The sequence below is a fragment of the Chenopodium quinoa genome, unplaced genomic scaffold (genome assembly GCF_001683475.1).
Source record: "Chenopodium quinoa cultivar QQ74 unplaced genomic scaffold, ASM168347v1, whole genome shotgun sequence".
NCBI classification, from domain to species: Eukaryota; Viridiplantae; Streptophyta; class Magnoliopsida; order Caryophyllales; family Amaranthaceae; genus Chenopodium; species Chenopodium quinoa.
The window spans coordinates 1-61,348 of record NW_018745068.1 but is presented as its reverse complement, the minus strand read 5'-3'; the positions used below and the strand labels follow the sequence as shown (position 1 = coordinate 61,348).

General features: G+C 35.6%; 1 protein-coding gene across 3 annotated transcripts; it reads right to left on the bottom strand.

Annotated features, from left to right (window-relative positions):
• Positions 1-7,475: 7,475 nt before the first annotated feature.
• On the bottom strand, positions 7,476-38,396 carry LOC110709440 (histone-lysine N-methyltransferase ATX2-like). 3 transcript variants are annotated; one of them, XR_002508940.1, is made up of 23 exons: positions 37,134-38,396; positions 36,969-37,020; positions 36,803-36,877; positions 36,489-36,705; positions 35,991-36,114; positions 35,693-35,797; positions 32,464-32,566; positions 31,973-32,116; positions 31,836-31,883; positions 31,241-31,355; positions 31,096-31,161; positions 30,960-31,021; positions 30,803-30,859; positions 26,297-26,365; positions 25,949-26,147; positions 24,773-25,048; positions 23,145-23,206; positions 22,982-23,059; positions 22,589-22,684; positions 21,948-22,051; positions 21,723-21,869; positions 7,913-7,988; positions 7,476-7,793 (listed from the first exon to the last, which is right to left on the bottom strand). XR_002508940.1 is itself a non-coding variant. In XM_021887656.1 (22 exons), the coding sequence occupies exons 1-21, from the start codon at positions 37,883-37,885 to the stop codon at positions 21,728-21,730; spliced, it is 2,946 nt and encodes a 981-aa protein (XP_021743348.1). In that variant the 3' UTR covers positions 16,785-17,243; positions 21,723-21,727. The 3 variants fall into 3 exon arrangements, 1 of the variants encoding a protein (XP_021743348.1); XR_002508939.1 differs by having other exon boundaries at positions 7,476-7,758; positions 37,134-37,885; XM_021887656.1 differs by lacking the exons at positions 7,476-7,793; positions 7,913-7,988 and adding an exon at positions 16,785-17,243 and having other exon boundaries at positions 37,134-37,885.
• Between the last annotated feature and the right edge of the window lie 22,952 nt (positions 38,397-61,348).

The following is a 61,348-nucleotide window of genomic DNA, read 5'->3' as shown; positions in this document are numbered from 1 at the left end:
AGGAACCTACTTTTACTTTTTTTTTATTTATTTATATATATATTTATACATAGAATTGATGTTTTCAATCAATTAAGAAAACGAAGAATATAGGGGTGAAAAAGGAGAAACACCGAAAAAAAAAATTGTATTTGATCCTCATTTGGATGAAATCTATTAAGTGTGGTAGTAAACATGAAAATTAAGAAAATTAAAGGTGGTAAAATTCAAAAATAATAAAATAACAAAAATTTAAAAGGTGGTAATTTTCAAAACAAGTAAATGTGATAAATTTCAAATAAATCATTTTATTTATATACAATTAAAGATATTAGTGGTTATCATATATCTATGACATTGTTTACAAGTAATGAGGGCTAATAACAAGTGATAAGGGAAGTACTAGAGAAAACCTAAGAGTAGCTTGTCACACAACTTCACAAATGTGCAAGCCACAAGTGAACATGCATGTCCTTACTTTGTAGAAGTTTTAATAAGCGGAATTTGATCAAGGAAAATTTGTTAATTACTACCTACAAAAAACGGATTTTGTGAATTACTACCTATAAAAAAAAACTTGTAAATTACTACCTATAAAAATCGTAAATTGCACCGATTACTACCTAAGTCATAATTCCGGCAAATTAAGTGAACTAATGATGTCAGAATCTGATTATAGTGTAATTAAGCCTCTCTTAATCTAATTAACCAATTTTTTTTTAAAAAAAACCCTGTTAATTCTCTTAATTCACCTACTCCTCACTGTAAAAAATTAAATACCCTAAATTAAAATTCAACGACATTCAAGACTCCTTCATCTTCCTATTCCAGAAAGTAAAAAAAAGGAAATTCAACTCATCTTCATCTTCATCTTCATATCCTCACTGTAAAATCAACCCCAGAAATCTTCATATTCCAACAAAGTAGTTCCGCCATTGGAGAGTTCCTCACTGTAAATTGAGCGCTGAAATGGTGAGGGACAGAGATTCTGCCATTGGAGAAGAAGGTACAGCGTCTGGAACGAAGCCTGTAATTGTTGGCAAAAAGTAAGTTCATTTCTTCTCTTTTATTCAATTAAGATTATAAAATGCGTTTAAATCCTTGGAATTGACGATTATTAAACTTGCGTGTGATACCCTAATTGTTTAATATAGAAATTTTAACTTTGCAATTGTTTATTGGACTGAATTGGTTGCTGAAAACTTGTTGCTTTTTACATTAAAATAGCTTTTTTTTATTCGAATCTTATGTTTATTGCCTTTAATCTGAATGGAATGGTAAATTGGGCAGGGTTGTGCAAAGAAAGATTCCACCTTTTATTGGCCTGGGAATGTTTTATGGGGGGGAATTCAAGACAAGTAAAAACGTGGTGTTCTGGTCAGGGGGTGAGTTGTATTTGGAGGGTCAATTAACTAGTAACAAAATCAGTATTGGATTTTTGAATCAGCTTGTTGTAGATAAGTTCAATGTGAGATTTGGGGAGTACAAAATATGGTACAGAAAATTTGGGAAGAGTCTGACCACAGGGAGGAAGGTTATGGTTGACCAAGGTGATATTGATAACATTATGAAAACACTAGGTGAATCAGATGTATTGACTGTTTATGTAGTTTTTTATGGTGATGGATGGAAGAAAACAAATGTGGGCCCCATAGAACACAATTCAATGCTGGTAGGTGCAAAAAGTGAGCATGCTGAACAGCAAAACACAGCTCACAAGATTCCCTCCCCACATAAAAAACCTTCCCCAAAACACCCTCCCCAAGAATCTGTTAAAATAGCAAGTGGTACCACTGCTACTACAACTAATCCCTCTGCAAACCCTAACCAATTAAGACCTAAACTACAAGTGAGAAGGAAAGTCTCTGAAAATCCTCCAGCTTCAGTGGGTGGGAAAAAGGAGGAGGTGCCAGTGGGTGGGAAAAAGAAGAAGGAGGTTTTAGTGGCTGGGGAAAAGCAGAAGGAGGTACCAGTTGGTGGTAAAAAGGGGAAGGAGGTATTAGTGGCTGGGAAAAAGGGAATAGAGGAGGATCTAGATTATGAGGGTTTTGATGATGACATAGATGACTTTAATTATGAACAAGATGTTCTTCCATATGTAGATGAGGGTGATTTTGATGACAGAGAAGAACCTGATCTATTTGTTGATGGTTTGGACTCTAATATTCTAGAGAATGTTATCAGCTCCTTTGGTGGTGCAAAGCCAGTGTCAAGTGAAGTAGAAGAAGTGCCAAAGAGTTTGACTAGGAGTCAAGCTAGGCTGCAAGTAGATTTAGAAGGGGAGGTCAACCTAGGTGGTGAAGTTGATTATGATTCAGAAGATCCTGCAAGTATTGATGGTTCAGATGATGAAATAAGCCACAAATCACAAACATTTAATCCTGAAGTTGACTTTGAGCATCCAATTAAGTTGACACCCACCTTGAGATTTCCTTCAGTTCATGTGTTCAGAAAAGCACTGAAGCAACATGCAGTAGAGAACAAATATGATTACTTCAACCTACACAATGGTAAGACAAGAGTGACAGCTTACTGCAAGGATAGATGCCTCTGCCCATGGGACACTAAAAGATCAAAAAGTAATTGCAGTTGTGTGAAACCCTTGTGTAATTTCAAGATCATTGCAAGGAAAGTGAAATTTGAGGAAACCTTTTTTATAAGAGCAATGAAGTTAAAGCACGGTTGTAGGGTTGCAGAAAGAAATAGGAAGGTAACATCAGAGTACTTAGCTGAGAAGTACTTGGAAGATTGGAGAGCAGACCCTGATTGGCACTTGTGTAAAGGGTTTGGTGCAAGAGTTTTAAGAGATACAGGAGTGTATTGTGACTATTACAAGCTATGGTATGCAAGAGCAAGGGAAAAGTTGCTATTGTATGGAGATGGGGCAGAACAGTACAAGAGAGTATGGGACTATGCATATGCTATAAAGAAGTATAATGAGGGAAGCTCAGTAATATGTATGTGTGAGAACATAGAGAGGCCACTCCCATTTTCCAAAGGATGTTCATTTGTCTGAAGCCTGTTATGGATGGCTTTAAAGCAGGGTGTAGGCCACTCATTGGCCTAGATGGTTGTCATCTCACAGGAGCTTATCCTGGGATATGTTTAGTGGCAGTGGAAACTGATGGAAACAACAACATTTATCCTCTAGCTTGGGGTGTTGTTGAAGTTGAAAAAACTGACACATGGACATGGTTCATGGATTTGCTAGCTTCATCATTGGGGACACTTGATGGACATGGATACACATTCATGTCAGACAGGAAAAAAGTAAGTAAATCACCTCTGTTGTTGTTTTAGCTCAGTAATTAACTTAATATCAGTTGTCTTATTGTTATATTTTTTGATTGTGTGCAGGGACTGTTAGAAGCTTTCAACAATGTTGTTCCAAAAGCTGATGTTAGATATTTCTGGAGGCATATATGGACCAATTTCAAGCTGAAATGGAGTGGAGAAGCATATAAAGAACTCCTATGGAAAGCAGCAAAAGCAACAACAATGGTAAGCTTTAATCTGATTTCCTTGATTAATTAAATGAGTGGCATGTGTGGCATATGTAATCTGATTTCCTTGATTAATTAAATGAGTGGCACGTATGGACTCTTATGTAGTAGTTAACATTGATTTGTGTATATTATGAATGGGTAGTTGGATTTCAATGAGCACATGGAAGAACTGAAAAAAATGTCTGAGCCTGCACATGCATACATGTCTGCTATCCCCTCACATTGTTGGACTAGGCATGCATTCTCATCTATTCCTAGGTCTAAGATGTTACTGAATAACATGTGTGAAAGTTTTAACAATGTCTTAAAACAAGCAAGAGACAAACCAATCTTAACACACATGGAATGGATGAGAAGATATGTTATGCAAAGACACTGTCAAAAAAGGGAAGGGGCTAAGGCCATGGATGGCAGGTTAATGCCATATGTCAAGAAGCAATTTGATTGGTGTGAGAGAATAAGGAAGTACAATAACTTGAGTAGAAGTACTGAGGAGTTATTTGAGGTGGAGAACAATGGTGATAGGCATTTAGTGGACTTGAGAAGAAGGAAATGCAGTTGTTACTCATGGGAACTGACAGGAATACCATGTCATCATGCATATGCTTGCATATTATACATGAGAGGAGACCCTGAAGATTATGTGGATGCAGCATATTCAAGGGAGAAGTACTTGGCTGCCTATGATCCTGTGTTGTTGCCTATGCCAGGGCCTAAACAGTGGGAGAAAACCCCTTTCCCTGAGCCCCTCCCACCACCCTTTAAAACTATGCCAGGAAGGCCTTCAAAAAAGAAAAGGAAGAAGCAGGTTGGTGAGGATGCTGAGAAAGCTGCTGACTTGGCAGAGAAGTCTGCAAGAATGGGTGGGAAACCAAACAGGTGTTCCAATTGCATGCAATATGGGCATTACAAGAAGACATGTAAGAACCCTACCATTGATTCCTCAGCCGAACCAAAAGGAAAGGGTGGGAAGCCTTTTTCTGATGATCCATGGGTGGTGCGTAACAGAGCTATGATGGCAGCAGGGAAAGGAAAGAAGTCAGGGAAAGGCAAGAAGCAGGTTTGTCTTTGAACATTGGTTTAATTTTCTAGTTTTTTTTTTTTTTTTTTGTAAATGTGACAATAGTTCAGTTGTCTGACATAAGTGCACACTGATGCAGGGTCAATCATCTCAGCCTGTGGTTGGGGAAAGCTCCTCTCAGCAAGCGTCAAGCCTTACTGCAGCAGCAATGTCACAACAGCAGCCTAGGAGTCCAGATGATGACATGAGAGAGTAGCTAGTCAGATTTGGTGTTGTTTCGATAAATTTTGGTGGTCCTAGATATTATCTTGTGTAACTAAAACAATTAGGCAATTTAAGTCCTATTTTGTAATGCAATTAAGGCATACATGCCTCTTTAGACAAGTAACTGTTAAGGGAGTTAGTTTCCTGTTTTGTTGAACTATTAAGGCTTACATGCCTATTTTAGTTAATCAAATATCATTTCTTATCTTTTCAATTTTTACTTTGATTCATTCTCTTATGTTATTGTATATTGTTTACATAAACACAGTGAACAACAGTATCAATTCTGTCTCTTTGCCAATGTGTCATATCTTCATCATGCCAATAAAAAAAATTGCAGCCCCTCCTATTCGTTTCAACATCAAAATCAGGGCAAGCAACAAATCTTCTCCCAGGATTCTCCTTTGTCCAAGATGTCTTGATTGAAGTAGGTAAATTACACCTACACACCCTTCCAACAGATCGACCTAATTGCATAGTCATCTGTCACAATAATAAGCCCTAAATTAACTTCAATTCACAGTGAGTACACGAAATTAGTGAATAAATAGGTACAAAATTGATTTTACCTTATGCAGAGGCAAATTTCGACCACAATCAAGCTACTCCAATGGCGGAACAAGTTTGTTGGAATGTGAAGATTTCTGGGGTTGATTTTACAGTGAGGAAGAAGAAGGAGTCTTGAATGTCATTGAATTTTAATTTAGGGTATTTAATTTTTTACAGTGAGGAGTAGGTGAATTAAGAGAATTAACAGGTTTTTTTTAAAAAAAAAATTGGTTAATTAGATTAAGAGAGGCTTAATTACACTATAATAAGATTCTGACATCATTAGTTCACTTAATTGGCCGGAATTATGACTTAGGTAGTAATCGGTGCAATTTACGATTTTTATAGGTAGTAATTTACAAGTTTTTTTTTATAGGTAGTAATTCACAAAATTCGTTTTTTGTAGGTAGTAATTAACAAATTTTCCTTTGATCAATAATAGGTGTTGTCACTTGTCTCATTAGTTCCTTACTTCCTTTTTTTTTATTATTATTATTTTTTTTTTTTGTTAACAAAGTTTATTAATAAAAAAGGCAATACAATACTAATAAGAAAACTCAAGGGGCTAGCTGCCTAGACTATTAGAAAACAATATTAATTAATAAAGTAGATAAGTTTTTGTTCAAGTAAAAGGTGGTTGTAATTGAAAGGTGAAATGTACATACTATGATTTTATATTCCAAAAACCAAAAATAAAAATAAAAAAAAATAATAAAAAAAAGAAAAAAGTATAAAGATTTTATCAAAGCATTAAAATTATATGTACAATTAGCTCTTCAAGCATCTTCCAATCAATACATTTATTTATCTTAGAACTAATATGTTAGTTATATCATTTAAACCATACACGTTTTTCAATTCACTACTTTATCATCATATATTTACCTAGCTTTTATAAATATCATAAATAAATTTTATTTGATATTATATATTGAGATTAGTGTAGCATTTAATTAATTTTTTTTTTTAAAAAAAGCTTAATTAGGAAAGTTTTATTTTTAGGAAAACAAATAGACAGAGTGAAAAATGTTGTGAAATTTAAAAAATTAAATAAATAGTAACTCCACCAAAGAGATTCTTTACTAAGGTACTAACTTTGTTGTAATTAAAGTCAAAAAAAAATTCAAAATAAAAAAATAAATAAATAAAAGAAAGTAGAAGTTTTCAAGATCCACCTATTAATATTGATTTTTTGTGAGACACCTTTAAAAAATTGTAACATCTTACACCAGATTATACCATTGACATCGACCACCTCATATGTTGATCACCTTACACCAAATTCTAGCAGTAACTTTTATTTACAGATGTTGACCACCCACCAAAATCACCTAATTCAAGTTCACCCCAACACCACCTGGACAGTAGTGGTGCCCCACCAAACCCCTCCAAATCCCACCCAAACACTCTTGAAACCACCCCACCATAAACCAACCTAACCACCTTGAAACCACATAGCTAACTTCAAAACCACCCAAAAACCTTAGAAACCATTTACCCACCACCACCATTACACACCCTAACACCCTTTACTAACCACCTTCACCTACCCACAACCAAAAATCCACCCTAACTCCCTTAAAACCACTTGTCCAACACCAAAACCCACCCAACCACCTTTAAAAATCACAACACTCACCTCTTCTAAAAAATCCAAACAACCCTAATGCATGGTGGAGATAGGAGGGGGGAGATGCCGTGGTGGCTAAGGGAAGAGAAGTAACGACAGTCAAGTAACCATGGCAATGAGAATGGAGGGTTAAAAGAGAAGTCATTGTTGAAAATTGTGAATCAAAAATCTAAATTCAGTTAAAATTAATATCTCTCTCTCTCTCTCTCTCTCTCTCTCTCTCTCTCTCTCTCTCTCTCTCTCTATATATATATATATATATATATATATATATATATATATATATATACACACACACATATATACACACATTAGGTCTTTCAGTCTTTTTTTCTTCTTTTTTTAAGGTGACATACGACAAAATTGTCCTTTCAAACAAAACAAAAACCAAAAAAAATAATAATAATAAATAAATAAATATATAAATTCTTACAGCTAAATGCGGAATATTTTATTTTTTGCTTCTTAATTTGGTAAAATAATGGGAGTAAAATGTAGGTTGGTAAATTAAAGGAACGATAGTTAAGATAGGTAGTTAACCATGACAATAAATAAGAAACACTCAATTAGTTGTTATTATGATGTACAATTGTAACTGGTAGTGTGTGGTTACTTAACACAACAAGTGCAAACTAATTAGTTCTACTAGCAATTGAAGTTCCCATGTACAAGAACTCTCTTCCTGATTCCCTCTTAAACTTGATACGCGTATTTAAAACAATAATAATACAGATAAAAATAAAACTCATCAGCCGCTCTTATTGTTAGAATCTCTCTTCTAAACATATCATCAAAGAGTAAGCGTAAACCTGGTAAGGAGAGCACAAGAGCGCCAAACATGTATTTGCAGCAGGCGAAAGGCTGTTAGAGTCTAAAGTCGGGCACCAAATAAAGAAAAGCAGGGAAGAAACCTCGAATACTAAAGCCACAAAGACTTGCAACAATATGAGTAAAAGAACTTACAAAATCTGCAACAGGATACTCCTGTCCATCAGGAAAGATTGGGATGCTCCCAACTACAAATATCTAACACAAGTTGCTGCAAGAGACATACAGAAATGCATAGCCAGTCAGCAGAAATTCGTTTAACAGAAACCGGATGATAATTTCCATGCAAATGCTCAAGCAAAACATGGATAAAGATACATGATCAAACTGCCCAATGCCAATAACATTTTAAAAAACAAAACCATAATTTCTTATTCTAAAAATACATAATCTGAGTCAAAAAAAAAAAGGGAAAAAAAAAAAAATCAATATAAGGAAATATGAATTAAATACTGACTTCCTAATTCTAGCAGCCAACAGGCTAAGGGGCAGTGCGATGAACCAACTGCCTGCACAAGCACAATTCAAAATGCAGTTAACTCAAGTCATGATGGCATATCAATCTCTCGGATAGTAGATTATACAGTTAGAGATCATATATATGATATATATCTCTTGGTATCTTCAGATATTATGCAAATATCTTAGACAAAAATATCTTTCATAGATAATTAATGTATCTTCTAGTGAATCGTAAAATTTGTAATGAGTTTAAATCTCTTGTAACACAATTTATAGTTGTAGACTTGTACCATCTCACTAGTATGATTAATCTTTTTCATAAATCTATTATGATATCACAACCTTAATGTTTCTCCATTTTTCCCTATCCTCCCCATTATTTAGCTGCTAACCCTTTCATCATCTTTCTCCATCAATGCCAGTCGTGAAATCTTCACTATCAAACTAGCCAAGCAATTCGTGGTAGTGAAACACTTGTGACCACCAAACGAACCAAAATCAGGAGAGCTTCAAACTCAAAATTTCCTCTCAAGTCCCTTTCGACACACTGTAGTTAAGGCCTACTCACCTCACCTACCGGTCTAATAAATTCATATAAGATCCTATAAGATTAGATAAGATAGTGGTAATAAGGGCTAATATGTTTTAGAGATAAACTAATAAAAATAAATAAGGATATATGAAATTCTAGTAAAGAGAAGAAACTAAAGTGTTTGTCAACCACACATTTTTCTCCATACTATAAGACCTTTAAGTTTATACAAATTCAAATCTATAATCTAAAATATTATAAAAGGAACAACATCTTAACCTGTGTCATCCTTCCCTCAACATAACTTGATGCCACATGAGCAATGACATGGCATACAAGTCTTGTATTCCCTTTCAGCTTGCAATAATTGCCTCATTCTCTTAAGAAAAAACCTATAGCCAAAATTTGATCATAAAACATTTCACTTATAAGATGAATAAATTACCATCTAAGCTACTACTACATTCTATATTTGTTTCCTCTCCATACAATCACCCTAATATTTATTATCTTTATTGTTCTAAATGATAATCAACTATGTGCACTAACACAGTCTTTATTTTCTATTATTGTACAAAATGCTCAGAGTTCATATTTGAACTAATTACATCTCTCTTTAAAGTTTGGTTCATGCTATCGCTTAATTTCGTAATTGTTATAATATCTAACCATTACATCTCAAATTCATTCATAATTTAAATACTTTATGACAATTTTGATTTCATGTTACAATGACTCAAGACATCGTTCAGGCCAAACACTAGTTATTCCTAAACATAATATAAAATTTTAAAAATTAAATTAAACCTTCTTCCTTTCTTCGATCATGCATCTCCTCTCTCAAAACAATATTATCGTCATCAACAACCACCAATCAAGCAATCAATGAGTATTCATCTTGCAACTCAATTCCAAGAGTGGACTTTCCCTTCAAATGTCCATCTCAAATTCATGTAGAAGATATACCTTAGTTCAGATTGATATCAAAAAAGTAATTGCATTGTAATCACCTGTATTTCTAGGCAATGTACCTTTGATAATCCTTGGTGCTTCCTTGAGTACTATAATTATTCAATGAAACTCACTAATTTAATTAAGCCTTCTCCAACTCCTTTCTCCAATCTTTAGCATAAATCTATTATGATATCACAGCCTTGATCCTTCATTTCCCACCAATATTCCGCTACCCAACTCTCACTTAATATCTTCTCTATTGATGGCACGGTTGTAAAATTGTTACGTATCAAAGCAAAACTTGGACCATTAATATTGGCAATTTATATTAGTAAAAAATATTAAAGTTGATATAATGAAAATATACATAAATATTGATCCAAAACCATTTAAAATGACAATATTTGTTTACTATACATTAGTAAAAAAAATACAAAGTATATATATGAAAAGTGAAAAAGTTAAACTATTGCGATTAATGAGGTAATGCCACCAAAGAAGCCAAACAAAAAAAAAAACCCTTCAAACACAACTTTTGCTCTGATCTTGCACCCCGTTGTTTGTCAATCATGTGGTGCCAACCTTTAATGTATTTTCTCCAAACTTTTACGGAGAAACTAAAACTTCAACAATGTCTTATTCTCCAAAACTTTATAGAGAAACTAAGATAACCTTCTAAAGTTTAAACTACCATCACCACCATAACATATTTCTTCTACCTTTTATGTGATGAAGGAACTTGTTAAGCACAAGTTATCAAAAAAAGGAAGTGATGCACTTTCAAAAACACCTCAAAAGGAAAGTGATGCACTTGAAAAAAACTCATATAAGGAAAGTGATGCGCATAAAAAAAAAAAAAAAAAAAAAAAGAAAAAAAAAGGGGAGTAGTGAGTAAAGGTTAACTATCAAAGTAGTGGTTAATAGTATGAGTATTTGATAAAAGTAGCGCTTAAAATATAAATATACAATAAAATCCGTACATATTGTTGTAAAGTAACCAAATTTAATAAACGCAACCTACAAACTTTGAAAGACTAAAATTTTTACATTAAAGACAAGCTAGTCACATGCTATCTCTACCATTAACCCTGCTACATGAACCACTACCTTGCCTACACTTATTTTACACTTCCTCTGTTTTCCTCATCTACTACTCACTTTCTGTTTTCATCCGTTTTTCTAAGTTCTCCTCACTTTTACTTTATTCCTTCCATTAAAACCATTTATTCACTTTTTATCATATACAGCCTCACTACATGGGGTCCAGTTATATTTAATTAAACTCTTACTCTTTATATCCAAATATATTTAATTAAACTCCTACTCTTTATATCTCTCCTCCTTAAAGTAAAAATTATCCACGTACATACGGGATCTTCAATTTCACCTTTTCAAAGTTCGCGTAGCTATAGTAGTAAATCTTAGGAAAATGAAGGGAGTACTAAGAGTGCTTCAAATTTGGCAAAACGCAATCTAGTGTCTCAAACGCTCCCGCCGAATAGAGCCTAAATTCTCACGAATGAAATTAAAGAGTTTAAGATAAATAAATAAAATATTATCTTTCGTTATAAGACGTCATTTAAAGTACTTCAACAAATGAGAAGAAAAGATTTACAATTTATTTTGAAAATAAGATACACAAGTGGAATCTATTTTTATTAGTTAAAAAATATGAATAAGACTAAAGATAATAATTTAATTTTATGGATCAATCATACCACCACATAGCAATTAAAATGAGATTGGAGATTTCAAATAATTTTTTTTTATATTCGTGCATAAACAATCATTAAACCTACTAATGAAAAAAAAAAAAAAAAAAAAAAAAAAAAGATTTGTCAAGAGGCACTTTTGTGAGAAATGACTTTTTATTTAAAATTTAGCATTTTGGGACCTTACCAAAAATCATCCAGTTGATTTCAATTTCTCACCAAAATCATTTGTCTAAAGCACATGCCTCGATTTTCAACCTTTTTCCTCCCTAATCACCATCCCACCATCATTCTCTCCCTTCCTAGCCTAAACCCACCACCAGTCATGCCCTCTCACCTATTGCAAATTTTGATGCCCATGCTTTTCTTTAAAAAGGATTTGGTGTACTAATTATACCAATAAAATGCAATTTTCTTTTAGGAAACTCATACGCTAAGATATTCCACAGCCTTTGGATGGGTACCTCCTAAGAAACTTCCCCCTTCCGCTACGCATGAGTGAGGAAAAAATGCGTCGGAAAAACTGTTAGTCTGTACAGCAAGTTGCCTCAATGCACATTTAACCTTTGCCAAGATCGATTTGTTAACATCAATTTTCCAACCACTATTATTTGTGTAAAACACATGCTTTGATTTTCCACCTTTTTCCTCCCTAATCACCATCCCACCATCATTCTCTCCTTTCCTTGCCCAAACCCACCACCAATCACACCTTCTCACATATTGCAAATTATCTTTGCTGCCTTCTAATGTCACAAATCACCATGAACCAAGAAAATCACCCATATGAAAGCATCGTTGACAAAAACCCTTTCTCCTCCCCCGCCTTCAAGGTCATCTCACATTCTCCTCACCCTTAACCACTCTATTTCTCTCTCTTTCCCTTCTTTGCCTCATTCTCTATCCTCCTAAGGTGCGCACGCCGCAGGTTGGTCTGTAGGAACAATTATTAGTTCTAAATTCACGTTTAGTTACAATATACTCCACCTAGGGATAGATTTTACAAATGGTACCATAGCAATATGTGACATCAAGTTAGTCGCCTAACCTAGAGGAGGGTATGGGGTTACATCATAAGCTATGGTAGAATATATGATAGTTTCCATTACAGGGCTATACCACCGGCTTCGGCCAAATATGTGGGCACTTTTTAAGCGCAATGAAGTTGTCACGGTCTCATGATAGCTTGATAGCTATGTTACATGGGCTTTTCATTTCACCTCTGTGCCCACGTCGGATCCTCGACACTCGGACATGAGACTTGGAAACTTCACTTTTGGTTCAAAAACATGGATTTTTTTTTCACAAAATAGCCGAGTTGGATGCTTGGACACATACCCGTGTCGGACGTGGGTACCCGAGTCCATGAAACATAGCTTGAGAGATTAGATGTACTACACATAGTATACACCTAAGACTGTGTTTGGACCAAATTGAGACTAAACAAGAAAGATTACGGTCCATATCCGTGCAAACATGATATTTACTGTCTCATCCGATTTTGGACCACTTTGACCAATTAAGTTCCTTTGTATTTTTAAATTGAAATCCTAAACTTTTTATAAACAAGTTACATTAAAAATTCAACAAAAATCAAAAATTATAAAATTCCAAAATTTTAAAAACTGAAAATTTATTAATCATATTGTATGAATTTATAGAATGCTTTGCAATGAAAATAAAATAAATTTTAGGATTTATATTTTAATATTGCAAACGGTCGTATTAACGATGAAAAGTTTCAGAACAATTAAAAAAACAGAAAAAAGAAAATATGCATTTAAAAATATGGATTGATTTCAAATCAAAACCGGAATAATTTGAGACTAACCCGGACCGCAACAAAAACTCGAAAAAGCATATGTAGCGTGAATGGGGGAATCGTGGCGGTGGAAACTACCAAGCTAGAGTTAGTAGGGGAAGAGAAAATTTCTAGTGGAGCGATGAAATTAGGAACCGATTTCAATCAATCCAATCTGGTCCAATCAAGTCTGGTTTCAGTCCGATTATAGGTCCAAGTATTCATTTGCACACCCCAACTAATACCAACAAAATGCATCTTTCATTACGAAATCTTATACTTGAACTAGACTGATAATTGTGTATAAAATAAAGAGGAGGCAATGAAATTGTTTTTTAGACACTCCAAAGTTTCGCTAGGAGAACTACTAGAACGGTCTATCAAGTGCACAAAGCTACGATAAACATGATAAAACTTGTGTGGTGTACAAGATAGTTTTTGATCCATGCATATTTCGTGACTATGCCCCATCTTATTTAAGGGCAAGGCGTTACAATATTAATCTTTTTAAAATTGTTTCATTATTTGTTTTCAAATTTATATTAATTAACTTTACATATTTTCACTTTTAACAAATTAGTCTTCGTATTAATTATCACTAACTATATATACTAACCTTACACTATGGTAGATTTTTTGCATTAGGAACTACCCTCGTGACCTTTGATACACATCTGCCAAAAATGGAACAAAAAACTTGCAACCTGTTTTTCAGGTTACATTTAACACGTGTCACATGTGTGAATGGTTAAAACATTTTTATTTTATTTTAACATTTTAAACTTAAAAAAAAAAATTAAAACTAAAAAAAAAAAAACCCTCCCCCTTGCCGGCACATCACACCACCACCTGCTCTCCCCCCTCCCCATACCCCCAGGCCCCCTACCGGCGCCGGCGACACCCTCCTTACTCCGACCACCCATCCCCTCCCTTTTAACCACCACCCGAAAATTCGAAAACCCTAAAACCACCACTCGGTATTGGGGTTTTAAGGTTTTCGGGTGGTGGCACAAGGGGGGAAATGGAGTGGAGTCGACCGATAGAGGGGCGTAATGGATTCGCCGTCACAAGAAGGGGAATTGGGCACCGGTCGATGAGGAGAGGAGGGTTTACAAGGGGAGGGAGGGGTTTTAGGGTGGGAAAAGGAGAGGGGCTGGGTGGTCGGTGTGTGGGTCAGGAGAGGTGCCACCGGCCAAGGTAGGGGCTCTAGCTGTCGGCCAGGGTGTGGAGGAGGGGAGCGGGTGGTGGTTGAGTGGCTGCCGGCAAGGGGGGAGGGGTTTTCTTTTCTTTTTTTTTTATTTCAGTTTTTTTGTTTAGTTTTAAGTATATTTTTTTATTTTAAGGTTTTCTTAAATAAAACAAAATTGTTAAAAATTTGACCAATGACATTCTAACACGTGTCACAAGTAACCTATTAACATATTAAACAAGATACCAACAGGTCACGTTCATTTTTGGCAACTGTGTGTCAAAGGTTGTTTCATTTTGAAATAATCCAAGTCGTTCCATTAATGGAAGACCGGTGGAAGGTGGTGTTATTCCTAGCAAATTTTCCAAACATAATTTAAAGTTCAAAAAAAAAAAAAAAAAAAAAAAAAAAAAAAAAAAAAAAAAAAAAAACCATACAATTTTAGTTGATAAAAGAAAACTTGAAGATATGCAATAAAAAATTTAGAATTGGTGAAAAATAAAAAAATTATCACAATGCAACTTTAGAATAAAACCAAGTAAAAAAAACATATACTCCCTCCGCCCCTTTACTTAAGAGCCTATTTGGGGTTTTTTTACAGGAATTAAGAAATTTGTAGATTACTTAAAACTAATGATTGGAAATACCAAATATGAATGTGGGGTTAGAAAGAGATAGATAGAAAGAAAAAGTGGTTGGGAATTATTAGTGAGAGGGGAGAGAAAGTATTGGGAATTGATGTCAAAGGTACAAAAAAGAAAAAGGATGACAAATCATCAAAGAAAGAGATTGTCAAAAAGGACAACCTTTAAATGGAAATAGACTCTTAATTTTGGTTACCCCAAAATAGAATACAGGCTTCTGAATAAAAAGATGGAGGGAGTAGTAATTATATATAGGAAGACATTTATACAAAAAATAAATGACATGTAATTTAAAAGGATTGCTCAATGACGCAATGCCAAAATATAAAGAAAATATGATGATATACAAACAAGTATAATTAAAGAAGAAGAAAAAGTTGAATAAAAAATAACATGATGTTATAAAAGATATGAAATAATATTTGAAATTACTTGGTTTGGGGTGGTTTTAATAGTTGTAAAAAATAAAATTAATTCACAAGATTAATTCAAATATGAAATATATAGTTTTAAAATGCGAACAAAAGCAGTACTGATTGGTCACTGAAATTTACAAAAAATACCCATACAATTTGATTCATAGTTTAAATACTTTTTAAGCTAATTAACTACTTAATGATACTTATGTTTTATTTTAGTAAATACATGAAATAAGAAGACAATTAATATATTTTGTTAATTTAGGTAGTAGCGCTTTTAGACAATTATTTTTAATTAATAATATTTTTAAATTGATAATAAGTAGTGATGAGATCGAAATTTTTGATAGCCGAATCAATATTAAAAGTTTAAAAATTAACTTACAAGTCAAATGTTTAAAAATCAAAAGTTTTGGTTTAATTTACAAGTCAAAAGTTCAAAGCAATATGGGTAATCAAACAACCCTGAAATAAGGAAATAGCAATATGTTGTGAAATACAAGTAAAAATTAGGTTGTAAAACTTTTGAATAAACATACCCATAAATCTAATCAATCATACTTCTAAAATATAGAGTAAAGGGTCATTTAGTATTTTACTCTTTCATTGTGCTTTTTTCTTTCTAAACATTGTACCACACCAAACCAATCAAGAAGTCAAACCAAATTTTTAAAAATAATTTTGTATCCAAAAATATCCTCGGTGTACAAGTAACATAGGCTCTTAGTTGTTCAATGATAGCATTTAGACTACAACAATTCAATCCTTGTTCATCCATAATTTCCAAGTCACAAAAACATATGGTACATTGAGGTCACACCCAACACATTCCATACAAATGCCAAGGAGAAGTTTCAAGAGAAAAAAAAAAAAAAAAAAAAACCCTCATAAAAGAATATAATTAGTGAACTCATTCTCCACATATCATAAACTCATATGAGATCTCTTTGATTGCTGCCAAAAACAGACATGCTTTAGAAAGAGCTTTGGTCTAAATTTCATTACCATTGACGGCCCATAAATCAAAACACAACAATTCCACTGATGGAATGATCAAATGGCTTGCCGCCTGACTATGTAAAGCATATAGTTGCCCCTTATTATCTAAAGTGATACAACTGATACGGTATAGGGACTAAACATAGACAATAGTGGTGTGAGGCATCCTTAGAACTAATCGCCCTTGAAATATAGTTGAATAAAATTTGCAATCCATAAACTCAGATACAGCTTAATTTAATTTCATATTCAGCACATAAGTTAGAAGCACATGTAGCTACCAACACAAAGCAAGTGAAAATCAATCCACCAAGATTAAATGAGAAGCTAAATGGCATAAGCCACATTATAGGTGAGCAAGTGCCACATAATAGTGATAGTACTCAATATGTTGCAGCACATCAAACTATGGTAAGACTAGTATTCATGATTGAAAGATTAAAAACATGCAAGGTCTATGTACATACAAGCCACTCACGGTCATGGATCTAATGGTGATTACTAAAAGACACAAGGAAGGGACACAAGGCTTCCATTGATTTGTGTCATCCGAGAGGGCAAGAAAATATAGAAAAGCATGAGAAGCTGAAACACTATCTGTGTATAACAGTGAGAAACTGAAAAAGAACCATGGCTCTTCTTGGTCAAAAAAAAAAGGCAAGGCAATCTCAGATCAGAGAAGATTGTAGAAAAGAAACATGCTCTCGCCAACAATAAGAAACTCAGAGGGGCTGCAATTGACAGGAGAGATCTTCTGCACAAGGGAAGTAGAAGATGTATCAGCTACGATGTAATTTACAAGGGAACAAGTTTGTAACAACAAAATCTGAAAAAAAAAAAAAACCGAAAGTAGTAGTCAATTTAGAAGGAAGAAGATGGTTGAGATGCGCAATTGTGAATGAAACTAGTGATGTACTCAACAATTTTACACAGAACACGTATTTTCAACAACCTTCATGGCAAAGGAAAAATTGTCAAAGAACAATATGACCTTCGGCCGGTCTTCCAAATATAAAACAACCTTTTAATTATCCTAGAATGATATAACCTTTGGGGGTATCTGAAAATAGACTAAAAACCAGAAACCTGGCTTTATAGGTTCATCCGGACACGTGTCGCATTTTGATTGGTAAAGATTGATATGTCTATTTTATATAGTGATTTACCCCCGTCCCTTGGTCATATTTAGGAGTATTTTTGGCTTTTATAGAGCTATTTTTATTACTAATAAGCGTTTTCTAGTGTTTCGTAGCTTTGGTATTATTTTCTAAGAAACTGCGGATGTGAAGGCATTTCCCGAAATTATTGAGCCACTACGAGCATTGGATATGGAGCGCACTCGTATGTCCACTTTTCGTAGCCCAGGTTCGTGTAAGAGTAATCGAGCCCGGTGATTAAGGGCTCGACGAGGAAGAAGAACCGAGGCATTGGACCGGAATTATAAAAAGCCAAGGAAGAGGTTCGAACTTGGGCCAAGCTAAGAGCCCGAGTTGAAGAGTTCAGCCTTTTTCCTGGAGACTCACCCGACCCGGCGAGAGGAAGAGAAAGATTGTTGCCCCGAGGCTCGCCCGACCGAGTGAGGGAGAACAAGGGGGCATCCGGTGTCGGGCGCGTGTTTCTTCAAAAGATTAGAGGCTGATTTATCTTTGTTTCAGTTAGGAAATTCTTGCTTAGTATAAATACTCTTTTTATAGCAAGATTAGGACGCATTCATTAGTTAAATTCCAGATTTTTGGTTTTAAGATTTTCTGGCAATTTGTTCTCTCAAGATTCTTTGGTATATGTAATTCATATTTTCCTTTATTTTGGTAACGATTTTCTTCCCTTTTACTTCTAGTAATTTCATTGCTTTGAATAATTATGTCTTTTTTAATTGCTTTGATTAGTTTAGATTTAATTATGCGTGAGTAGTTTATTTCTAGGGTTTTTGGGGATCCGTAAATAATATGAAGGGATGATTTATTATTGTTGATTGTTAATATTTTAGATTAATTTCCTATTGATTGATTTAATGCTATGCAATTAGATTTGGCCAGGTTTAATTGTATGAGTTATGCAATATTGATTCGAGATTCAATAGATGAGAATTAATGTTTAGGCTTCGTTTCAATAGACAAGTTAATTTATAAATAGTCAAGTCACGATTCGAGAGATACGATTTAATATCGCTAAGTTAATTGTGTGATTGTAATACGTAGCGAAAGCCCTTTATAATCTGGTTAATCTATGCATTGATGATTGGTTTTTGTCCTTCATCCCGAAATATTATTTATTGGTGAACCTATGCCCCATGCTTTAGTTTATTGATATTCTCTTAATTTTAATTGCTTTAGTTTAAATATTTCCCTTAGTTTAATTCATATAAAATCACACTGGTTACTTGGTAATATAAATTATAACTTGGTAATATAAATTATATTAATTTATTAGGAATAAAGAACGTTGTTTCCCTGTGTATTCGACCCTACTTCCCTATCTGCTTTAATTAGAGGACATAGGAATTACTTTTGATTAAGTGATACGACTTTATCCTGTCAAAGATTTTTATTTTACATTTTTATATCACTTTTAAAAAACTGATTTTTCTATTTTTTTTTTTTTTAAAAATTATTTAAGAAAAAAATCCCTTCTCTCCCCGACAACCAACTCCACCTGACCCCTACCCCTTAGTCACGCAATATAACCACCACATCCCCACCACCATTTTCTGTCATTCCTCCATCCTTACCACCACCACGAAGTCATCGAATGCGATTAAATGAATAAGGTGTTACCTGCAATTGCAAGGGGCAGAGAGACTAGCTTCGCAAGGTTGAATGAGAAGAGAGAAAATGGGTGGGATTTTGGTTTGGCAGCGGCGGAGAACATGGGGCGGTGGAAGAGGAGGGGGGGAATGACCTTCCCGCAGCGAAAAAAGCCATGGTTAGTGGAGGCATAGGGTTTTGGGCTCGTGAAGGGGTGGGTGTGGAGTTTTCGGTTTGGTGGCGGCTAGGGTGGTGGTTTCGGGGCTGCTGGAGGGTGGGGCTGGTGGAGAGTTGGGAGTTGGGGTTTCAGGCTAGTGGAGGGGTAGGTGAGGGTTTCGGGCAGGTGGGGGGTGGGGGGGGGATTGCGGGTTGATGGTGGCAGGCAAGCAGTGGCCGGTGACATATGGGGAGTTGATAGGATGGGTGTTTAGTTGGTTTTTTTTTTTCTTTATCAAATTTTACAAAATAAAAATTCGTAAATATTATTAAAAAAAGTTTCTAGTAATCACAATGCAGCACGTGTCACAATTAACCTATTATACAGATTACCATCAAGTCACATTTTATTTAAAGCGGATACCCCTCAAAGGTCGTATTATTTTGGGATAATCAAAAGGTCATTTTATTTTCAGAAGATTGGACAAAGATCATGTTATTACCAACAGTTTTCCCACGGCAAATTGGCAATGGCCTATATAAGCTCTATTAACAAAGTACAATTTATGTAAAGTGTTTATAGCTTTTTCTTTTAAAGTCAAATCACAAGTCAAACATATCACTCAATCTCATTTTGTTCTTGTAGCTGAGCCAACAAAGAATGCAGTGGACCCACCCCCTGTGTTCCATTCTAACTGCATATTATCAATATGAGACGGCCTGCTATTTTATTAGATTTTCCAGAATCTGTATCCACTAGTTGTTTCGCCCGCTCTTCCCTTCACAAGCATGATTTCTAGGCTACAGCAATGTTGTTTGGGCAGAATGTGCTAAAAATATCAAGTTACTCGTATGTTTTATTTGACGAACCCTACCAAATGAAGCAATTTCACTTAACAAGAATGCAACAGATTACCAATTAGCTCACCAGCTAGAAAAAATTAAAACTCATGTCTCCACATTAATTTGGATATATCACACTCTAGAATCCAGCTTTTCACGGTACTGTGCGGGCCCCACCTACTAAAGTCTTGAGTTTTCTCAATGGTAGATGGAAAAAATTTATATCCTTGTTCGCCCAAATTCTACAGCTTAATTAGCAGCCAATAAGCTAAAGTCTATAGATAATACATAAAGTAAAACTGGTCTGATAATTAGTACAATCCTTGTTTCCACTCAATCAAGTTGTTTTCATCTAAGAATTCTAGGATTGTTGTCATCTTCAGATATTGGACCACATAGATCTTCGACTCAATCATTCAAGCATGTTCAGCATTCCCATTATTAAAATAAGATATATCAACCATTCTGAAGGCTGACATTCAAGATATCTAACAACCACAGAAAAAAGGGTAACTTCTAAATCTTTTTCAATTTTTTTGCTACGCTAAATTGATTGTCTTCTTCTGCTAATTAAAGATGCCTCACCACATGCATACCAAGGAATGTTCACCGGCTCAATAAAAAATACGTAGTAACAAACATAAATAGAAGATACTCAAGCCACATACAGTTGTGACTTTTTAAATTTCGACATTTCAGGCATCTCAATAGGCTCCAGTCAGCAACAACATCACCCAACAAAACAGCAGAAGATCTCTGATCTTTGTTTATTTTCTCCTTCCTATCCTACTATCTTACTCCCTAACATGTCCAACTTCTCTTCCAAAATTCCATGGAAGTTCCCATACGTATACCAAGCAATACCCATGATCATAAGAAAAGGCTACTCAAGACATAAAGACTTCTGTCAGCTAAATGCTAATTATTCTTTAAAGTAATAGAAGTCACAACCATTACCCACGATATGCATTTTCTTCCATCTCACCAGGGAATACCAATGGAGTCTCTTTGCAAATCATAAAGTCACAATGTTGTACCTATATCAGATCAATTACTTTCGTTGATTGATCCAGTACATATCAAATGAACTTCTTCATTTGACCATAGATCTCTATTTAGAACTTCAACTATACTTTTGGAAGCTTGTAACAGATACCTTTAAAATCACTTTCAAAAAACACTAGTACCAGCACTCGCCTAATTCAAGGTAATAAATATACACTTGCACACATATAAACATTTAGCAGCTGGGACGCCTGGGACAATCAAACAGAACATCTCAAACAAATCATAAGGTAAGTCTTCTTCCCCCCTCCACAACTACATAACTTCCCTACCCACACCACAGAAAATAAAAAGAAAAGAAGGATAAGTCACAACATCTTCAAAGAGTTTATCTTCAGTTTAAACAGTAAAGATCACCATCCAAAGCATTTCAAAGAACAAAAGTTACAAGGGAAGAAAGAAAGTTGGTATGTGCATTCACTTACAGCTCCTATTCTCCCTTCCAATCTATCAGCTCACTGCGAGGAACATATAGCTTAGCAGCCTGCTGCTCAGCTTCAATATCATTAACTACTCCTCGACATCTTTCAGCACCACAATAACATTTAAGTTGCTCATCAATAGAAAAGAACCTGTATCATAAAAACTCAAGCTTACAGGCCGCCAAATAAACAGGATGAATAGCAAAGAAACGAACTCCCAAGTCAAACCTGTAGTCATAAGTCAGTTCCTCCCATTGTTCAATATCTCTTTTCGCAAAAATTATTATATGTTCGTCACCACTAACAGTTATAACTCGGGAGTAACAATTGGGCTGCAAAAAATAAAGCACAATTACAAATCTCAAACAGTCTTGGCATTACTGGATCCAAACAAAAAGGCAATATCACCATGCTTACAGAACAAACACATAACCCTTTACAAAGTTCAAAACCTCAAAACACATTTATCAAGAATTTGTTAATAAGCCTCCCATTTTCCAAGGCCCGTTTTATTATAATTCTTAAACCAGCTTTTGTAAACATGCCAATTGATTGAATGCCTAAAGTAACAATTAATGTATTCGCAGATCATCTCACATAAAACAGAAAGGTGGATAACTGAGCAATTAGTGACATTTTCAATAATAAATATAATGGATAAAATCTTTCAAACTTATGAATGATGCAACACAAATAGCAATTGAGCAAGTTGCAAATTAGACTTATAAAACACTTCCAGTCCATCGCCATTGGTGTTTTATGTGATAATTTTGAAAATTATAAGATACAAAGCAAAGAGCACCAAGAAGAAATAAGAAAATTCCCATGAGCTGGACGGCATTGCATAGAAGAAAGGACAAAATAATTACTTCACAAGAATGGTTTATTAAATGAGCAATACTTCCAGCGCGCGTAGCATCAATGACACGCTCATCATCAATCCTGAACATATAAGTTCCAGCACCCTGCAAAGAAAATCAGTCAAACTGAACGCTAATCTCACACTAATTTAACAATTGAAAATGGCTATAAAGGCACAAAGCTCAAGAAAACTAGTTACAAATAATAGATTAAGACAATAGAAACTCGAAAGAGAAGAGGGAATAATAACTCAGAATCATAGCTAACTCCCCACACAAATGGCAACATGTGGCCATGATAGCGTCAATCTTGTTTCCAAGATGATCAGCATCATACAAACAAATAATTGCCGATTTGAATTAAATCTAAGCGCACAAGTAAAAAGAATCAATTTGACTTACAACTAATGAATTATATATTAAGTGTTCTCTTCGATCAGCCACTGGAGGCCTTACAAGTTCACCGGTATATTCAATCACCTGAATCAAACAGCACAAGTGACTTAATTATCCAGCTAAACTTTTATAAAAGTGAAGAGGCTACAACAAATGTGTGTGTAATTACCATGTCTCCAGCTTTATGTGGCTGCTTTGCAAAGATCCCAAATCCATGTATTCTAGATTTTCCTACAGAAAAATACTAGCAATCAATACAAAAACAAATACAGTTCAACACTACATATTCTCAATTAAAAAAAAATACTGTCAGTGTCCTAACACAAACTACACAAATCCAACCTTTATAAACTAGCACACAAATTAAAACCTCAAGAATTTCAAATCACAAAGACCAGGTAGTCTTGATATAAATCGCAAAGAAAAATGAAGAAAAACAAATTAAGGTAAAAAGTCAAGGAAAATTTATTCAAAAGCTTGTTCAAACAGATTAACATAAAAATTGTATTTCGAAATAGTAAGCTCACGCACTTTAGTATTCTAACATCATATACATGCTTAGCGCTGAATATCAACGAGGCATCAGAGACCTTCACATGAGCATGAAGCCATAAAAAAGTTTGGCCCAAACAAACATACCAATTTTACAGCAATACCATATACCAAGAGCTACTCTAGTACATAAAATAACTACACACGCTGATTAGATGAATTATTTCTCCATTTTCCTGGTTGTACTCATTAACTTGGCACATTTGTCTATGCACAACTTTGACCATTACGAATGTTTATATTATATCTATAAATAGATGATATATTAAGTTGATAGACTGAAAATCCATATTATGACAAATCTAACAAGATCCCTTTCCCTTATTGATAATCAAATATGGTCAAAATGAGGATATGAATAATGAATTAAAGCAATATGGATAAATAGAAAATATTGACAGTACAATTTAAGCATTAAATAAGTGTAGGCCAAATGTCCAACCTCGCCAAACTAACACAACCTAAGATAACCTAACCCAAATCGAAATTATACTTGAAACTAGATTACCCTACTTTCACTTGGCCTGAACCAAACAAACCCAAACCTAAAATCATATTAATTAATTTTTTGTGATAAACCAAATGAAAAGACCAAAATATGTGGCTATAGTAATAGTGATCTTGATGTATTCACGTCAATGAGTGTCAATCACTTTTCACGCTTGCTGATGTATTATTTCAATCGTTAATATCTTTAATTACCAATATGTAAATATTATAAACATTGGATATTAATATAGTATAAATCGAAACGAATCTAATAAGATCCCACATGAATATATTTTTACTTAGATATAAATCATCAAAGCTAATCAAAGTGAAGCAAGTGAATAGTGTAAAGATCAAAGTGTTGCAAGTATAAAAAAAAAATGGAGGAAGTATTATCTTTGCCAAAAAAGTATAACTAATAGGTAGAACAAGCTGACGTACAAGGAAAAGCAGCTACTACAAATTAATCCAATTCCTAGGTTCGAAACTTGTGGCAAGCTTCTTTGATGCCCTATATTTTATCTTTCAAACCCTTGGATATTTGGACTGGAAAACTTATACCACCTCCTCTAAGATAAAAATCCAAGTTCTACCGCTGGCTACATAAATTTTCCTTACCAGAAATCATTAAAATGAGATACCTAGAACTTTTCAGAATACAACATTATAAGAAATGCAGATTTTTCGCAGTGAATGAGCATGGTATCAACACATCGATGAAGTTTACTAAGTGACTCGTGAAACATTTAAACTTACCAAACGCTAATCGTTTCCTAGAAGTCTCCCTCATGTATCTATATTTATCAGCCATCGAAAGTATGCTAGGCAGAGCTTCCTGATTTGAAGATACATTTTGAATCCCTGAAGTTGACTTAGAGCCATTATCCACATTGTCCTCCATTGCCATGCGAGCCAAAATCTCATGTACGTAGTAACAACCAACCAGGTGCGGCATATTAAGCAAAAATGAACGTTTTGCAGCAAGGATTTCCGGTTCTTTACGTCCTCTTCGGGCAGAATAATCATAAGGCTCTGTTCATGATTGCAAAAGAAAATCAAAGTGCAATTGATGAAAACAACCTTAACATAGAAACAAAAACTTAAATAACCCAATACATGAGCGCCACAAAAAAGATATGATGTTGAGCAACACGCCAACACATTAAAACATATTAGAAAGGTCCAAAAAATTGCAACAAATTTGACTTATACAATTGTCTAAACTCTAACTCTCTAAGGTAATGTGATGTGTAATTTAATGGGCTCTTCAGAAAATTTCAAGAAATTCGAGGATATGAAGCTATTTAATCTAACCAAGACTAAATAACGACTGAGTTGGTAGCTTTCTCAGCAAATATCATATGCAATTCTCTTGCTAAAACAATTCATACGAATTGATCAAATATAACTCAAAACTTCTCGAACTTCATTAATGAAAATAAAGACTACTTATTGGCAAAAATCCCATGTTGTTAGGATAACCAAAAGATAAAATAAAAAATAAATAAAATATAAATACTCCCAAATAGCAAAATATATATCTTCTAATAATATTAGAAAATAATATCTTATCAATATTACTAATTTTACTACAACCCTAATTCGATTAATCATGCATAACTCTTGGATTGACGCCACTCAACCTCATGATTAATAGAAGACTCAACAAAAATAAATAAATAAATAAATATAATAAAATGATGATATTGATGCCTTGGAATTGCATCATACTGCGACAGAGAGCATACATGTCATTGATACTATTGTATTTTGTCTATAAAGATCTCTCAAAAGAAAGGTCAGAAATGAAGAACTCCCATTTATCCAAGACTTAAGTACGGCGTAAAAACAAAAAAAGTTGACTTCAGAATTCTGAATAGTAACTGTCAAAAAAAATCATAATTTCCAGATACCAGATATGCAGTAACCTACCACAGCGCGCACAGCCAGATTCATTAGATGGGGGGATGTAGCTCAATTGCTGGCAAGACTTCTTCCCATTTGCCTCATCCACGATTGGACGGTCATTAGATGGCTGCTTATGTCTTTTGCAGAAGGAAAATAGGCGAATACACTGTTCCTCCTCATCTTCATCTACAGAAATGAGATGAAGTTTGTCTTCATCTTCAAGCTAAGCAAAATGATACCCAACAGAAGTTGCAAAAGTAAAATTACATGAGCTTTATTTCTGATGTTAAAAAGAATTAGAAAGCATTCCAGAAGAGGCTTCTAATAGCATCCTCACAAAGCAACCACTAAAACTAACAAAGTAAGATATACCTCAGCACAATAGCCAGAAACACGTGCACAGAGTGGATGATATGCAACACGGCAGGTGTTGTTAGAGCACTGAAATCAAATGGCCAAAATTTCGTAAATTTCATAGTAAGAAAAAATGACAGATGTCCTCCAAATAAGAGTCAATATTAGGCCCATAAGCAAAATGCAATATTAAGTCAATTGGCAGAGATAAGAATTGGGACACAAAGGAAAAAAACAACAAGAATGACAAAAATGGTAGCCCATAGCTTGTTTTTCTTGCCCGTGCTTTAAAAAGAGAAATAAGGATACACTTTGAAGTACAACTACAAAAACAGAGAACAAGATGCCTTCTCTAAAGTAATCAAACAGTCACAAAATTTCTCCTTTTGCTAAAATTTTAAAAATTTGACACTCATAGAATACAGGTGAGACGTCAGAAACGTGTAGAGCAGAAATCACCTGTGAATGTTACTGTCATACCATAATTAAGCTAAAAAATGTTCCATATTGTAGCCTTTTATTTATCTGTTACACTGCACATACATTATTTCCCTACTACATGTATAATGATGGAGCAATCCCATAATTCACAACATTAACCTCATTCAAAGAGCTTAATCAGAGTTGTTCAGCAAAAATCAGAAGCAAAATTGTCTCATCCCGGTTAAACCCTATTAGGTGGACACTCTGGAACAGTCATACAAAAAATTGGGTATTTCACCATTCCTTACATTATATTTCAAACATGGAGACAGGCAATGAACATCCCCCCCCCCCATCCCCCTTCCTCTCAATATTTATTCTGTCACCTGACGTATGTTACCCTGCTTCGACACAAGTTAGGATTCATACCCAGGTTGGCATGACCCAACACCTATCCAAGTATGGAATCCATACCAGATCCAAAAGATCAGTCAGACACGGTATGACAAAATAAAGGGAGATTGCAAGAGGAAGGACTCAATTCAAGTATTTCGATTTAGTTTATTAGCCCTAGGTCTGTATATTTTGGGGGGTAAAATCCAAAAAAACCAATGTGATTTTTTACAATACTAGGGGTTCCAATGCGCATGGTAAAATCTAAACAGACCAATGTGATTTTTTACAATACTAGGGGTTCCAACGCGCACGATGAGCGCGATACAGCTAGATCTTTTAGAAGAGTTTTCGTAGTTGGCGTTATGTTTAATGGCCCTTTGCATGGTATTTTGTTGTAACTATTTATATAGCCAGATTGTAATGGTGATTCTTGTTTGCTATGCATTGCTCATTGTACACATACCACAATTGATGAATAGGAAATTTTACTAACATTTGCGTTTTATATAGTACTCATACCACTATTGAGTGCTTGTACCTATATACCATAAACTACTCAAAACAACATTTAAAAGGTGAGAAATACCAAAGGTAAAAATGAAACTTCCTTGGAAGATATATGGAATACATCAAGCCACAAACACAAATTAAATACACAACTGATCCTACTCAAAACTATCTCTATCACTTTCCCTAAGGTGATATTTTGAGACTTTAAGTATACAACCATTCTTCCAATCACCAAATGATGTCTAAGGCAAACTCAAGCCAAACAATTGTCAATCCCTCATAATTTGTATTGTTGTCCAACCTTTTTGCTATGTCCTGGCAGATGGGATATATTGAACAAAGCTAGAAAAAAAATTACCATATATTAGTATATAAGAAAATTGTGCTCAAGCTCAACTTTACCTGATATCTAACCTTAAATCTCTTACCATTTCATGAAACGTTGGTGGCTACTTATCTTTCAGTAAGCTAACATTAGGATATAGTTTCCTTTTCTTTGCAAACAATCTATTGTTTTGATATTGGCCTGTCTCTTCCCATCTCCCTGAAATTTAAATTAATCTTGGTGGAGAGTTTATGAGGGCACTCAAAAGACACTTCAAGAATTTTGTCAGTGATATCGCGTGTGATTCTTGGTCATCTGGCTTACTAATACTGATGATATGGAAGAATTGGAGGGTATAAGGGAGAGGAATTGGAGTAAAAAGGGGAAATGGGCACTTACAGAGAAACAAAGAGGTAGTGACGACGCATTGCATAAATCACTTCATCACACTGATATACAGGACTAAAGGAGATAGCCAATAGGGAAAATAGGGTGTTTGAGTGGTTAAGATCCATTGAACATTCCTTACGCATTGCATAAATCTCATCATCACAATGATTTCCAGTAATCATCTTTTTCATGTTGTTAGGGATTGTTGACGATGCCCCAACCCCACTACTCACCTTCACAGCCCCCTCGCCCAAACCCTAAAAATAAAATCCCAATTAATTTCAACAAAGAACAACAATGACGCTTCTCCATTCAAAATTAACGCTTTTGTATAAATCAGGAAAAATTAAAACAATAAGAGGGAGAAAAGCTACCTGGAAAGGCTGCAGGCTGTTATAGAAACCATAATTTTTACCTCCGACTCATCAAAAAAACCCCATAATTTACCCCAACTTAATTGTAGATTTACAGAAACAAAAATCTAGGCTAGAAAGTGACCATATAGAAGGAGAAGATGAATTAGATGATGAAAGATGAGAGGGTGTGCCATGGAGGAATTGGAGAAAGAGAAAACGAATGGAAGAAATGTGATTGAGACTTGAGACAAGATGAACCAGACAGAGCTCAACAGAAGAGAGAGGGGAAAGGTTTCAAAATTTTAATGGGGGCAAATAAGTAAAATAACATTTTAGAAGTATAATTGGAAACACACTATTCATAAGAGTATAGTTATACTTTTTATAAAGGGATAAATTACACCAATGGTCTTCCCTTGAGTCATGACGCTTGGTGAACCATAGGAACTGACATGCTTATTGCAAACTCCACAATAAGTCTGTTCAACTTTCTCTTTCTAGTAGAATAGAGATAAAGTCTGTGAAAGTGGAAAGACTAGAAACCCAAATGAAACTTTTACTGTTATAATTTTTTCTCCTGTTTTCATACTATTTAGTATTTACACCTGCACTCTCCCTTTCTTTTCTTATTTAAATAAACTCTTCAAGTCATTGGTAACCTTATCCAAGAGAAAAAGTCTCATGTAGTCATGAAAATTGCTTTTGAATTTCTTATACTTTTTTATTTTGACTCTGGAAAACAAACAAAATAAACTAACTACTCCCTCTGTTTTTTTTAATATGTGCTTCATAGTGACATGAACCACATGCCAATGCAATAATTTGACCAACAATATCTTTAAAAATCAATAACTATAGATTATAACAATTGAATATTAATATATCTTTAATTATCAATAACTATAGATTATAACAATTGAATATTAATAATCTACTCATTAAGACAATTCCAACAAGTAACTATAAGACTATTTTTTCTTATGTATACTTCACAAACATTGGTCAAAGTACGTCTAATAAATAGTGCCAAAACTCCCAATGGGGCACTTTAAAAAACAGAGGGAGTACAAATCATCCTCAAAAGTAAACGCAAGACGGATTGCTAGCTGAGCCCGGTTATGAGCATCTGCCACCAATTCCCTATCAACCTTGCGAATAGTACAACAGTCAAAAAGCTTTCCTTTGTTGTAAATTTCCTGAATCGTCCACCTATTTCTTTTACAGTTCAACAGCACTTTATTTTTATATTTTTAAAACAATCACCATATCTCTATGCCTGTGTCTTAGATTAGGGCATGCCGACAGGGTCTCCATAAAGTAAAATTCTAGCTTTGTTGGTCCGACACTATGATATATACTCTTGTCCTAACACCCATACCCATGTTTGAGTAACATAGCACTGAACTGAGCCATTATTCCTATCTCTCCCACTCGTTCTTCTACTACTAATTAGTAGTTTTCACCAATCCATAAGAAAATCAAATGACAGATAAGTGATCACTACCCTGTTAGCATAATGGCTTCCTAGGGGAAGTCAGTCAGCACTCCACATATCCAATTAATGCAGGATCCACACTAGATAATAGCTGTAGCTGATACTTTACCAGAATATTACCCGTACTTGTTTTGAAGGTTGCGCGAAAAAATATAAGTTTCCAAGGTCAAAATCAGAAAGAATAAAAAAACCAAAACACACCTATTGATTCCTTACAGACGCATAACAACTTAACACATTAGCCTGCTGTCTTGAAGCTGCCTCAATTCCCACATTCTCAAATAGTGTATTTTTTTCCAAAAAAAAAAATAAAAGGAATACTCCTTCCATCTCAATTTACTTGCCTATAGCCATTTGCAGAGGAGTTCATTCAGGTGAGAAAAAAAGAGGAAAACAAATAGCTTGAGTGCGGAACCTAACCCAAGAGAAAAAGTAGAGAAAAATTTTCTAAAAAGGAAATGGGGCAAGCAAATTGCGATTGCCCAAAATGGACAAGTAATAAGGGAGTAATAAAATATAATCCCAACTCCTTTTCAGCATCATAAAATATATTCTACTCATTACTTAGAAATGTTAAAAAAGTTTATGATCAATAATATTTGAAAAATACAGCATAAACCCGCTTTTACCTGGATGCAAGCTCCATAAGGGATATGACAAATACTACAAATGAGCTTCCAGCGGTCCTAAAAGGAAAAGGCCTCAAAGAAAGTTAGCAGTAGAAAAGCATTATTGCATCCATGCATGGGCATCCATACTATAAAGCAAATACGTAACACTAACTACCTTATTAATCCTGCTGACGCCATCGATGGGCTCCATCTTCTTGATATCAGATAAGCACGTTTCTGTAAGGTTATAATATGGTCAAATAGGAGGAAAAAAAATGCAGAAAGAGCAAGACACATATGCACAAACGAACCAGGAATCCAGATAGCACAAGCTAGATGAGCCCAATGACCATCAGTTGTAGGCTTCATAGCTCCACCTATATAGGGTATCAATTACGAAATTAATATGTGACAGTCATGTGTTTATTTAACCATCTTCAATGCAGCTATATGTACCTACAACAGGGCAGAGACGACAAGGTGGAGTAGATTCAGGTGCACCAACTCGACACAGATTACACAACCAAAGTCTACCATCAACAGACTCCTCCCCGTAGCACCTGGCATGAACCTGAGAAAGAAGCATGCTATCATAAACTTTCAATTCAAAAGAATTTCCATGACAACTAGAGACGTTCAGGCCTCAAGGTATGCTTGGAATGAGGAATAATTGATATAACAAATTTGGGGGTATATCATGTAGCTTTTTGGGATTGGAATTAATATAAAAATTCTGTAAGGGTAATACATACCCCCGTAACAGGGGACCTATACCCCAACACCCCCCCCCACCCTTCAAACATAAAAATTTCTACCTCCCATATCCCATCTCAATCATCTCCACTATGCTCCTATCAACACCACCCTCAACCTCGATCCCCATGAGTCAAACAACCTTCTAAATCTAACTAAATATTCCAGGCAGACCGTTAAACGGAACAAGCAAATGGACATATGCTAATGACTATGTGCAAATTACATGCATATTAGTAGTATCAGGCCAGAAATAAAGATGGTCAAAGGGATAAGCGATAATCTAATGGATGCTCACCATCATTCTGCATTTATCACACTGCAGGAACAAGTTGTTCTCGTACTCCTATATAGAATAGAACATCATATTACCACATTGCGATAGATAATAAAGTCGGAAGGATAGATTAAGAATTTACTGATTTAGTTCCTCACCTCATCCATGTGGCACACATTGCATCTATCAAGATCTTTCCAATTGATACGAATAGGCCAATAACCACTGGGCATGTTCTGGAATCTTTCAGGCAATAGTTTACGTGAAGGGAGTTTAATTGGCCCTTTTGAAAATGAAAAAACCTGCCAATACCATATATTAATCTTAAGCCATTCAAATGTTGCATTCAAATATTAAAGAAGACAAAACCAAAAAAAAAACATTTAAATACAACTGATTTCTTCAAAAACTTTTAAACAAAAACCATAAAAGATAAGTGTGACGCAAGATATTCACATATTGTTTTGCTGTGTACAACTTCTGCAGAGTGTAATTTTAATACTATATCACCTAAACTATACGATACTGTTCATCATCAAAAATGTTAAGATTAACATTTCCACATTTCAAAAGCTTTGAATAAGAAATAAACCAACTGACATGATGCTAAGTAAACCGACAGAATTAATTTATAAGGATCAGTAGTTACCTCATCCTTCATTGAAGCTTCATCTGAATCAACAGTTTGAACATCCATGGATACACGTTGCATGTTCAACATGCTTTTAGGAAGTTTCTGCACATTCAAGTACCTGATAGAACAGTATGTCTGCAAGCTTAGTATGATTACTAAATGTCTCATTAACTAGGACCAAAAGACTACATAAGTAAACTAACTAATGATAAGAAGCAAAAGGATCATCAGTAGACAAGGAGATCTTAAGTATCGGTACTTTGGTGCTATGAGAAGATCTAAACAAGACAGAGGGAACAATCACAAGCCAGTATATTTCAGCATAAAATTTAGGTTTAGTCTAAGACAGAAAATTTATTTAGCTAAATCATACGTGAGCTACACCTCAAAAGAGGAAATTCAAAAAATATATATATATAATAAAATACAAGTGAACAACATTAACTCACACAACAAGAGTAACTCCATATAATCAGGCAGTATCCGAAAAGATATGATTTACAGAATTTGAAACGTAACACATAGTACCAAACAGGTTTCCCACTTCATACCATCTAAAATTGCAGTCAAAACGTAAGTATTACCCCTAATAGAATCAAGAAAATCAATGAGTAAGCTAGATAAAGATGCAGAATACAGAGAGAACTGCAACATTATACAGCCCAAGAAGGCTTCCAAATAATGATACAGGAAACAAAAATGCGATCATTTATTTTTTTTTTAAGAAAAAAATTACATTGAAGGTTTTCCATATGATTCAGATGCAGCACAACAAAAGGTCTAATATTAGAACATGGAAATTTGGCATGAAGAATAGGCAAGCAGCAAGGTAATGATATTGCATTACTTTTAAGGAATACATCCACTCCCTGCAAGAGATAGTAAGCAATGATGCAAATGTCTTCCTTCTACACTAGAACTTTTAAAATGCTTCTAAACTCAATAGAGGGTTTCCAATTGAATAGACAAGGCAATAGAGTGGAAAAGATGCTCCCGATATCTTAACACAGGACCAGTTTTCTTCTACAGTCATTTCCTAGTAGGCCTACAAATGGATATCATGCAATTTGGCATCTCATTATATGTGAATCTCCAATAACAGTAAGGAAAATATATGTAATTACAGCTGAATATTTAATTATCATAAAAGAAGATTTCTCATCATAGGTGATTCTCCAGACTAGGAAAATTTGGAAAAACGTAAGTCTATATCTAAGAGAGTGAACAACAAATAGATAAACAGGAGTATAATTAACATAAAGGCACACCCACGAGAATAGGATAGCTAAGTGAACCAACAGATGCAGGCAAACAAAATAAATAAATAAATAAATAAAGCAACTATTGCAAAAAATTTTGACATCAAAAGTGACCAAATAACCAAAGGTTAAAACACAGAATGGAGAATATGAAATTTCAAATCAACTAACTAAATCTTAAGACTACGAGAATCTACCAGAAACAACCTATGCTAAGAGACACAGACAGCTTCGCAGCACAACAAACACAGTCCAAGCAGATGAATGCCATATCCACAGATACATTAATCCCATAATGTATAAACTTGGTTAAAATATAACAATTGTGGAAATTAAAACTTCTAAAAATAAAGCCACCAAATGAGATCATGAAGCAGAATTAAACATTTTACAAAACTACTCGAGAGAAAACAAAATTATTATAGCTAGAGAAACTGAAGGTTTGTTTTCCCCAGGGCTCACCCCACCCATCATCCACCTTACCCAGGAACGAACAAAATAGGCTTTGCAAACCTACAAAAGTAATAATTATATATGCCAGAAACACAAATCCCACTCCAAATAAATTAATAGGATTGAAAAAGAAAGGAATGATACATAAACTTCCATATAGAATGTATACATTTAAATTACATTGACTTATTACTCAAATTGCAGGAAGGTCCCTTAATACTTTCTAAATCAATAAAACGCACCTCACCAAAAAAAACGAAAAAAAAAAAACAATACACTGCAGATCCAAGGGATACACAAAGATAGAGTTGTACCCCTATAAATTTTCAGAAAGAACAATCATATGATTTTAATCTGTAGTCATTTTTCTTATCTTTAAGTTTCCATGCTGGTAAGAGAATCGAACTTCAATGCATGAGCTCTGTGACAGCATGCAAGGTTTGTTGCTCCAACCTTTTTAGCTCCATTTTCACTATTCTCTGCCAGATTGCCCCTTATAATTAGAAACCCACTACTTTGTAAATACTACGTGTATTATATAATATCTCTAGAATCTCTGGTGGGAAATTTCTAGCAGCGTTTTACTACTTTACCTCATTTCCATCTTTCAGTGTGGTACTTTTAGTCAAACCTTTTCTTTTTGTAGATTTTTTTTTTCCTTCACATACACTATTTCAGTTTCCCAATTGACTTAGTTTTAGAAAAAAAAACATTTCATTAAAATATTTAGATGTTTAATCCTATAAAGACTCATTACAACTTTAAATTAATTTTGGGGTTTAAGTTATTCTAGCACTTTCTAAAAAAAAATGGTGTAGAGTGAGTCATTAGTTCATTACACAGAAATGGGATTTAGTCACAAGTCTTGGGTAGCATCCTCCAAAATATTAACCAATTGACCAAGTTGACATACATTTTTAAGTTATGTACATTTAATTTTAAATTATCAAATATACATTTTCTAGCTATACACAGAAAAGAGATAAATTGTTACCTTAATAGTTCTAGTCACTCATTTATTGCAAAGCCAGACATATTTTATATGGTAAATTAACCAAACCATTTTAATTAGCTTATATAAATCAACAGTTACCAATTGATTTTGGTGCATCCAACACCGTAGACGTTGGCAAGAAATGTATTTTAAAACCAACTCTCTTTTTCTTTTGGACAAATTTTTCTTGTCATGTATTTTTTTTTTTTGTTTAGACAAATTTATCTCGTCATGTATTTATTTTAAAACCAATTGTTTCTGAATTTCAGGATTTACCACCAATACACCAAGTAATCAAGCTACAATACAGATAGGCATAACGTAGTCGTACATAAATTATGCAACAACCTAATACATTTGTATCAAAAAAAAAATCAGGCCATGTTAGCAAGACATAGTCAGTTAATGAGGATGAACTATGTTGCTAAGAAAAAATATTGTCTCTAAAGGTACAGAAACAGATAGAGAGAAGAAGAGAATTTAATCACTACCTTTGAAATAAGAGAGAGAGAGAGAGAGAGAACTGGCAAAAACTTACGATTTTGCTTCTTTCAAGCTTCGAAGAAAGCGTGTGGACTTGCACTTCAAATGAAAACAAGAAAGCAGTCCTTTTACAAAGGATACTATCTGTTTCACCTGTATTCTGATTGTCAACAAGAAATTCTTAGGAACATATTAACTCAGTAACAACAAAAAATTCCTGCAAACTATATTCTACTTCCTCTGTGTAAAAAAATTGCAACACTTTGCCCAAAAAGCTCTCACATAATTAGTCAAAGTGTTACAATTTTTTAGAAACGGAGGAAGTAATCATTAGAAAAAGAGCAAAAGCCAACCTTGCAAAATCATGAGTTCCAAAGAATTGCACAGGAATTGATCTTTTTCCAGAGCTGTTGTTCAATCCTTTGCGGTCACGAACAAGTGATTCATCACTAATGACAGCAGGCCACATTGCATGACCTGAAAGAAGATAAATTAGCACAAGATAGTCTGCAAAAATTGAATAACAAGAATGCATATTTGCACATGAAGGGTCAGCAGCAGCTGTTGTTTATTATTTCACGTAACGCTGTGCAAACTTGTGTTTTTTATAATACTGTAAGCATAAAACTGTATACACGAGATGATTTACAACTACATAATACAAAATGGTGACAGTGCAATTCAAATGCAAGCTTCTTCTCTTTAACTTCAACACAAGGTACTACCTTTTAGTCATTGAAAATAGATCCATCAAAGATACGAAGTCCAGAAGGACATAACATAAGTCAATACAGCTCCTTATTTTTCAATTAGCTCATACCATTTCATATAAATCTTAGTAGCTTACTCACCTGTAAGTTTTGCCCAAATTATATCCCCGGGCTCAAGGTCTCGACTCTCATCCACACTAGCAGCCAAACCCATCAACTGACTGTAATCAGGATCATCGTCAGCCGTATATTCTTTCCCTTTAAGGTTTTTGTTCTGCATTTCCTCTCTTGACATATAAAATTTTATCTGTTCTTGTGATAAAATCAGCTCTTCTTCATCACCGTCCTCATACTTAATCTGCAATTAAATTTGTATACATGCATTACAGAAATCTCCAACCAATATGAAAAACACCTCGACCAAAAGTAAACAAATAATAGTGAAAAGAACATACATTGTGCTTTTTCGATACCGCATCATAGCCAGATACAGACCCTTTATACCATACATCATCCAATGGCCAATAAACCTACATTGAGCACAAAATTAAGATTCTTTTCCATTTTCATTCAACCCTACTGATTCATCAAATCACACAAGGAATAAAATAATCAACTTGCCTGGCATTTCAAGCCAATAAATACCATAGGATCAACACCATCAAAAGTTAACCTGGCGCATAATACAGTTCATATCAAACTAAAGTAAAAATCCTCATAAACATAAACAAACACATAAATAGATTATGATCTCAAAAGCCTCAAATTAGAGAAGAAACAACATACAGGAACCATTTTTTCGCCCGAGAATCATTGTTATTCTTTTGATTAGCCGAAGAATTTTGCTTCCCTTTCTTTACAGCAGATTTATTAGAATTTACATTGTACTGAAACCGCGATTCCCTTAATCTGGGGCCATTCAACCTACACAAAACACTCGAATCCACCCCTAATTTCACAAGCTCCGAATTCCCGAGTCGCCTTTTCTTATTCGGAAACCCCACAAACACATCCCCAACAAAACCCTCATCCTCAACCGGCTCCTCTTTCACCACAATTCCCTCCCCCTCACCGTCCAATTTCTCCACCTTCGAATCACAAAGCCGCAACGACGAATTCTTCTTTCCCCGGCGAGAATAAACACGGATCACCTGCGACGAATCCGATAACAATTCTCCCTTAACTTCCTTACTAACCCCTTCCTTCATCCCCTCCTTCTCCTCCCCTTCCTCTAACTGATGACAAATATGATCGCCCAAGCAGTCGTCAATTAGGGTTAGCTTTCGAGCTCGAACCTTCTTCGAAACAACATTGGAAGAACCACTAGCACTAACACAAGGCGAAGTAGCGGAGTAAACATGGCGAAGAGGAAGAAACCTGATTGGAGTTCCGGCATAATGATTATCGATATCTTCAGCACACCCCAATTTCTGCGAATCTGGTAACTGTTCCTGCTGCTGCTGCTGCTGCTGCTGTTGTTCGTGATTTTGTTCATGGCAATTTTCCTGCATCAAGGTTTGCGACGCAGGAAACGCCATTGAAGAAGAAGAGGAGAGAGAAAAGGAGGATGAAATAGTGAGTGAGAATGTTAATTTAGGGTTTGAAATTGGGGATTTGGGGGTGTTTTGGAGGGATGAAGATTTGAGATTTTCGGCCAAAAAACTTCCGTTTTCCCGCCGTTTGGAGAGCGTGCGACTGAGTGAGTGAAGATGTTAAGAGAGAGAAAAAGAGGGGGTTTTGATGTTGGAGATTTTGCGGATTCTAATTTATACCCATCTAGTTACATGTGTGTCATTGTTTTTTTTTTTTTTGTTAACAAAATGGATTTGGAATTTTGACATTGCTACCACTGAAATGACCTCTTCTTTCATATTTGGTACCTGTTTAAATTTTTATTTTATTTTACTATCACCCAAATCCCAAAATTATAGATATCACTACTTGTTGCCTTATGTCGTTATTGTTTCCATTAGTGGAGCTCAACCACCGTCCAGTCACCCTTACTGCCATCATACAGCCACTCCTCCCTCCTCAACCACCGTCACTACTAGCCCCTCTCCTCGTTCTAGCGCCAAACCCATTCGTTAAAACCACCCTAAATGGGTTTTAGGGTTTTGTTTTCACCCGTTTAGGGTGGTTTCGGGGTAGTGTGGGCGGGGGAAATAAAGGAGGTGGGGTCGCCGGCATCGGGGGAATGTTTAGGCGTCGGCACGGGCGACGGAAGCCGGTACAGGGAGGGGGAGGGTGGCTGACGGGGAGGGGGAGGTGGCTGGGAAATAATTTATTTATTTTTTTAGTAATAATGGGCCCCACTTAACGGAACCCTAACGAATTCTGTTAAGTGGTGGCAATAACTATAATTTTGGGATTTGGGTGGTAGTAAAATAAAATAAAAATTTAAACATGTAGCAAATGTGAAAGAGGGTCATTTTAGAGGTAGCAAATGTCAAAATTTTCCTATGGATTATTTGTTTTTAGATTTATCTCAACGGTTTGACTTTTACATTATTTATCTATATTATAAATACATCAAAATTTAGTAAAAAAAAAAAGTAAGTTCTGTAAAAATAAGTTAGTTCAATAAAAAGCAATAAATTTTAAGAAAAAATATAATAGAAATTCAATAAAAAGAATTTTAGTTCAGCAAAATTAATTTCAGTTTAACAAAATTATTTCAATTCAACAAAAATAAGGTGAAATAAACGGGTTCAAGTACTTAAAATTTTTGAAAAATATTAATTCGTACTATGGTATAATACATGTTAATGCACTTGTTTGACTTTAAATATATATAATTAATATTGTTTTTGTATAAAAAAAATTTAGTTATTAATAAAATATAAGAAAAAAATAAAAAATTATATTATGAAACTTTATATTAATACCTATTTGACAACATATTTCGTGATAGAATTTTATTTTAATATGGGTCAATCATGTCTGGAACGGATGAGTAAGTTTATTTACTGAAATACTAGAGAAATTATTGATATTGTTGGTATTTATTCGTAGGAGTGAGCACAAATCGGATATTCGATATTTGGGATATCCTATATCCGAATTCGATTTGAAAATTGTTTGATTATGATATTTAAAAATTTTCAACCGAATATATCGGATATTCGATATCCAAAATATTAGAGTGATTTCCCAAAATAATATAATAAAATAAACTAATTCCTTATATACATTGGTTTAAAAACTATCTCTCACAGTACCGTCCGCGCAGGCTCGATTTTAAGGTTCGATTTTTACAAGTATAAAACCACTAACATTGTTGGCGGTTTTAACTAATATAGAACCTCTGATGATATTAGCGGTTCTTTAATTTAAGTAAAATCTCTAATACCATTAGCGGTTCCATATTATAATCTAGCCAAAACGAAAGCTAAAGTAAATGAAGTAGCTTCAACTATATAGAACCTCTAATACTATTAGCGGTTCTATGCATATTAGCGTATTTATATATAGAACCGCCAACATTATTAGTGGTCTTATCCTGTCAAATTCCAAATCTAGGAATCGATCCTATACATGGATGGTATTGTGGGAAATAATTTTTAAATCGACTTATATGGGGAATTAATTTTTATTTTATCATTATTCAAGGAAATTCTTTGGGAAACAAACCCAATGTTTATATCGACTTATATGGGGAATTAATTTGTATTTTTATAATTTTTATATAAAAATTTTTGTAAGAAAATGAAAAACAAACCCAATGTTTTGGGGATTTTAGGAATATCTCTTGGGAAACAAATCTTCAACACAACCCTCTCGGCTCGAACACGTCATAAATAATTGGTGTATTTATAGGGGTTGGAGTGCATGTTCCGTAAGGTTTTGTATCCTAAAAAGGCGTGTTCTTATTGGCTGTTTAATGCTAGGATTGTGCCATCATGTTGCAATTTTTTGGGATTAGCCTAGCGTTTTCGACTTTTGGGATGCAATCCTTAGGTACTTTTTCTACTGCCACGTGTTGGACTATGATTCAATCCCTTGTGCATAACCATGGGACATGTGTCAGCTTCAGATATGTCCACATGGCAGCATAGCATTGTACGCGTATATGATGAGTCTATTTTATATATATTTTTATTCCCCGTCCCACGGTCATATTTGTGTTTATTTGAGGTTTGCAAAGCTTTTTTTATTACTAATATACGTTTCCTAGTGTTTTTTGTAGAGTTGGTATTATTTTGTAGGAATTTGCAGATTTATGATAATTCCCGAGCTTATTGATCCGCTATGAAAATATTGGAGTTTGATCGTATTTTATGGCCGTATATTTGAAGCCCAAGTCCGAGCTAGATAAATTTAGTTCGGTGATTAAGGGCTCGGTTCGTTTGAAGTACTAATTTTTGTTGCAAGTCCAAGTTAGATTAAGAAGAAGGAAATTGCGGACCGAGCAAAAAGGCTCGAAATCAAAGTTGTCGGGCGAGCTGTCAGTTTGCTTCATCATAGTGGGCTTGTTGTTAAGGCCCACTTGGATTTGTTGTGTCGGTGAAGACCATTATAAATAGGCGGTAGTAGTACATAGGTTGGAGAGTTTTTTTAGCTTTATTAAATTATCATGCTTTTAGATTTGTTTTAGGTAGCAGCTTTTAGATTATTTTATTAAGTATACTTTGGTCTTTCTTGGATTAGCTTCCATTAATTAGTTTGGTAAACTTTTGTTATTAGCTTTTACGCACTATTATAACTTCCATTAGTTAGTCGGTTTTGATTACTGAATATTGTTATTTTCATGATTAAGTTAGACTTTTATTTTGCTGGGTATTATGACCTTGTAGTTACGTAATTTTTATGCTTTCCCATCACTTATTGTTTTTGATATTTTTATTATTTTATTGTTTCTTCTTTTAATTATGCTTTATTTAATTGCTTTGATTAGTTTAATTTTAAGTATGTGTGGGTAATTTATTTCTAGGGTTTGTGGGGGATCCATAAATAATATGAAGGGGTAATTTATTATTGTTGACTGTCAATGCTTGATTGATTTCCTATTGATTGATTTAATGCTATGCAATTAGATTTGGCCAGATTTAATTGTATGAGTTATGCAATATTAATTCGAGATTCGAGAGATGAGAATTGATGTTTAGGCTTAGTTTCAATGGGCAGGTTAATTTATAAATGGTTAAGTCAAAATTCGTGAGATGCGATTTAATACCGGTAGATTAATTATGTGATTATAATACGTAGCGAAAGCCCTTTATGATCTGATTAATTGATGCATTGATGATTGATTATTGTGTTTTACCCTGGAATATTATTTATTGGTGAACCTATAACCTAAGCCTTTTAATATTGTTTTCCTCCCTTATTTAATTTGCTTTAGTTTAGTTATTAGTTTAATTCTCACAAAAACAATTTGGTTACTTGATAATTTAGATTGTATTAATTAATTAGGAATAGAAAGACATGTTTCTCTGTGGATTCGACCCTACTTCCCTATCTATATTAGTTAGTGGTTTTAGGAATTACTTTTGATTAGGTGATACGACTTTAGCCTGTCATTATAGGAGGGTAAATTACCCTGAAAGTTGTTTGGATCCTTTATCCGAAATCCAAAAATTAAAATTTGAATAGGTATCTGAAATCTGAAATTTTCAGATTTGATTTCCAAAAATATCGGATTGGATGCGAATCGAATCTTCGGATATTCGGATAGTTTTGCTCAACCCTATTTATTTGGAAAGATATTAGAGAATAAAAGAAAAAGATTTTTTTACTTTTAATTACTACTTAGAAGAGCCAAAATTGTCTTTTACCACCCAAACAAATACGAAGTAAATGTTTTGTTTTACCACTATAAATTTGTTAGTAGGCTTTGGGGTTTACACTTTAACGTTTCCCTTTTATTTCACCTTCATTTCCACGATTTCCCCCTCTTTTACTTCAATTCACACACAAATCAATCTTATTAACTCTCTCTTCTTTAGTTCTTAAGACACATAAATTGAAGCTTTCAACAATGGAGGTTTGTGCCAATTTTGGTTGTTAGGATTGTCATTTTGTCTAGTTACCTTGTTTCTTTGTTGCTTGATATGTATTGGTCCTCATTGATGAATATGTAGATGTTGTTAGGAGAAAGTTTCTTATGAATGAGAGGTTATGTATGTCGTACTTGCATTTTATCATTTAGCAGCGCATGTCTAAATGTGGGATGATTTGTTATTGTACGAAATCTAGATTGATAAGACATTATTTGATCTAAGAGGAACATAATAATATATTCCTCAATGATCTTCCAAAAATGTATGAGTTTGATAGAATATTAAACCTAGCAATTTAGTTCTTTTCCTTAATCATTTAGGGACCGCTTGTTATTGTTTTGTTGTTAATGTAGTAAAGTACTTGCATCTACAAACCTTGACGATTTGAATTTTCGGCTCACTGAGAGGACCAAGGTTCAAAATGAAAATGTTTCTTGTTTTGTTTGTCTGACTGATTTAGTTTCTAATCCTTGATGATGTAACATCCCGCATTTTTACAATATTATATATATATATATATATATATATTATATTTTATTCTATAAATTGAAAAGATACATTTTATATTTAATGAAACTAATAATTTAATTATCAAATAGGCGGGCATATATTAATATAAGCAATTAATTGAGGCAATCAAATATATTAAATTTGATTGAATTGGTTTTCAACATTAGACTAGTTGGTTGGGAAGTAGAAGAGTTTTAAAAGCCCAACCAATTAGCCCAAAGGGAAGTTGCAAGGGAGTAAGATTTTAGTAATGACAAGTTTGTAAATGAAAGATTTGTGATTTTAAAAGAGGGTATATATATCCCAAAAGTTTATTAGTCACATTTCACAAAAATCCCAAAATTAATATCCTTATTTTCTCTTTCCTCTTTACCACTCTCTCTCTCTATCTCTCTCTTTGCTCGGACCACCGCCGGCCACACCGGCAACCACCACCGATGACCAGCAGCAGTTAGCGCCACCGTCTCTATGTCCTCTCCTCTACTGGTTCCATAGTAAACAAAAAAAACTTCTTCATCTTTTAATTTTTAAAGCGCGTTTATTTAATTCCAAAGCGTGATTTTAATTATGATTTGATGTTGTTTTTGAATAATTAGTGTTGGTATTATTTGTTGGAATTTTTAAATTTGGTTTTGATTAAAAACCCCTAATTTACAAACCCTAGAATTTGGGAATTTGATGATTTTGATTAAAGTTTGATCTTAGTTTATTGTGGTTGATAAATTGATGATTATGACATATTTTTAATGAGCTTTAAGCCCTCAATTAATGTTGAAAATTGATTATACACACTTTTCTTTAATTGTAATCTTAGGGTTTAATTATCCATAAGGGCATGCTTGGATTGAGGGAAATGTATTAATAGAGTAATAAAAGTCAAACTAAGCAGAGTAAAAGTAACTAGGGAAGGAGAAGATAGGTAGTGATAGTGTGCTTATAAGAAAAATTATGTAGTGACGGTGAGGTATAAGGTGAAGAAAGAGGCTCATTTTGGGGGTGTGTAACTATTACCCTCATTACGAGGGTAATAATTCCTCCATCTCTCTTTTTTTTCCTCATGGAACAACTACCTTATGTCATTTGTGAACACCATACCTCCTACAACAACACCTCTAATTACTTATGTTTTTTCAAGTTTGACTTTTATTACCACCTTAATATATTACCCCCAATCCAAGCATGCCCTAAATGGGAAAAGATTTTCAATAATTTAAATATAAATTTTTGGGTTGTTAGTGATGTTTATATATTAATAAGTATGCTGGAATTTCATTCAAGTTACCAAAATTGAGTTTTCTTGAAGGAGTATTAAGTACCCGCTTAAATTGGGTTGATTAGTAAGGTTTGAAATATTTAAAAGTTGCTTGAAATTTGTGTTAGTAGTGAATTAATTTTGGTTATGTATTTTAATTGTAAGAAGTTTCGAGTTAGGCAACTTCTAGTTAGTGTGGCCGAATTAAGGCAATATTTAAGGTACATACTCGCGTAAAACTAAATGTGTATGCGTAGTATCATGCTAGGAGTTTAAATTATGTATCAAGTGATGAATTAGTATGTAGCATGTTTGTTTGATAAATGCTTGAAAATTGTTTATGTTGATGATGAAAATATGTGCAAGCATGTGAACATGTTATTTGAGGCATGATACAAGTTGATATATGTGTGAATCATGATAGTATGCTTTATTTTTCAAGTATCAATTAATATTTTGTTCATCATTTTTTTTTCGTATTATTTGGCTTTGATTTCAGATTATGTGATGTTTTGTTAATTTTCGTGTTATTTTTTGGTTTAATTTTTATTTAGTTTCAGTATTTTATGGGTTTTGACTTTTCTTAGATTTTTTGTATTATTTTCGCTTTTTTGGTTTATTCTATTAATTTCACTGTTCCTTTTTTATTTTTCCGGTTTCTTATATATACAATGATTATGTTTATTTTTTTTATTCTTTAGGTATAATGGATTATGGTAGATGGTGGGAAGAGTGGGGCAGTGTCAGTGGGAACGGTGGTGGTGGAAAAGGGGAGCAATTGTAGTGCACAGTGGTGGTGATGGGGCAGTGGATATTTTTGCAATAATTTTTGTATTTTATAATTTATTATTTGATTTAATTGTTTCGTGTGGCTGTAGGTCAAAGATCTCTACAACTATAAAGTGAAGAAAATTTTCAATTTACAAGTCAAGTCAAGAAGTTTAAAACTAGAATTTGTACATGGATTTTTTTTTTTTTTTTTTTGCTAAATTTGTACATGGTTCCTTAATTAATTATAGATTTGTTAAATTTTGCAATTTATTGTGAAACAAATTATGCATTTTTTAAGGTATAATTTTTTTATGATATAATTACTTAATATTAATTTTGATGTATGTTAAATAGCTTGCGAAATAAAGTACAAGCTACTGTTTTTTTTTCTCTTTTTTTTTTGTGCTACACATTACCGACTGATTGACAGTCAGTAATTAGCAATTGAGTAAAATCAGTCGCTAATTATTGATAAGTGGTTTATTTGACCACTTATTGTGTAAATTTAAACCCGATTTTGCGATCATTTCCCTTCTTTCTAACCCAATTTTGAATAAAAATGTTTTTTCTCGGCTTTCCCCCCCTCTTGGTTTGTGTTTGTCCATGTTTTGCAGGTCTATGAGCTCAATTAGGCAGGCTTTCGGTGCATGAATCGTGTTTAAGACAAGAGGATTGAAGATTGGAGAGGGCGCTCCAGGGGAGCGGGCGTGCCCCTCTCATGGAGCGGGCGCTCCTCGACTCTAGCCACATTCTGCCCAAGTTCAGGTGCTGTTAGGAGCGGGCGTGCACCTCTCATAGAGCGGGCGCTACTCCCTTTGAAGATTGAATCTGCCCATGCTGCTGGAACAGGGGAGCGGGCGTGCATCATGTGAGGAGCGGGCGCTCCTCCCTGACACTTTCAAATCTGATCCTTCATTGAAGCATTCTGGAGAGGGCGTGCAGCCGAAAGGAGCGGGCGCTCCCAGCTTAGGAGCGGGCGCTCCTCATTGTGGAGCGGGCGCTCCTCGCTGGGAATCCGTTTTCTTTTGACGGATTTCCCTATGTGTTTCGGGGAGTATAAATACTTCCCCTTTAGCTCATTTAGAAAGGGGGGGACAGTAGCCTAGTTTTCAGAAACCTCTCTTAGTTTGAAACATTCCTTAGGATTAATTTAGCTTAGTTTTCATCAAATCAAATCATTGTATTAGTGAAATTCAAGAATTATTCTCAAAGTTTGGCAATTTGTATTCAACATTTGAAGCTTCAATTAGTAATTTCTCCAACCTTCTTCCTTTTAATTTCAGATTTTATTTGGTATTTGCATGTTATTTAAATCTTCCTAGTTCTTGGTAATTTGTTATTGGATGATAGTTATTTCAATTGTTAACCACTTTTCCCCAATTATTGAAGTATTTAGAACCCTAATTCTTGATTGCATGTTGATAAACATGAGTTGTGAGTAGTCTTCTTGCTAGGGGTTGGGTGAAGCTCGACCTTTTGGGTTAACTATGCAAATGTGGGAGAAGCATTGATGTTTGAATTGCAATTAAATTGATTATATGAGATTGCTTGTTAGTTCCTCATGATAGGTTTAGCTACCCTTGACTAAGGAGCTTGATAGTATGATATGCCTAATTTGACATGGAAGTGTAAATTGAGTACGTCATTACTTATTGTAATTTGATTATGTATCATCTATTGCTAAACTAATGAGGAATCTAAGTTTAGTAGTGTGAGTTGTTTTCTAATTGCATGAGGTTGATTTTACATATAGTCCTTGCTATATCTTGTCTATTTTACTCCCCGTTTGCCTATTTGCCTTGGTTGAGTGGATCTCATTCCCTAGTATCTTTAATTCATTGATTTAGAACCATAGTTTGTTTGTCTTCTAGACGAACCCCGATTCACCAATTGACTTCGAGTTAGCTTAAGTGTAAAGATCTTTGGCAATCATATCTCGTTCCTTGTGGACCGAACTCTTACTTGTCATTATGCTTGGTTTGTAAGGTGTTTGTTAATAAATGTGTTTGATTGAGTGTGGAATGTACGACCGTTCCAACGCCCATCAAAATGGCGCCGTTGCCGGGGAACGGTGTTGTTGATAGCTAATTGATTACTTGAGTCTAGTTCACCATAAAAAAATTTCAAAAAGATTGTTTCTTTTTGGCTACACTTGTAGCCTTGGTACTAATTGCGTTTGTTGAGAGTGTATGCGCAGAACTCATAACAGGATCTTGGTACCTTACGATCCCGAGATTGAGCAAACTTATAGAAGGAGAAAAAGAGCCGGTTCTAGGCCGTTTACTACTCCCCCAGCTAGAGAGACCAATTTCGAGGAGGATCGAGATCAAATGGGTGACGCGGAACCACCACCTCAAAGACCTTTAAAGGAGTTGGGAACTCCGGGAGCTTATAGAGCTTCAAGCGGCATTGCTCCACCCGTTACTCAAGCCAATGACTTCGAGATTCGGCCCGCAATGATTAATTTGATTGAAAGGAGGCAATATAGTGGAGCAAAACATGAGAGCCCTCTTGCACACTTGAACGAGTTCGAAAAATATTGCAACACGATCAAGGTAAATGGGGTAACTCAAGAGTTTGTGAGACTAAAGTTGTTTCCTTTTTCTTTGATAGGAAGGGCTCTTGAATGGCTTGAGAAGGAGGTGAGGCCTAATTCCTTGAGAACTTGGGACGAGGTCACCACGACTTTCTTAGGAAGATTCTATTCCCAAAAGAAGACGGCCGAGGCAAGAGCTTTGATCCAAGGTTTCCGTCAAAAAGCTAGTGAAACCATTTATGAAGCATGGGAACGATACAAGGAATATCAAAGGGAGTGCCCTCATCATGGCATTCCGTCATATCAAGTGCTTCAAATTTTCTATGTGGGCTTGAGCCCACAAGGAAAGACTAGCTTGGATGCAGGAGCGGGTGGCCCGATTATGAACAAGACGGAGGAGCAAGTCATAGAGATAATTGAGGATGTGGTGAGGCACCACATGGATTGGCAAGAAGGAGAGAAAGATTCTCTAAACAAGGGAGGAAATGCGGTTTACTCCGTTGATCACCTTAATGCCATCAACAATTTGACCTCCCAAATCGCCAACCTTGGAAAGGAGATGACGTCCATTAAGGCAAAACTAGAGACCTCTAGTTCAACACAAGAGCATCCCTCCCAATCTAAGGGGAGAGGTATGAATTCTAACTCTTCTCCCTCTACTTCTAATAACATGCCTCATGGATGTTTGTTTTGTGAAAATTGTGGGTCTTATGACCATGATACCTCTTCTTGTAATTATGATTTCCAACCCCAACCCCAATACGAAGATGGTAATGAAAATGAAAATGAACAAGTCAATGCCTTGTCTTATGATAATAGACATAGGAATGATAATCAAAGATACTTACCACCAAATAGAAGAGAACAAGGGGGGAATTCCTATAACCAAAGAGGAAATGATTACGATTACCATAATCAAAATCAATGGGGAAATAGGAACCAAAGGGACCAAAATCCCCAAGGTAACTACAACCAACAAGGTGGTTATGGTAACCATAATCATAATAATCAAGGAAACTATGGGAATCAAGGGCAATTTCACCAAGGAGGAAACTCTAATAATCGGAACAATTGGAACAACAATAATAATAGAGGTTCTTCAAATCAAAATGCGTCCAATTCGAATGTTAGAGGTAATAGGGCTTCCCAAGACAACCACTATGCACAAGCACCATATAGTAGGTCTAGCTTGGAGGAAATGATGGAAAATCAAACTAAAATGTTCAATTCTTTCATGGCCTCAAGTGAAAAGAAATTTAGTGAAGTGATGACCCATAATAAAATGCTAGAGACACAAATTTCACAATTGGCCAATGCTTTGAAGGAAGGGACTAGCACTTCTAAACTACCACCCCAAGGACTAGATCCTAAGAGGCCTGTAAATGTTATATCAACAAGGAGTGGTAAAGTTTTGGAAGAAAGTGTTCCTAAAAAAGGCAATGAGAGAATGAACATGAGTGAGCCTCCCTTTAAAAGTGATTTTAAACAAGAGAGAGAGCAAAACCATGAGAATGAAAAGGAGAAAGAATGTGAGAAAGAAAAAGAATTTGAGAAAGAGAAAGATTTTGAAAAAGAGAGTGAAGAGAGAAGAGAAAAAGAGAGAGAAACAAAACAATTGCAAAAACTACCATATCCTCACAAATTTGTTAGAAACAAATTAGATGTGCAATTTGGAAAATTTCTTGAAACATTGAAACAAATTCAGCTTTCAATTCCTTTTACCGATGCTATTAAGCAAATGCCTAACTATGCTAGGTTTTTGAAAGATATTTTGAGTGGAAGGAGAAAGTGTGAATTGGTTGAAACGGTGAGTCTCACCGAGTGCAATTATCATGAACAAGATGCCACCCAAATTAAAAGATCCCGGTAACTTTTCTATCCCATGTGCAATATACAAGATGCAAATTGATAATGCTTTGTGTGACCTAGGGGCTAGTGTTAGCCTAATGCCATACTCGGTATACCAAAGACTTGGGATAGGGGAACTTCTACCCACCAACATCACCCTACAATTGGCCGATCGCTCTATTAAATTCCCAAAGGGTAAGGTAGAGGATGTTCCTCTAAGGGTGGGGAAGTTTGTAATCCCGGTGGATTTTGTTGTGTTAGAGATGGATGAAGATGTTAACATTCCAATAATTCTAGGAAGACCTTTTCTTGCTACTTCGGGTGCTTTAATAGATGTTCAAAGTGCTAAAATTTCACTAAAAGTAGGAGATGAGGTGATAGAATTTGATTTGAATGAGAGCATGAAATATCCAAGCTCTAGTCTTGATAATTGCATGATGATTGATACTATTGATTCTATTGTAACTTCTATGCATGATCACTTGCTCACTACTAACGATGCCCTTGTGAATGTCCTTTTGAACAAGGAAAAGATAGGTGACCAAAGCAAAGAGATGGCATTGTATGAAGAGATGCTTGAAGGAAGTACGGAACCAAGCAATGAGCAAGTGTGCATGGGAATCACAACACATGATGCATTAGAAGTAGCTACCTCAAGAGAAGGTAAGGGTGTTCCAATGGTAGAGTTGAAACCTCTACCATCACACCTAAGGTATGAGTTTTTGGGCCCCAATTCAACTTTTCCGGTTATTGTGAATTCTTCTTTGAACGAGTGCCAAACTCAAATGTTATGGGGTGTTTTGAGAGATCACCAAGGTGCTTTAGGCTATACCATAGATAACCTCAAAGGTATTAGCCCCGCTTTATGTATGCACCACATAACACTTGAGGAGGGTGCTAAGCCTTCCATTGAGAGGCAAAGGAAACTCAATCCTCAAGTGGGGGAGGTGGTGAAGAAAGAAATCACCAAACTCCTTGATGCCGGCATCATCTTCCCCATTTCGAGTTCTAGATGGGTTTCCCCCGTTCATGTGGTCCCTAAAAAGGGAGGAATGACCGTAGTTGAAAATGAGAATGGTAATCTCATTTCAACTAGAACGGTGACCGGTTGGAGGATGTGCATAGACTATAGACGTCTAAATGCATCCACCAACAAGGATCATTTTCCTCACCCTTTTATCGACCAAATGCTTGAAAGACTAACCAAGCACAAGTATTATTGCTTTCTTGATGGTTATTCGGGTTTCTTTCAAATCCCTATAAACCCGGATGACCAAGAGAAAACAACTTTTACTTGTCCCTATGGAACTTTTGCATATAGGAGGATGCCCTTCGGGCTTTGCAACGCACCGGCAACCTTCCAAAGATGCATGATGAGTATTTTTGGGGACATGCTTGAAGCCGAAATGGAAGTTTTCATGGATGATTTCTCGGTAGGGGGCCTTTCGTTCGAGGATTGTTTGTCCAACTTGGGCAAGTGCTTGACAAGATGTGAGAAGGTCAATTTGGTTTTGAATTGGGAGAAATGCCACTTTATGGTGGAAGAGGGAATTGTCCTTGGTCATAAGATTTCAAGCAAAGGGATTGAGGTTGACAAGGCCAAGGTTGAAGTGATAGAAAAGCTTCCGCCACCAATCAATGTGAGAGGAGTAAGTTCATTTTTGGGGCATGCCGGGTTCTATAGGAGATTCATCAAGGATTTCTCACAAATTGCTAGACCCCTAAATGCTCTTCTTCAAAAAGATGCCATCTTTATTTTTGATGAAGAGTGTCTCCAAGCTTTCAACAAATTAAAGGAGGCTTTAATCTCAACTCCAATTGTGCAAGGGCCAAGATGGGATTTGCCATTTGAACTTATGTGCGATGCAAGTGATGTTGCGATTGGAGGAGTATTGGGGCAAAGGATAGAGAAGAGGCTTCACGTGATTTACTACATGTCTAAGACTTTGAATGAAGCTCAACAGAACTACACCACAACGGAGAAAGAGTTTCTTGCCGTGGTTCATGCTTTTGAGAAGTTTTGGAACTACCTCATTGGTTCCAAAACTATTGTTTATACCGATCACGCAGCCATTAGGTACCTTATTGCAAAGAAAGAATCCAAGCCACGTCTTCTTCGGTGGGTCCTATCTCTCCAACAATTTGATGTTGAAATCCGTGATAAAAAGGGGGCCGAGAATGTGGTTGCGGACCATCTTTCCCGACTAGAGAATGTGCAAGCTAGTGATGATGAAATCCCTATATGTGATGAATTGAGAGATGATATGCTTTACATCTTGAATGAAAAGGAGCTTCCTTGGTTCGCCGACTTGGTAAACTACTTGGCTTGTGGAGAATGCCCACCCGATTTCTCCAAGAATCAAAGGAAGAAGCTAAAAAGGGAAGCAAGACATTATGTATGGGATGATCCCATTCTCTACAAACGAGGAGTAGACGGTTTGCTCCGTAGGTGTGTCCCGGATGAACAAGTGCAAGGAGTGCTCAAGATGTGCCATTCCGATCCATGTGGAGGGCATATGGGAGCCAACAAAACTGCATTGAAAATCTTGCATAGCGGTTTGTGGTGGCCTCACATCTTCAAGGACGCTTGGGGATTTGTGAAGACTTGTGACCGGTGTCAACGAACCGGCAACATATCCAAACGCAATGAGATGCTCCAACAACCGATTCTTGAGCTTGAGGTATTTGATGTATGGGGTATGGATTTCATGGGGCCATTCCCAAATTCTCATGGGAATCAATACATCCTTGTGGCGGTCGACTATGTATCAAAATGGGTGGAAGCCATTGCCTCCCCAACTAATGACCACAAGGTTGTCATGAAGATGTTCAAAAAAGTCATATTTCCAAGATTCGGTATTCCAAGGGCGGTGGTGAGTGACAATGGTTCACATTTTGTTCATAGTGCTTTTCAAAAGATGCTAAGAAAGCACGGGGTCCACCAAAGATTCGGCCTTACCTATCATCCACAAACAAGTGGACAAGCGGAAGTGTCTAACCGTCAAATAAAGCTAATCCTCGAGAAGACGGTTGCTAAGAACAGGAAGGATTGGTCAGAAAAGCTTGATGACGCTCTATGGGCATATAGAACAGCGTACAAGACCCCAATAGGCACAACTCCATATCGTCTAGTGTATGGAAAATCTTGTCATCTACCGGTGGAGCTTGAGCACCGGACCCAATGGGCGATCAAGAAGATTAATTTCGACTTGGCTAGCGCGGGAGAGCAAAGATGGCTTGATTTGCATGAGCTTGAAGAGCTAAGGTTGGAAGCCTATGAGTGTGCTAGCAACTATAAGAATCGCACTAAGGATTGCCACGACCGGAACATTGAAAAGAAAGCATTTCTAAAAGGCGATAAGGTACTCCTCTACAATTCTAGGATGAAATTGTTTCCCGGGAAACTTTTATCAAGGTGGAGTGGACCTTTTGTTGTCAAGGAAGTGTTTCCTCATGGAGCCGTGGAAGTTTGGGATATGGACGGCGAGAGATCTTTCAAGGTGAATGGGCATCACCTCAAGCTTTACTACGAGGGTGCTCATGTGGGTGTTTTAGAATCAACTCAATGTAATCTTACCTCCTGAGTGTGGAGTTCGTCAAGCTATTGACGTTAAAGAAGCGCTTCCGGGAGGCAACCCGAGTAAAAAAAAAAAGAAAAAAAAGAGAGAGAAGAGAGAGTCAAGAAAATAAAAGGAGTGAAAAATAAAACAATGAATGAGAGAAGAAAAGAATATGAGTGTTGGGATCTGATTTTGGCCAAAATTGTTGAATTTTGTTCTTGTGGTTTTGATATAGGTACTTGAAGCAAAAAGAGCCGAAGAAAACAAAACAGGAAGCTGTCAACAGCTAGGAGCGGGCGCTCCAACACAACCGCAAGCCCGCTCCAAGCTCAATGTACGAAACAGTAGGCTTCAAGACTGGTAGGAGCGGGCGCTCCAACTCAACTGCACGCCCGCTCCTGTCTGGGTTAGCAAACAGGTTTCAATCATAGCATTAGAGCGGGCGCTCCACTATCATTGCACGCCCGCTCCTGTCAAATGTCGTAGCCAAAATTGATTTAAGGAGCGGGCGCTCCAACTCAACTGCACGCCCGCTCCTTGCTGGGTCAGAAAGTCAGTTTCTCAACTACGGCTTGGAGCGGGCGCTCCAACATCATTGCACGCCCGCTCCTGTCAAATGCCGTAGCCAAAATTGATTTAAGGAGCGGGCGCTCCAACTCAACTGCACGCCCGCTCCTTGCTGGGTCAGAAAGTCAGTTTCTCAACTACGGCTTGGAGCGGGCGCTCCAACATCTCTGCACGCCCGCTCCAAAATGGTTTTAAAACGGGCAGAAACTCTTTCTCAGTTAGGAGCGGGCGCTCCAACCCTTCTGCACGCCCGCTCCTACCTGTCCGGGTAAAAAAAAAGAGGAACTTATCTCTCTTTTAATCACTTTACCCATCATTTCTCACCACTCATTCAAACATTCATACTCTCTCTCCTCCTTCCCATCTACTTCCCTCTCTAAAAACCTCATATTCTCCAACTTCTCTCTTCATTTACATTATCAAATCTCAACTTTCTTCAACCGAAATTCACAAATTCTTAATCTACATCAAATTCTCTCTTCAAAAACCATAATTTTACAAAAATTTGGGCAAAAATTTCGAAGACCCACAAGTGGGAATTGAAGAAAATCAATAGGGAAAGGGGCAAGCTTGCTAGTAAAGGAGGAATTTGAGGAAATTGGAGGATTTTAGAGTATTTTCATACTCAAAGTGGTATAATTTTCTTCCTTACTTCACTTTCCCTCTTAAACCTAAGGGTTTTTCTTCAATATTTCTCTCAATTTGTTTATTTCATGATTGTTGTGTAATTAGTTGCATGATTAGGTGATTTAAACAAATTTTCTTGCCTTTGATAATTAAATTGTTGGTTTTTGTGGATAATTGTGGAGTAAGGGAATGGCTTGTGCATGAAAAATTAATTATAATTTGTGAATTTGTGAATTTTTGTGTGAGAATTGTTGTGTTAAGATTGTTGGTTGGTTGTGTGGAATTATTATTGAATTGTGAGCAGGTACCTTGGTTTAATTTGGGGGATTTGAAGTTAAGGAGGTTGTGTTTGTTGAATTTTGGTGCTTGTGTGAGGAGTTTTGAGTGAACCCTTTTTACTCCTTTTTCCAAATTTTGTCAAGATGGTGCTAAGATTATTTGGAGGTGCGGGAGGAAAGAAAAGAAAGACTTCCAGCATCCAAATATCCGAAAACCAAAACCAAAACCAAACTCAAAACCAAGACAATGCTCCTCCTCCCATTAGAATCCCCGAAAAATTTAAAAAGTATCACTCCGAGCTTTCAAAACGAAAAATCCTTCCAACAAGATTTTACGACCAATCAACTTGCCATCTTTTAGGGATAGATGAAGGAATTCGGCGAGTGGCCGATAATTTCGGATGGTTAAACTACCTCAAGAAGAGGGAGCTAACCTACGAATCGATCACTCTCGAGTTCCTTTCAACCTTAACCATGCGCCGAATCAATGGTGAGGGAGAGCCTCTTGAGTGCGAAATTAAGTTTAGACTTTTCAATCAAGAAAAGACTCTAACCTTAACTCGCCTCAATGAAATATTTGAGTGGCCCGTGTATAATCAAATAGACAACCCCGATAGTTTCTACCTTTCTAGCTACGAAGAGCGAAATTGGTGGAATACTATCGCGGAGTATCCTAATTTCACCACCCGGTCTAGCCACGCTAGCCACATTGTCCACCCCGTACTCCGTATATTCATGAGAATTATGGGGTACGCTTGTTTCTCGAAACAAGATCTCGGGAAGCTAACAAAAGAGGAGATCAAATGCCTCTTTATAGCTTCCTGATTTGAGGGGGACCTTGAGGGTAATGTGAACATGGGATACTTGTTTATCCAAAGATGCCTTGAGATTAAGAGGAGTACGGAGTTTAGAGGGGAGATAAAATGTGGTGGCATGATCACAGTAATTGCCAAGGCTTTGGGTTTCACTAATTGGGTTGAGCAATTAACCCCGGTGAACGGGTCCAATGTCCTTGACCTTGCCGGACTTGCCTCAATGCAAATGCTTGTGGAGATTCGTGGAAATGTCACCACATACTCTTGGTTGGTCAAGGGTAAGCACCGTTGCTTTCTCCCTAATGCGGCGGTAATGAACACCGTGGGGAACACTTGGCAAGTGCCATTTGAGCCACTCCCCGCGAATGTTCCCATCCCTGACCAACCATCTCAACCTCGTCGCCATAGTATTTCTACCGCTCCTAGGTTTTTCGGCGGCTCCTCTTCTTCTCCTTCTTCCTCCTTCGACCTTGAATCGGCTTTTCACCGCCTAAATCTTTCCAACCAAAGAATCCTCCAAGAAAATGAATATCAAAGTTATGTGTCTCAAATGACATATCAAAGCCAAGTTGAGAGGGGAGACTTTCTCCCCTATGTCAACTATCCTAACCGCCCCGTTCAAGAGGGGCCGGTTGCGGGTTGGAACAACAACCAACCCACCTACTCTTATTGGCAAGGACCTCGTAGCTCCGTTTCGGAGCTACGATCCTTTCCTCCCTACGATTATACACAACCCGGGGGTTGTGATTTTAGGGGGGACCCATCTTATTACCACGTCCCCGAGACATGTGGTAATATGACTCCCGAGGAAATCGATAACCACCCCTTAAGGGGATACTTCGGGTTTCCACCCGGGTATGATGGTGGGTGGGGCACTAGTAATGCACCGGACTACGGTCACTATCGTAGTAGCCCCAGCTATGATCTTCCTCCATACGTGGATCAACCTTCCTTTTCCGGCGATGTAAACCTCAACTATAACTACATGCCATCACCGCCTAGGGAGGATGATCGGGAGTAGCCTTTAGACATTTGTTTTTACCGTTCCCTTCTCTTCTTTTCCCATCATGTGTAACACCGAGGCCGGTGTCGAGTTCTAGCTTGGGGGGGAGATGTTTCTCATTGTGTCCATCTATCGTGGGAACGGTAATCAAATGTCTAGCTTGGGGGAAGTCTTGGGGTCTTTGTGTCTAGGTTAGTTTTCGGTTTTGGTAGGAAATGTGCTTTCTTGTGATGCCTTTTGTGCTATGTATGGAGAAATTTGAGATTGTATGTGGAATGTTTGGCATGAAAGGCTTAGTCTAGCCTTTGGGACTTGTGGTAGGATTCATAAGGTATTATGTTCTAGTTTGCATGCCTATATTAGGTTGGTTGTTACCCCTTTTCACGTTTTTATGGCATGCCTAGGCTAGAACAATTGCATATTGATGTCTTTGTCTCACTTCTCTTTATGTGTGTGCTATTTGGAGCATCTTATCTATGGCTTTGATATGATCATGCTTTGGTTGGTTTGATTGTTGGTTGGTATCATGGTTGATTGGCATTGTTCTTGGTCTTGCTTGATGGTGAATTTTGATGATGATTTCCCTTAATATCCAAATTTCTTTTTCTTATCCTCTAACCCCTCTAACATCCAAATTCCCTAATATCCAAATCCCTAATATCCAAATTCTTTAATTAGTTTCTCTTTCCCCCATTTTCAACCTTTATTCAAAAAAAAAAAAAAAAAAAAAATTAAAAAGGATTTTGTTTGCCTTTGATCGGTTTGCAATGATGATATTGAATTGTATGTGGTGGATGTTTGTTTTCTTTTCGTAATAAAATTTCGAGCATGGTTTAGATGCCCTTGGTGGAACATAGAATTGGTTAGTTTAGGCTAGTGTGAGAATAACTTTCCCGAATGTGCGAAACTTAAAGTCTAGGTTTGTGGTAAGATGGAGTCGCCCATATCAAAGGAATTTGAACCCCGAAAGGTAGTAATTGATCCCACATTGTTCCCAAAAGTGAGGGTGTAATATTATTTTTTCAAGCCTACTACATTTGAATGAGTGGCAAGGATCCTCTTTGATTTAGTACCTAGATCGAGAACTTGAGTCCTGACTCCCAAGATCGCGGCCTAAACTACTCTTAGTAATATGAAGTTGTTATGTATTGTTCATTCGCACAAAGTTAAGGCATGTCATTCTTGTTTCCTTAGTTCAATCTTTAAGTTGTTATAAATAATAGTTTGTGATGTAAATACCCAAGTTTGAAAAAAAAAAAAAAAAAGTAATGAATAGCCACCACCCTAGCGATGAAACAAGCTTGGGGGTGCGTTTTTGTTTCAAGTTTATTCATAGTTTGTATTTTGGGTCAAAGTTAGAAACCTCTTTAGGTTTGCTCTTAGTGCTATATATCTTAGCTTGACTTTAATTGCAAAGCACTTCTAGTTTTCTCTATGCCTTAACTTTGTGCCGTATTCCTTGAGTCTTGTAATGTTAGTAGAATAGTTGAAGCCATAGACGGTGGAGGGAGTTGGTTCACAAGCATATGGAGAGGGTATTTATCATTGAGATGTCGAGTGCTCTAAACCTTCTTGGGTCTATTTTTCTTTCGGCTCCTTCGAGGAGTCATGAGACATTACCATTAGGGGGAATTTGAACTTTGTGTTGGGGACGCGGTAAGATTTGTTGAATGGACCAAAGTTGAGTACATTCGGGAAGGTTAGCTAGGCCTCGGCTAGTCATGACCGTGGTTGATCTTAGGCATATACCTCATGCTCGAGTTTTTATTGCTTAAGGATTCTCATATCTATGCATGTGCTTTTCTTTGAGCAAATTGATCTTTGGGTTTGTTTTTGGGCAATGTGAATTGCTTGAGGACAAGCATTTGGCTAGCTTGGGGGGATTTGATAAGTGGTTTATTTGACCACTTATTGTGTAAATTTAAACCCGATTTTGCGATCATTTCCCCTCTTTCTAACCCAATTTTGAATGAAAATGTTTTTTTCTCGGCTTTTCCCCCCCTCTTGGTTTGTGTTTGTCCATGTTTTGCAGGTCTATGAGCTCAATTAGGCAGGCTTTCGGTGCATGAATCGTGTTTAAGACAAGAGGATTGAAGATTGGAGAGGGCGCTCCAGGGGAGCGGGCGTGCCCCTCTCATGGAGCGGGCGCTCCTCGACTCTAGCCACATTCTGCCCAAGTTCAGGTGCTGTTAGGAGCGGGCGTGCACTAGGGGCGTCTGACTAGCCACATTCTGCAAGTTTGGTAGCGCGGCCTCTCATGACCGCTACTCCCTTTGAAGATTGAATCTGCCCATGCTGCTGGAACAGGGGAGCGGGCGTGCATCATGTGAGGAGCGGGCGCTCCTCCCTGACACTTTCAAATCTGATCCTTCATTGAAGCATTCTGGAGAGGGCGTGCAGCCGAAAGGAGCGGGCGCTCCCAGCTTAGGAGCGGGCGCTCCTCATTGTGGAGCGGGCGCTCCTCGCTGGGAATCCGTTTTCTTTTGACGGATTTCCCTATGTGTTTCGGGGAGTATAAATACTTCCCCTTTAGCTCATTTAGAAAGGGGGGGACAGTAGCCTAGTTTTCAGAAACCTCTCTTAGTTTGAAACATTCCTTAGGATTAATTTAGCTTAGTTTTCATCAAATCAAATCATTGTATTAGTGAAATTCAAGAATTATTCTCAAAGTTTGGCAATTTGTATTCAACATTTGAAGCTTCAATTAGTAATTTCTCCAACCTTCTTCCTTTTAATTTCAGATTTTATTTGGTATTTGCATGTTATTTAAATCTTCCTAGTTCTTGGTAATTTGTTATTAGATGATAGTTATTTCAATTGTTAACCACTTTTCCCCAATTATTGAAGTATTTAGAACCCTAAATTCTTGATTGCATGTTGATAAACATGAGTTGTGAGTAGTCTTCTTGCTAGGGGTTGGGTGAAGCTCGACCTTTTGGGTTAACTATGCAAATGTGGGAGAAGCATTGATGTTTTGAATTGCAATTAAATTGATTATATGAGATTGCTTGTTAGTTCCTCATGATAGGTTTAAGCTACCCTTGACTAAGGAGCTTGATAGTATGGATATGCCTAATTTGACATGGAAAGTGTAAATTGAGTACGTCATTACTTATTGTAATTTGATTATGTATCATCTATTGCTAAACTAATGAGGAATCTAAGTTTAGTAGTGTGAGTTGTTTTCTAATTGCATGAGGTTGATTTTACATATAGTCCTTGCTATATCTTGTCTATTTTACTCCCTGTTTGCCTATTTGCCTTGGTTGAGTGGATCTCATTCCCTAGTATCTTTAATTCATTGATTTAGAACCATAGTTTGTTTGTCTTCTAGACGAACCCCAATTCACCAATTGACTTCGAGTTAGCTTAAGTGTAAAGATTGTTGGCAATCATATCCCGTTCCTTGTGGACCGAACTCTTACTTGTCATTATGCTTGGTTTGTAAGGTTTTGTTAATAAATGTGTTTGATTGAGTGTGGAATGTACGACCGTTCCAACGCCCATCAATGTGTAACATAGTTTATCTAATTATGTTATTTTTATGCCTAATAGTTATGAATAAAATTGTTTTCCTTTATATCAGTCATATTTAAAGAAAATAAAACTAATTCTGAACAATATATATATATATATATATATATATATATAAAAAGAAACAAAATATCTTAAGCAATATGTTATGTGGTCAAGTTTTCCTTTCATTGTAAACTTGTTCTTTTTTAATTTATTGGAGTTAACCTAAGTATATATATTCTATTACTTATACTAATTTTTTCCTTAAGAGATAATCAAATTATAGGTAATTGGTCAAAATATGTAACATAACCCTAAATTTAGTCTAATCAATATCGTATGTTCAGCGCAATACCCTTTTTTTTATTTAAGAAAGCTTTTGACACGTAGTGAGGGATATGGTTAGTTCTTATTATGCGAAAATTAAGGGGTCATGACTTATCAAACAATTTATTTTATTTAATTTTTTTTTTAAAATTGGAGATTCTATAATATTATTTCCTAATTTTAAGGTAACAAAACTAAAAAGGTTGACACCATAACCTGTGATATATTAGGATTCATGCTTAAAATAAATAAGGTAACTTTGTAATTCCATGTCTTTAATTCCACGACTTAACAACAAAAGATTTTGTAACAATCTTTATAAAATAAACTAAAATTGTTAAATAGTTTTTCAATATATATATATATATATATATAATATTATATATATATATATATATATATATATGTATATGTATATATATATATATATATATATGTATATATATATATATATATATATGTATATATTATATATATATATATATATATATATATATATATATATATATATGTATATCTATATATCTCTATCTATATATATATATAAACAGTTTTTTCTTCGTTTTACCAGAGATTATATTTTATTTTTCAACTAAAGGTTTATTTATTCAAATGGAGTCGGGAGGAGAAGAAGTTGTTGATATGTAGATTAATAATCTAGACTAAACTGATTGCTTTGAACCTGAGTTGGTGACATTACAACATTTTTTGAATGTTTGTTTGTTACACGAAAAAAAATTATATAAATATTAAATTCTTTGTTGTAAATTTTTATATTTTAATGATGTACTACCTCCGGGTCATATTATATGCAACTTTGGAATTTTTTACATCTCACAAATAATATACTTAAATTGCATATAATAAGAACCTGAGGACCATGGAGAGGTAGTATGTTGTTTAAATTTGATTGGTATTATAATTATCTCTTATGGGACATTACCTATAACTGTCACATTTCCAAATCTTTCATTTGATATAGGATAGTGACAACAGAAATGGAAGTGATGTAGACACGGACACCGACACTGATGAGATTCCTGCAAGTTTTTCTAGATCCTGAAGTTTGGGAAAAACGTGGGAGTAAGCTAGAAGACTTTACAATAGCATAAATGAAACAATTGTCCTTTAGAGCCACCACACTTGCATTCAATTATTATAGGATGTACGCTAAGGTCAAAGGTTTTGGAATCCGTAAGCATACAACAACAAAAAAATTGACGGTCATCTAACTTCCTAAAAGCTTTGGCGTAATAGGGAAGGGTTTCGAGCAGCAAAAACTTGAATAGACCTGATAGGAAGTGTAGGGAAAAGGCAGTAACACGTTGCGGTTGCAAAGCATCAATCAGTTTCAAGTGGGATCACAGATCCGATTCATGGTACGTTAAGGAT

Bases quoted from the DNA above. Each gene is read 5' to 3' on its own strand.
- LOC110709440 (XM_021887656.1), bottom strand. From the start codon at position 37,885: ATGGCGTTTCCTGCGTCGCAAACCTTGATGCAGGAAAATTGCCATGAA. The intron at 31,884-31,972 runs GTGAGGAACTAA...TATTCTATATAG, and splicing joins ATGTGTGCCACATGGATGAG to GAGTACGAGAACAACTTGTT. The intron at 31,162-31,240 runs GTACATATAGCT...TACCCTATATAG, and splicing joins TCGTCTCTGCCCTGTTGTAG to GTGGAGCTATGAAGCCTACA.